The following is a 54,869-nucleotide window of genomic DNA, read 5'->3' as shown; positions in this document are numbered from 1 at the left end:
ACTGTTAATAGTCTAGTAAATAATTACCCTGTAAACAGGACCATATCCATCCTCCCCATGCTTAATTTCAATTGCAGCCAAACTGCACGATTATATATATATATATATATATATATATATATGCTGGCTCAGGATTTCTCTATTCTCACCCCTATCACAACATTTCAGTGCGAAGAAAAATTTGAGTACTAAAACACTTAGGAGGTTCCCCAAAAACCTAAAACAAGTTGATGCTTAATATCGTTTGATTACTTCATAAATAAGCATTTAATGGGGTTTTATGTTGTCTATTGCATTCTAGTACTTGGTACTAGCAGATATGAATTCAACAATTACAAGAGAAATGATATTAATTAAAATAGCAGTTGAAAATAATTTCAATAGCTAAAATCTCATTTCATCAATTCAAGATAGAAAGTCAAATTACATACTCTCTACTACTCACTAATCTACTTAATATCAAATTTTATGAAACACTCAAGCAATACATTGAAGCTTTTGGAAATGTTGCAAATGAGCCATCGTGCCATAAAGAAATAGGCCTTTTTTGTTGAATATACTCCATCTCAAGTAATACGTTCCGCAGGTTTAGGACAAACAAACCGGTACATTAGGAGCTCTACACATTCTTGCAAGAGTAAAGCCATAATTACCTCTACTCCCACAACAAGCATTTTGCAATGATTTTGGATCAAATCCTGTTTACATTAAACAAGTGAATGATGTCAGTTTTAGTCACGTGCTATGTCTGTTAAATCCACCATTTATAGATTTTGAAGACTCAACTAGCAATGCAACTTTCCCCACATACTATAGTCACATTTGGATACTCTTTTTGCAATTCTTCAATTGCTTGCTTAAGTTGTTCATTGTGATGCATTGAAAAGTTATTCAATCCTTGAGGCAATGAAATTCATCGAATGCACTAGAATCATTGTAGTGAAATCCCGTAAGATATATAGGCATGCAATTGATTGAAAAATTTTCAGGGACAATAATTCAAGTAGAATCAAATCCAATGACTTTCTAAAAAAAATAATATGAAAAAATTAAGAGTAAATAATTAACTAAACAAATCAATTATGATATGTTTCAAGAAAATTAACTAATCCTGACAGTATCTTTGATAGCTTTAACAACATTGCATACCATGAACGAAACATAGATATAATCATTGACTCCTATCTTCCCGACCATGAAAACAGATCTTCTATGTCTCTCAGCACAATTTGTAAAATATGATAAGGATAACCTGATATAAGTAGTAATAAATTTGTTATATTAATTTACTGTATAAGTAACATATAGTAACCTTTGGTATTGTGGCAGGGTGTATTGAAATTGGTATGCATCCAGTTGAGCTGTATTGGAATGGGTATGCATCTAGTTGAGTTGTTTGGAAAGAGAACTATTGGTTATAGGAGCAATGACTCCCTTTTCTGCAAGAAATTCTATTGGAGTTGATGAGTTTTTGGTGAAAATTAGGTGAAAAAATGTATGTACAAGAAATGATAGAAGCCATACCTAGGCATGGTGCAAAGTATGGCATTTGTTGACTTGGAGAAGGCATTCCTTTGCCTATAAAAAGGAAGTTTGCTCGAGTTTTTTGTGTGTATATGTGTTATGTAGTGAGACTGTGCAGAGAAAGTAAGAACTAGAGATTGAGTGAGTTGTGAGAGAAAAAATGAAGAAGAAAAAGAAGAAAATCTCTTGTTTTGTAAATGTTCTGTATTTGAAGTAATGAAGTATGTGTTTTACTCTCTATTTTCAATCTTTCTTTGTTGTGTTATTGTGAAGCATTTTGTTTTTATTTTGGGTAAATCATTTTCAGCTCCTCTGCCTTTTTTAACATGGAGTATGAGTCTCCATTTTCCAACATAGTATCAGAGCCCAAATGATCTTTGTGGGGCTTATTTCAAGTTGTTTTTGTTTGAGTGAAGTATGGTTTTTATCAAGTTTGTTTTCTCTCCTCCATGAAAAGCTTTGAATGATTATTGTTTTCTTGAGAGTTTGTTGCTAACAATTTGCTTGAAGGGACCTGTGCATGTCCACAAACTATTGAAACTTATTTGAAGGAACTGTGCATTTCCATAAACTGCTGAAAACTTGTTTGAAGGGACCATGCATGTCTATAAACTGCTAAACTTTGTGAAATTATTGCTGAAAGGCCATGAGCCTTCATTTTATGGAGTCTTGCGATCAAGGAGGAGGATTTTTTTTCATTCATCTTTGTTTGAAGCTGCCTAGGGAATGTATGAACTGAGATGATGTCCAACTCCAACAAAAACTCATCAAGGAGGAGTGTTGGAGTTGATGAGTTTTGGGTGAAAATTAGGTGAAAAAATGTGTGTGCAAGAAATAATAGAATCCATACCTAGGCATAGAGCAAAGTATGGCATTTGTTGATTTGGAGAAGGCATTCCTTTGCCTATAAAAAGGAAGTTTGCTAGAGTTTTTTGTGTGTATATGTGCTGTATAGTGAGAATGTGCAGAGAAAGTAAGAACTAGAGATTGAGTGAGTTGTGAGAGAAAAAATGAAGAAGAAGAAAAAATCTCTTGTTTTGTAAATGTTCTGTATTTGAAGTAATGAAATATGTGTTTTACTATTTATTTTCAATCTCTTTGTTGTGTTATTGTGAAGCATTTTGTTTTATTTTGGGTAAATCATTTTTAGCTCCTTTGCTTTGTCTAACATGGAGTATAAGCCTCCATTTTCCAACAAGTTCCATACACAATGTAGTAGAGCTAGCAACTGCAAAATTCACTCTAAGAAGAGGAATACAGCTGATTTTGTTGTAAAATAGAAATGCAATTTAGCTAAAACACACACAAAACAGATTATGAAACATGAAATAATACTTTTTCAAACCGATGAAGTCAATAATGAGCAAGCCATTGGAGCATCTGCCTGTTAGTTTACTGTACGAGTTTTGGCCATAGGGAAACCTAGAAAACGCATAAGCAGGATCCTCTTGAATCAAATTGCCAGTGTCAGATATTGAATCCACAAGATTATATATGGCCTCAAAATCACAAGCCTTGAGAATATGTGTATTAGATGCTGACAGAAGAACAAAAAAGAAGAGGGAGCAAAGATGCAAAAGAAAAAGAAGAGTGGAGGAACACATGTGGGAGTAATTATATGGTGGGGTATCCTAAATAGAACGGCAAACCAATAATGAAATGAATGGATAGCCAACAAAATTTAAATTTTAATAACTAGTCCATGAAGAATTAGAAATCTTAAATCAAATAAGACTTGGTCTTGTCCTATTGAATACCGTTTGGATATGAAATCCGAGCATAGAAGGGATTAAAACATACGATCCAGCGCTTTTATGTTTATTCTCAAATTATATATAGTTATACTGGGACTAGGATTTGTTGGGCTTCAAATATCTTCATCTTGTAAAATATTACTAGCATTCCAGTCGTGGTGGTGGATAACTGCGAGTCTTGAGTATTCATGGAGATATAGAAGGCCTTGTGCAACTCCTTCGATGATTTCAATCCAAAATGTGTAGTCGTCTAGTGGGGTCCAAATCAGATCAGATAAGAAACAACATCCGAAAGAGTACAGAGAAATTCTAACAAACAATCTCACACGTTAGTGTATTAAGTGTAACTGGAAGCATATATAAAAGAATATTGAGGACCAAAATGATAATAATCCAAGCTTTTGTTTGTCATGTACTCATAGATCAACACCTGCTCTTCTCTGTAAATACAAAACTCCAAAACTTTTGCATGTACATCTTTGACAGTAAAGTGTCAGAATAATGGTTCTGGTTAAAATCAATATTTACTGCAGAGGTTGGCATTTGCATTGAAGAGGATATCAGAGTCGTGCAAAAAAGTTTCCTGCATTGACATGGATGATAAAAGATGACCAGTTACATGGAAGGTGAAAAACTTCTTATCTTTAAAGGATATAATAGCCATTTTTTCAGGTTGGTGGATGCAAGCTTCGGATTGGTGAGTCAGTACAATAGCTCAAGTTGTTGAATTTTCTTTGTAATGACATATGGGCTGACAATTCATCTCTAATCACTCTGGTCTTATTCCATCATTATAATGCAGGGCTCTATGAGTCAATTCGAAATCTTTGCGCATAGTTGGAGAGTGATCCATCAGTTGTGAATGATCCTGATAAGAATTTTTGGGTCAGTTAGATTGCTGTTATGAATCAAAAGGAGCCTGCCAAAGTTTGTGGAAGGAGTCCTCGCTTTGCGCAGAGAGCTGTACTAATTCTGATCGTCAACTTATGAAAGTATCGGATATGCTGGAAGTAGACGCAGGAGTTGTTGTTCATGAGACTGAGATGGTCATTTTTGTTTGTGAAATCCTTGATTGTTGCCCATGGTTTGACTCTTAAGAAGCAGAAGTTAGTTAGCAAGCATGGTGCTAGTTATCTGCATACTTCTTTTTTTGAAATCCTTTTTGGGGGTTTGGATCTAATGGCAGTTGGCTATCATCTTTCATTGAAAAATTGGCAGTTTAGATCTGTTTTAACTTCTTCCAACAATTCCAAGAAAGACTTCTACTCATGCGTACGAACTCCAACATATCATCCTTCAGTTAAGAGTGGCTTTATAAAGACTGAATTATTAGTTTAAACATGCTTATGTAACAGGTTGAATTCCATAAATACAGAAACTAAACATTGAAAAAAAAATGATAAAACTTTACAATAAATCAGCAATAAACAGTCACTGATTTCACTAATCAAAATCATCAACTTTAAGCCAATCATTGGACTCACCATCAGAATCTTTCTCACGGGAAAGAGACTGCCATGCCTTTTGCGCACCACTCCCAGTCTCAGAGTTTTCATTCAGTTGGACCCAATCACTGGGTGAAGGGGCCCTAATAATTCGCCGTCCTTGCCTAGATCCAGATATTCTACCAGAAAGATCACTATCATCATCCTCCAAATCACTAAAGGACACATCCTCTTCATGTTCAGGCTTTTTCTGTCTGTCCAGGGTTGTGCCAGTATCAATCTCTCTCTCTTTCAACCAGTGCTCCGCATTCTCGTCATCATCAATTTCTAACCTACCAGTTGCATTTACAATGGAACTGACCTCCTTTTCCCTAGATGGGATATTCTCCTCTTGCATCTCACTGACTTTGATGCCCTCTTGAGATGTATCAATAGTAGCAGAACTCTCAGAGCTCTCCACTTCCACATTTCTCTTGTTTTGCAGGTTCTGCAGAAGTACACTTCTTGTTTCAACTATCTGCAAGTCAACATTGTAATCAAAACACAGTACTCCACACTAATTAGATAGCAGTGCTACTGCACATAGGAATCTTGTGGGACATAGATTTCTTATGTGATGTAGCTACAAATGGATCTCAAGTTCCATGATACATAATCAAATGAAGAACCCAATCAATAGTCCATTAATTGACAATAACATACATTTAGAACTTGCAAATCTTCAAACTTATTTGCAAAAATGAAAAAAATATGCCTAGAGAAACAGCATTTTACACCACTTAAGTACGACTGGTAGATAGAGTAGCTTACCTTGATTCTTTCAACAAATTATCATTATGGAACCCAGAAGTTGGAGACCTCAAAGTAAATTACCATTTACCAATTTTAGAGGAAACACAGAGCAAACTGTAAAAATCAATATCATGAAGAATAGAAAACCAAGAGAAAAACCCTCAACAGAATGTAAACTTCCATAATTTAAATTAGGAAACCTTGTCTCACTTTCCCAGGGCTGAGTTAAGATGTAATGACTGAGCCCATGATACCCAATTGACCAACCACCAAATATGTGTCTGAATTCTCCTACCTAACCCTCCCTCGATCTCCCTCCTCTTCCTTTTCTCTCTTTCTTTTTGTTCTTCTATTATCTTTTAACAACCAATCTCTGTCACTGTAATCAAGGCATAGACAGGAAAAAAAAATCTAATTGAAGAAAATGGAGCCATATTGCACAAAAGAAGGTGGTAACCAATTAATCATATCCTGATCTAATTTCAATCATCAGTCCAGGCCTCAAGGAGATCATCATAATCCTTGAATGTGATAGCTCAGACATTCAAAGATGTTATCGTACAAACACAACCATTTAACCTCCGTAGAAGTTGCTCTTGGCAGCAGCTATACCTAACATGATATTTGCTTATGCTTGCTAGAAATTAGAATATTTGGTAAGCTTAATAACAAATATATAATAAAATAATACATGTAGGAGATTATCATATTCCACAATTCAATTATAACAAGCATCCATCACAGTCTCACTCACATATGGTCAGAGAAGCTTAACAACCCATTGTTACTTGTAATCAGAGAAAACATTAAACAATTAAAAAGAAAAGGTAGTGCTTCGATCAAATTCATGTGATCAAATGTAGGACCAATTGCACATAGTTTGTAGGACTTACTATACAACAATTTTAGCGGAACAGAAAAACATATGATAGCACTGAAATAAATAAATAAATAATAAAGGGAAATTAAAAACTCTTGCCTGGGGAGTTGATAGAATCTCAGAGTCATGTTCATTCAGTCTTGGAAGTAACAATATAAAATATATCATCCAAAATCGTTCATCCTCCATACAACTATGAAGGTTAGCTCTAAGAGCTGTCAGACTAGGAACCATATGCTCAGCAGTTGAAGCATGTTCTCTCTGAGCATCAGACATTTTGAAATCTGCAATACAACAGACCAAAATTCAATGTCATTTAATTCTTTTTTTTTTTTCCAATGATCAAATCAAAGGGTATAAGTATCCATGCAACTGAAGGACGCCAAGGAAGTACCAATCCATCCACAAAAGAAATTCTCAAGGACAGTGAAGGACATCTCATTTATAAGGCGGCAAAATAACTAGAGGTGAATCATATACAAAAACAAAGACTCATGAAATCCACACCCATAGTACCAGAATTAACCGCATTTTCATTCATATCCATGCCATTTGGACTCAAGTATGAGTTTAAATATGATAAAATGTGAAATAAGATAAAAAAAAATTGAAATTATTATGAAAGAAACAATAAGAGAAAGGTTTATGAAATTTGGCCAGATAACCTACATCCATAAACACAAATCCTCAATGGCCACATTTCATTCATTCACTTGTGTTGTTTTACTAATATATAAAAGCCTATATTTCTAGGCACAGAAACAACGCATATATGGTATCCTACTAACTCAATGACAAAATTATGTAATTAACCACAGTATACACAATATGCGCAAGGCCAATATGGGGAAAAAAGACCAAAAATTAACCCATCATATCATTAGATTTTTCAGATGAACTTCCAAATATACCAGATGAACCAGCAGTCTTGGACAGAGGATTACAAACATTCAGGAAAGCTTCACAACCACTCTCTCTCTCTCTCTCTCTCTCTCTCTCTCTCTCTCTCTCAACCGAAAAAAAAAAAAAGATTCTATAAAAATGTAGGTGAATTTTATTAAACAAATAAAATTACCATTTTCTAGTGACAACGGAAAATCAGTCCAGCATTCAGGTCTCAACGATATCTCCTGAACAAAACCAATAACCTCATCTGTAATTCCCGGCACATAATCATCTTCATCTTCTTCGTCATTATTGCCACTTTGAAATTGCAAAAAGCTGGAGGTAAACTTAGAGATCTCACTAACCGCTTTATTACTAGAGAGAAGAGAAAGACCACTCCTCAAGGTACCTCCTATTTCAGCAAGATCATTCCGGATCCCAAGTAGAGCCTGCGACTGTGACGAAGAAGAAGAAGAAGAAGAAGAAGGCGGTGGCTTATCTAGGGAGGGTGAAGAGGACGGCGGTGATGGAGGCGGAGCGAGAAAGTTGGCAACGCCACGCAATTGGCGGGCGAAAGACTCGCCGATAACAGAAAAATCCTCTTTAACTCCCCCGCCGCGAATCGTGGGGCTATCGTGTGCGTGGCGTTGGGGCGCTGGTGATGATGGAAAAGGAGAAGAGTCTGGATCGTCGTATTGTAGAGAGTTGAAGAACCAAGACATTTTGGGTGGAATTGACTTAGGGATTTCTCAGAGGGACATTAGAAGGAGATTATGTACTTGAAACTGAAGCTGAAGCAGAAGCAGAAACCAAAGCCTTGCTGTTTTGGTGTCCAGGTGTTTGCTTTTCTCATTATTCTCTTTGATTCTCATCCAACAATCATTATTTCTGTTGCCAGTTCGGCTTGATCTTGCCACGTCATCAACTGCGTAATTTTCAATTTTGTTATTATATAATTAATTTTTTTTCTTCCAAATTTTATTAATGGCAATCCTAGCTTAGTAAGCCCGCCAACACTTTAAATGAATAAATAATTATATATACATATAACTAAAATAAATATATAAATTGTTAAATATATAATATTTATATGTAGAAATGCATTTTAGAGGTCCTAAATGGTTATAGTGAAATTTAAAAAAAAAAAAAAATTATAGTGAAAGAAAACTCTCTCATTTTTCTTTCATTTTTCTTATATCCCTATACTATTTTAGGATCTATTTAATTTAATTATTGAATACAGCTGATAACAGATAACTGATAATTAATAGTAAATAACTGATAGCAGTTACTAATAACTGATAATTGGTTGTAGTTGATATATTTTAAATGTTTAATAAAATTATATCTAACTATTATTATTATATGTAAAATGACTAATAAGGATATAGTATATTATCCTATCAGTTGTCTATCAGTATTTACCAAATATTTTGATTCACCTAGTTAGGTGTTCATCAGTTATCAACTGCATTAAAAAAATAAACCAAACACTCACTAATCATCTTTCCCTCGGTAGAAGACAGATTTCATTTTACCAAATACTTTGATTCACCTATTTAGGTGTTCATCAGTTATCAACTGCATTAAAAAAGTGAACCAAACACTCACTAATCATCTTTCCCTCGGTAGAAGACAAATTTCACAAGTGGATTCTCCTCCTTGATTTTGGGGCTAGGATGTACATATCCATTTGATTTTGTAGCAAAGCGATGATAAATGGTGAAGGAATTTTTTGGTTGTCCAGGCTCTAGGGTTGAGTATTCGGTTCAAACTGAACTAAACTGAATAAAATCATCAAAATCGAATTAACATAATTACTGTTTTTTAGAAATTGAACTGAACTAAAATGAATGAACTGTTCAAATCGAATTGAACTGCTCTATTTCGATTGGGTTCGATTTGAACAAATCAGTTTTTAAGTTTGAATGGAATTTTTCATTTAAACTTAATTTTCAAGTTATTTGGTTTAATTTTGACCTTGATTGAACCTAATAATTATTGATTAATAAAATTAAATAATTTATATATATATAATTACATATACTTTATAATTTCCTTACAAAAAAATCAATTCAAAAATCAATAAATTAATTTAGTTCTGTTCGATTCAACTGATTTTTTTCTCTCCACAACCTAACCGAACTAAAAGAATCGAAATTCTTAAAATACAAAACAGAACCGAACTGAACCGAATTATCTTAAAAATCAAACTAAATTACTAAATTAAGGAGATTTGATTCGATTTATTCAGTTCAAATCAAATAGTGCTCACCCTTACTGGCCTTGTATATATCGGCATAGCCTCTAGAAAATGTTGTGTCGTGTTATATTAATTTTATGGGAAGCTTCTTACTCTTATGGTGCGTTTGGTATAAGGTTAAAAAATTGAGGGTTAAGTGTTAACCTTGCAAAATCTAAGGGAGTAATTATTAAGGGAGTAAAAGATATTTAATGGTGTATAATTAATGATGTTTGGTGCAAAGTTAAAAAATTGAGCTCACATGAAAATATATAAAACATCTATTTTTTATATTTTAATAACAAATATCAAAATTATTTTTTTTAATTTTTGGTAATAAAATTTTTTATTTGTAAATAATTTAATTTAAAAGATTTATTTTATATATATATATATATATATATATATATATATATCAAGAAATACTTGTATGTTTTGATTGGTATAGTACAAAAACAAAAAATTTCATCAATTTGCAGATTATATATACAGATTTCATTAGGTCATAGCAAGTAAAGGAAAATTGAATATATATATATATATATATATATATAGCCGCTCAGTGGTGGCTTCTCGAAATCTTTTTGGAATTATTCATTCCTTGGTACAATTAAGGTCAGCACCTATATCAAAGAGAGCAATAGTATCCAATCGAAAATCATTAGCAATTTTTAAAATTATTTTTACCAAATACTTTTAGGAAGTGACTTGCTTTAAAATTGAAAAAAAATTGTCTGGAATATCTTAAATATTGGCTAGTTGTGGTATTTCGGTTTCAGGTTCGGGTTCATTCTCTTCTTCTTCAGAAAATTTCTTAAGAAGAAGTTGGATGAGAACTCCATATTAAACACCACAAAACCACCCTCACAGCCTCTCTTTTCAAACTTAAAAATGAGAAAAATACTGAGAGAGATCTTGAGAATATCATCCAGCAGAACAACTGGACCAATAGTTATCTTCATTCTATTGGGAACCAGTTAAATGATCTGTATATATATATATATATAATTTTTTTTAACTCATAATGGAATAGACAAGATAGAAATTCATATTTTTTACACCCATAAAATTTATAATCTTGCTCATGTGATTGAAAAAAAAAATCGTACCTTCTTATTGTTGTAGGAGAGGAAGAGTTTTTGGATATGAAAGGACCAAAAAATAAAATAAGTTGAGAAGAAATAGAAAATAAATATATAAATAGTGTATTTAGCTTCTATTAACTTACCCACCCCAAGATTAATATTTAACCCTTAAAAAGAGGTTAAATATTAATGAGGTTAAAAATTAACCTGCTCACCTTAAAGTATCCAAACAGCTTTAAAAATTACAATGTTAATTATTAACCCTTATTAACCTCATACCAAAACGAACTCTTAGTGTTGGGCTACTTGGAGGGTATTGTAATTCCTGGCGTCTGCAATTCTAGAGTCTCTACCCCACCCTTGCTGTGGTCGAGTCTTAGGGTTTGATTTATGAACTGAGCTTCTTTTATGTTGGATTTTCTGTAATAGGCTTAATGTATATTGGGTTTAGAAGCCTCTCCTGCAGCTATGGATTGGTTTGTTTTCAAAGCTGAGCTTCTTTGGTTTAAGCCTGCTGATTAGACTCTTTGTAGCTCTTGTAATTGAGCATTAGGCCATCTACTGTTTCCCCATTTATAATATCTCTTATCTTTCGAAGGGAAAAAAATAAATAAATAAATAAAACTAGACCGACTGCCTATTTTGGTAAATTGGTGTATTCTTAAATTAAACGAAATTTGTCTTAAAATGAAGCAAATAAACAACAGCATTGCTAATGTAAATTGTCACTAGTGTTGTGATTAAGAAAAAAGAAAGGAGTTTTGCTAATTGCGATGTCGTATCAACTTCCACATCGCTGCCCTTTTCATTTCATTATCAACCATTCAACCATTGCTGGTCTATCTTCATGCTTGGATTAGGATACTTATACAAACCTCATTCACTGTTCAGAGCTCCAGGACCAGCCATTCTTTTTTACAATTTATTTCTTCAACAACTAAATTAATAAATAAAAGGAAAAATACCAACTTTGATTGTTTGTTTTATTTGGCAATGATCATTTGATATGTTTTAATTATAGAAAATTTAAAATAATTAAATAATTTTTCCAGCCCCGCAACCCCAAGCCCAACAAAAAAAATATAGGCTTGAACCTCAATTTCAAACAGGGGGTACTGATTCCCCTTTTAAGGACTTCCGGCTTCAAGAAGCTGCAGAAAATTGACACTGATAATTATCAAACTCGTAGCAGCACAAAAACTACAGTTTCTTACTCAAAACTTCTATCTAATATGCTACAATTAATGTGGATGCAACAGAGATTAGAACATCAATTCACAGGAAAAGAATAAATGAGAGATACTGAAGACCATTGTTATAAAAGACCAAAAGAATCCAAGCGCCACAAATCAAACGTGTTGTCTCTTCATTACATAAATGTTGTAATAATCACAAATATCATAAATCATTTCTATCATCTATTAGTCAACCTTAACAGGGAAAAGAATAACGAGGTATAATTCCTGCTTAAGTTTAATCAACAATAAAGCAGGTAGATGAAACTATGGTAGTCTGAAAAGCGTTTATTACTAACCTTCATCAATGTAAATAATCACTAATCCAAAGCTTTCCTCCCGCTAATTATTGAAGAAGAAGAATCTCATTCTAACTGATTACTGCACATGCACAAATATATGGTACACAACTGTTTAGTCTTGCCCAATCTCAAAATCTGAAGTTGATCAATTCGCCCCATCTCCTTTCTTCCCAGTGTTTCCAGATAAGAATGTTCCTCACATGCAAAGCATCTATCTAAAGCCTGAATATGGACTGTAGGCTTGAACGGGTGGCATACCTGAGCCATATGGATGGACGCTAGTCCCATAAGGATTGCCAAATGGATTTGAAGGCTGTTGCTGTGGTCCCATCATCATCATCATCTGCTGTTGCTGCAACATGAAAGCCTGCTGTTGATTGGTCATTGCAGCCATCTGCACTGAATGAGGTGCAGCTACTGCATTGGAGGCAAAGAAAGGATCATATGCAGTTGTTTGCATCATGGGATTAGCCATTGCGGAAGGCTCCCAAGGATTGTAGCTCACAGGCTGATTGGTTCGTCTAATTGCATCATCGTATAGGCTGTCTAATGTGAGTTTGTCTAGCCCTCCCGCCTTGTTAATGGAAACGAATGAATTACGTCAGTCAAGATCAACATTTTGTGCATATGAGCACTTAAGTTTATGCTAGTTAACATCCAACTGATGTTGTTCCAAGAAGACATAAAGAAATAGGATAACTAATAGCATTAGTACCAGTTTGCTAGCAGCTGCAGCACTGTCATTCGAACTTGGAGCTGTAATGAGTGCCAGTTCCCATCCTGTGGTACCATTTACTTGACTGGGCGGAGTTGTACTTGGTTGGTCAGCTGCAACAGCAGAACCACGCAAAAACAAATTTTAAAATTTAACTTTTTCCAGTAAACAAACTATCAATATAATTGGATTGAAATCTAATTTCCTGCTCTTAGTTTCTTTTCGTTTCTTGGTGTTTTGAAGATTTACTCTTCCTAATTTAAATTCAGGCTCTTAATTTCTTTTTGTTTCTTGATATTTTGAAAATTTACTCTTCCGAACTCCTTTGATCTAAGAGTATCTCTAAAAAGGTAACTAATCCTATCAGGACACCGTCTTATAAAAGCTTATATTGTCTCCACTATCAGGGAGATGTATGTTTTGCAATCCTTTTTCAATATGCCATCCGACTTGAGCATCGGAGTGGGCATGCTGGCCATGCCAGCACCTCTCTCATGACTCTTGTTTTTCACTTTTGCAGATATGAAAGAACCAAAGGAATTCCCTATGATCATGGAAAATTTTTCCTTACATTTATCAATGCTCTTTGTTTCTTGATGTTTTGAAAACTTAACTCTTCCTAAGACCAATCATTAAATTCCAACATTATACTAGGAACAAAAGGCACATATGCTGCTTTTATACTGTGAACCCCAAATCAAGGCAAGTTCTTGAATTTTGGGCCACACTTCAACATGAAAAATTAAGACAGACCACTAGAAACAACTTACTAACTGGAACAATAGCTAGAGCCAGGGCATTCTTCTCATCCAGTTCTGAAGCAGCTGGAACAGGATCATCCAACGCCTAGCAATCAAATGAGTGGAAAGAGCAGCATGTAAGGAAACTGCAAAAGGTTCAGGATGTTCCCACAAGAGAAATATGCTACATTCAATGAAAAGTTTCATAAACCTACCAACAAATCAGGTGGTTCAACAACAGGCTCTTCAACTTCTACTGGTTCAGGTGGAGGTGGCGATGGTGGGTGCTCCTCCTTCACCTCTGGCTCCTTTTTGTACTCTATAGCTAAGATTTCTTTTGGGGCAGCAATTTTATTGTCAGCAACCTGCTCGAGTAAAGATTATGTTGTCAAGGAATAATTATTGCAAGATCTGGGCATAACTGCCAACAAAATGTGGATACCTGCTGGACACATACTAAGAAATAGACCTTCACAAGTTATTACGAGGAATGGCACATATGCACAACATCACATGATTTTATTAACACTTACACCATTGTCTTTGATTCATGAAAATACAGATTTGACAAAATGATGCCTTAGTGTCCAAAAATCAACATCACATTAATTACAATTTTAGAATACCTCATGCAGTATGAAAAAGAGTGAGCAGTAGCTTAATGTTTCAAAATGTCCTACTGCAGTGCCAATAAACCAACTAGACATAGCTTTTTCTGTACATGACTATTTTGAACAGTTTATATAGTATCCAATAATCAATGTTATCTGATGTTATTTTGCAGCTCTGATCTTCCTATCCAAAACAAACCCATTAAACAGAGAGCTTCTCTGTACCTGATCTTTGTGAACTGTGGACATCCGTGGAGCTTCTCGCACGTACTCTTCCATGGTTTGTAGGAATGACGCAGGAGGCTTCATCATCAGCAAAAAATTTATTTATGAAATGTTTTGTAGAATAACAAATAAGTATAATTCCAGAAGACGCCAAGAGTGCGAGTATGAACCTGCTCAATCTTAATAAATTTTTCTCCACGCCCAATATCCATACTTTTGCATATCTCATAAAATTCTGAGAGTCTCTCTGCCTGAATGCATTGATAATTCAAAAGCATGCCCATCAAAATATTTTTTTTTTTCACCAAGAATAATAGAAGATTTAACTGTCATTGGCTCCTGAAAAATTACCTGCTGACAAGCCCTCCTATATATATCCAAAGCCCTCAAGGCATCATGACGTTGCATCTCAAAGAACTGCCATCAATAATGTTATGGTAAGTAGATGATTTTCTGAATGGTCCTAGCTTCTGATCTTAAAAACCAAATTCACTGATTAGTGATCACCTTGTCAACCAAATTGGCAGTACCATCACTTATAGCTTGATAGATTTTAATGCTTTCAGAAGCAACCTGTCGTTGACAGATGATGAGAAGACAAATTACAATAAGTGAGTGACATCTCCACATCAATCCAGCTAGTACAAAGGACAAGCAAGATTTACAAACTCCACTTACCAACAAAAGTGCCAACTGAATGACAAAGTTATTAACTGCTGCCCCTTGTGGCTGCACATGAGATGCAAGAATTCCTCATTGAAAAATAAAAGAAAAAGAACTGATGGAAAACTGAAGCTTATATTTATTTGTAGTTAGGACAACTATTTGCATTTAACAATGAGATGCCACAATATAGCATAAATCCAACAAACTAATTTGTGAAGATATAATAATTACCTGACAACCAAGAACACGGAAAATAAGTTGTTGCAAAGCAGGCAGCTGCTCCAGCAATTCAGCAGTATCCAGATCTTTAGTCCTCTGTATCAAAGTTTTATCAATACATCTCCAGAGGGCCTTTGAATTTAACAAAATTATAGGGTAACAAACAAACAAATTCATTATCTGATGATGACAGGAGCTGAAATAAAGTTGCAAGAATTACATCTTAACTCGGTCAATCAAAATTTCCTAACTTGCAAATGTAAATAACTAAATGTGATAATACTCAAAAGGTATGGGAAAAAAAAATTAATGAAATATGCAACTGTAAAAATTTTAACATTAGAGGTGAGCCTTCAGAACAAATTTTTAAGTTATATGATGCTATAATATAAAACTAAGCCCAGCACATACCAGAGATATATATTGTAGCAGTTGTTTTAAAAAATAAGGCATTTACATCACATAATATGCATACAACTAATAATCTAACTAAAATGTGAGTTTTTAAACTAATTCATATCTTAGAGTTCACTTAATTGACTTCTCTCCAGCATGGAGTCCTCTCTTTTTTACCACATCAGAAACTAATATCCAGGAAATTGAAAATCCTATTGCCCATATCAATCATCAAATTATGAGATGGAAAACAGCAATTAGTTCTCCTTGAAAACAAATAATTTAATAACAGTAAATTGAAAACAAAGATAACAAAGGTCACAGTTTTTTTTTTTTTTAAAAAAAAAAAAAAAATCTTACTGGTCTATCAGTCTCAACATCATACTTCAGAACACGGAAGCATTCCAACCTTTCCTCCAAAAATAAGGCATAAGTACGAACCCATGCAGAATAATCCCATGCTGCTCAGGACATAACACTAGATGTTGTAAACAATCACTTAACAAAAATAATCATTTCAAAGAGAAGAAAATTTTTTTCTTGAAAAGTAGGATACCATTGGGACTGGAATCATCTTTGAAATGAGCCATGTTAAGCATATGACTCCTGCTTCTGCCATAATTAATAAGTTCCTCATGAAATGTGGGGTCCACTTCCCTCAAAGCTCGGTGAATAACAATTAAAGTTTTCAATGCAACCTAAGAACCAACCAACAGTTACGTAAGAATCTTATAGTGAAATGCAGACAGATACATGTACAATGTTTACGTATGACATGATTATATGAACATGCAATCTATTGAATCATCAATTTCCAAAAATAACAAATAGTGAGCAATCAAGCCAATGAAACACAGGGTTTGATTAGTTAAAAAAGGACTTAAAAATAAGAGAAAATAAACCAAAGCTGACATGATCTGAAAGTTACACGACTATAAAAACACTATTACAATCATGGTTTCAAATAACCGCCATTATGTAACGTAAAGGCCGTTATTTGTAGATTTTGGAAGGGTCTGTTATGCCATACACCATTATTTATAGGCAAATTTTTAGTTGCAGATGTACCGTTACGTAACAGTCGTAATGGTTGTTACATCAATTTTGAACTCTACTGCAATCTCATTCACATGAAAACAGTGTTTTTTTATTATCTTTTCTTTGTCTATGTATACTTCTATGCCACAGCTACATTTCTTCCATATTCTCTCATTTTCACCCAACTTTCTCTTTTCTTCTTCTACAAAATCTCTCCCTTATTGTTTGCTAATTTAATATCATTAATTGCACTTTATTTTACAAAGCTACTTCTTGCAAAAACGTGTGTTATTTGCTATTGTTCCTATTTCTTTTTATTATCTGCCTTTTTATTTTGCATATTTGTTGAAAAAAATTATTGTTGATCTTAGATTTGTTATTAAGTTTATAGTTTGAAAGGTTAGTTTATAGATCTATAGGTTTATTTTATGTATTTGTACTTATTATATAGCTGAGTATCTTAATTTTATTTGTATCTACAAATATATAGTCATTTCATGAACTTTGTAAATTTTTCAAAAAAATTTGCGTAGTGTCAGGCTGATACCATTACATTATGGCCGTTACAGGCCGGTTTTCGTTACCCGCTACCACGACTACGACAACGATTTGAAACCATGATTACAATGACCTGTTTAGAGCAAGATGGACATAATGGTAGATGAACGAAATATGAAACAAATTTAATGCACAAATTTGATATAAAATATTACCAAAATCTTCATTTGTGTGTTCATTTGAAAAGGGAAAAACACTTTCTGTTCATTCCTAGAAAGGAACAAATAAAATCTCACACAAAATATAAAAGGCACCAACCATCAAAGCCACCAGGCATATTTGTCCAATTGAAATTTAATTGGCATGTTGGCTTTGTTTACATCAACGTACCTAGCCAGGTACACAATAAAGTCACTCAAATTATTACCCAGAGGATCCTCCAGCATTCCAATGACTATCCAGATCAAGTTCATAATAAACATCAACTTATTAAATTTAAGAATTAGAAAAAGTCTGGCCACTTGTCAGCATATATGCATTTACTACACCTAATGTTATTCCACATCATACACATCAATTCTAATAAATATGTAAGTACTTCGAACATGAACAGCAGTAGTGATATGGATTCATGGGATCCTAATTTCTAAGACCAAAGAATGAGAATCTGCAACAGAATGGTTTTCATTTGCTTCAAGACTTTCTATTCACAGCTATTCCATAACAGAATATTATCAATGTGATGCACATACCGCCCAGTTGTGCGTTTTTGCTAATCGTCTGGCAAGAGCATGGATGCAATAGGCAACATCAGCCCGAGGCCTAGTAGCTGAAATGGCAGCAAAAATGGCTGCGAAATGAAATCAATAACAAACACGTAAGCTCACCCATTCATCAATTGTTAATTATACAGTACACCAAACTTATTACTGGAGTAAATGTGTAGTTTTTATCTTTGAGAAGAAAAAGGGAAGGGAAGAGAAAGTCCACCTCTAATGTGTTTTTCCTTTGCAGGCCGCTCAACATGATTTGTGGCCCTAACTATAGCGATGTCCAATTCCTGAAAAATTAAAAACAAACCAAAAGGACGAAAAACATAAATCAAACTTGTATTCACCAGAGGCAAAAGCACATAATCATTCATAACTAAGCCTACCTTGTAATCGCTATTGACTTTGGCCAATGAAACAGTCGTGGTGTCCTTAAGGGCCCCAAGTGCTTTCCTTAAGCTTTTTTGGGTACCACCTCCTGACATTCTCTGTCAAAATTCTGCAAACACCCACAAAAGAATCTACATCAGTTTCTTTAAAAAAACTAGGCAGTCCTCAAAAACAGCACAACTCACTCTTCAACAAAACACCATGGCTTAGATCCTTTGACTTTAAGCTTACAATTTGGTTTTTACATAACAAGAATTTAGATCCAATCTGATAGCCACCTATCTATCAATGAAACACATTAACATCAACACTAAAAAAGCCGAATTATCAACAAATTTAAGAGGCTTCATTAATTTCTTTCTTTTCAAAAAAAAAAATTAAAGATCAATTCAATGCATGATCTCTGAACTTGACCATTTTCCAGCAAAATGAAGTGAAATAAAGCAGAGAAGAAGGACACAAAATCATCCTATTTAAAACAGCAAATGAACAACAAAATCGAATATCGAAACAAACAACATTAACAAGCACGTTAAACCAATCACCAGCATAACTAAAGCAACACTAATATTCCATCCAACAAAACAACAAACCCACTAAAACCCGTATAATTCCTTTCACAAATCACCAAAAGATCTGATCGAAACAACCCACCTAGAAAAAAAAAATTAAAGAACAAGAAAAAAGAACAAAAACGTGCAGAAGAACCTCAGCAATTGAAGGATTGCATTAAGAAATACATAAACAAATAAAGAGATCAGAAAGCTGATATTACCTGAGACTGGATTGAAGGAAGAGAGAGATAGATAGAAGAAGATGAAGAAGAGGTGGTGGGTAGAAGTGAAGGAGAGGGAATGAGAACAGAGAAAAGTCGACCAGATGATGAATTGAGCTGGGAGAGCTCGGTTTGGTTGGGTAGTCGGCGTCGTAGACAAATTATATTCTTTTCTTTATGGTTTTTAAATAAAAATAAAAATAAAAAAATAAATATTTTTTTCCTTAATTTTGTGTCAGAATCAGAATACGGCTCTGTAAGAAGCTGTACTGCCTCCTAAAAGTCGTGCTGACGGTGGCCTTTCGCTTCTCTACATTCTCTCCCATTTTCGGCTTCTGCTCCTTTCTTTAGATTTTGCCACGTCACCTTAATCTCATCATTTTTTTCCAAAGGGGGATTTACTGTTTAACTCGATAAATTCGAAATGAAATTAAATTGATTCAACTTGATATTAAAATTGGATAAAAAATATTAAAATTAGATTAATTAAAATCAATTTTCAATTAGAATTAGTACAAGTAGGTTCAATTCTAAGTAAAATTAATTTTTTTTCTTGCTTAAAAAATAAAAATTTTGAAAAAAATTCATCTATTAAAATTGATCAAATTATAATAAGATATCTATGGCTTGATTTTAATTTTCTAATCTAAAATCTAAATTATCAGTGATTCTGATTTAAAATCAGGCTAAATCGATTCTTTGACAAGGACTGCTACGAGTCAATCTTTCTTCTATAAAAATTAAATTATTTAGTTCATATTATTTAATTTTATCAATGAATTAAACCTTTTGTTATGTTTAACTATTAACTATAAGAAAAAATATAAAATTATCCCATTTACACCTTCACAAGTCGCACAGTAATTTCATATTAAATGTCTTACAGGAAATGACAAGCTAATAAAATATAAACAAGCGTATATAAATAAATCCCATCAAATGATAACTACCTAATAATGAGTAAAAAAATAACTACTTAATAGTTTTTAATATTTATCTATATCTGATTTGTTTGCTTTTTCATATAACTTATATATATGAAATCACCATTTTACTATACAATTACCTCTCAGAGATCTTACTTTTACCCTTCCCCACGGTGCCACACTGCCCAACCCCACTCCATGCCACCTAAACTCCATGGATTTGGAGCAAAACAACCTCTAGGAAATGGTGTCGCATCCCAAACATGAATGTGCGCATTATGGGGTTCTAAACCTGGCTTGTGTTGTGAGGGGTAATGTTCCATTTTGTGTAGAAAGTGATTTTGTAATTTTAGAAGGAACACGTCAAGTTTGCATATCACCAATCACTTTTGAGTATTTTATTATCTTGTGTGTTTGTTTTGGGATTTCTTATTCTATTGCATGCATTTAGATTTGGCATTTGATTGTGGTTGAATTGTTGAAATGGAAATGGGAGATCTACTAGTGGGATGTAGATGGTGGCACTGGAGTGTTGGTGGTGGCAGTGGGTGTGTGACAGGTGAATGCATGGTGGAGAGTTTAGTTGCTCTAGGAGAGAGAAAGAAAGGGGAAATTATATAATAAAATGATTACTTTATATTTGCATTTAATATGAAATGGTAATTCAATAATATATATATATATATATATATATATATATATATATATATATATATATAAACCCATTCATATATATGTTCATTAATTTTGAATTATTATTTTTCACATTTTTTAATATTTAAGGCACTAGAAAAATAAGTTAATGAAAAATATTTTCTTAAAAATTATTTTTTAAAAAAATATTTTTAAAAAAAAATATTTTTCATATATAAATTATTTTCTGTGAAATAAATGGAACTAAATATAATGTCTTTTATTTATAAGGTATTGACCTATCATTTGGATTTTGAATATATAATTTTCTATTTAATTATTAAATTATATTCTAGTTAATTATTAATAATTTTTCATTATTAATAGTTTCTCTTTACTGATTAATTAGCCTTAAGTCAATAATAGGAAAGTTGTTTTCAATATTGAAAGATAGTAAGTCCGAATTATAATCAAAATCAATTATATTTAAAAAAATTATAAAGTATATTTTCGATTGATAAAATTGTGCATTATAAATTATTAATTACATAAATTCACATATTTTATATAGTAAAATTTACATTAATTTTAAAATTTAACTCGAAACTCTATATTTTAAAAGGCGATTTCAATATTACTAAACTCAAATTTTATGATAATTCATTATCTAATTTAAACAGTTACATCATTTATAAGCTCTTCAACACTGTACTTTAGCATTGGAATCCATATGCAATAAATGAGTTAAAATGGTAGTGTGAAGGCTACTCAATGTTTTTATGAAATCTTCAACAACAATTGAAGGGAAAAGTCTCTTAGAATATGTGCCAGCTAAGGTGAAAGAGTGAAAGGCACAAATTTTGAATTTTTTTTTTCCCTTTGATACCCTTGTTTTAATATAATATTATCAAAATAGCCTTAATTATTTTGTTTTATTTTTTCAATAATATTTCACTTTCCCATCTTCTTTTATTTCTAAAGAAATGAATTGGGTCCACTTTCATCCTTAATTAATGATTGCCATCATGCTCATCCAGCTATCATGATCCAATGGTCTTGGTCTTTGTGTGATGGAGGAAACACATATGGATGAAATGAATGGGCAAAATAATTAAATTCTTAAGTGGAATTTCATTGGTTGATGATTTTGAATGGATTTTTCTTATCAAAATTTAATTTATGATTAATTTCATATGATAAAATTTATCTATTAAATATATTAATTATAAATATTTATATTTTAAATTTATAATAAATCAAATTTAAATAAAAATTTTTTATTTTAAATAATTAATGAATTGCATTATAAAATAGGTAAATGCATACATAATAGCTCAATTTAAACTACAAATTTTGAATGGTCAATTTATTCTAATTTTAAGAATATAGTACAATAAATGCTTGCTTCTTTATATAATTTTTTTTAAAGAAAATTACAATGAAGTTTCTCAAGTTTAATAGAATTTACATATTATTTTTTTTAAGTTTGGTAATAATTTGATTTTTAAATTTTATTTTAATTAATAATTTAGTTTTTTCATCTTATTTCTATTAAAAAATAATTTCTAAAATTATTAAATTTTAAAGATCAATTTATTAATAGAAATAAAATATAAAAATTAAATTATTAACAGAAATAAAATTCAATAATTAAATTATTATCAAATTTACATCAGGATTAATCTATGAGTTTTGATAAACCTTATAGACTTCTCTTAGTTGTAATTTATTTATTTATTTTTTTAAATATGAAAAATTAAACCCTTATTAAACTGATTAATTAATTTTTAATTTAATCATAAATTAAACCTGTACTGCGATTCATAGAATGCTAGCCCAAGTTGATTGCTGATATTTGTGGGCTCCACTGATGTTCTTACATTACCCTTGGATCACTTTTTGGACGTACAAGATTTGTTTATGTTGTCTTCAGTGCAAATTTGGCAGTATTCTTGTACGGTAGAGAATAGCACTAAAATTCACATGGTCCTTTTATCTGAAAATTGTCTTCTTTTTTTTTTTTTACACGAAATAAAGGCGAATTTGACAATTAAAAATAATTAAACTCAAAATTATAAATTTTTTTAGAATTCAAAATTATAAATTTAATCAATTATTTTTTTCCCATAACTCTCTTTACCTTGTCCAACTGAAGGAGTAGGGATGGAGTAAAAAATATTTTTTTAATGAACCAATGCTATATATAAAAATTAATTAAAAAAAATTATACTCATTATCTATCATATTATATATTTAAAAATTATTATAATTGAGTATAATTAAGTTATAATTTTTTGAGAGAACTAATACTATAAAAATTTATTATATATATGATGATAAATATGTATTTTAATATTTTATATTATTTTTAACATAATAAAAAATATAAATTATTTTTAAAATGGACCAACAATTAAAATGAAATGAAAATTTTTTTTCCTAAATGATATATATATATATATGATAATATTGCTATTAGATTAATAGCCATATGTTTATTTTATAAGAGAGAAGAATGCAATTTATTAATTTTTTTTAAAAAAAATTATATATACACACACTTATTATTCAGTGTATGATAAGATGACAACTGATTTGGCGTCAGTGAATAAGTATTAGTCAAACACCCATAGCTAATTATGATGTAGAATAATTAGACCAACTAAACAAATACCTCAAATCTATTGACTACTTAAATTATAGGGCGATGAAAATGCAAAAGGGTCATTACAGAGATCATCAAATTGGAAGATTAGATAGTAAAAATTAAATTGGAATGATATTATAATTCTGATGGTTGAATCTTCTTTTTGACTTTACTTTTTGTTTAATTTTGAAGCAAGAGGTCTCTATCAAGCCACCTTCCAGCAATACCATTTGCCACTCGTATTTGATTATAACCGTGAATGAACCAGAACAAAATTAAATCAGAATTGTTTAGTTTGATTTCAAGCCAAACTGAAGTTCCCATTTAAAGAATAAATAAATAAATAATTAAAAGAAATTAAACCGATAAATTTGAACCAAAATCAAGTCCTTGGAGTGGTTCTGAGCAGGTTCAAATCGGAATCAGCCCAATGGGCGTCTAGTTTGACCGATGAATATGGTGATTTTTTTTTCAAGTGGATAAAAAAGTTGACAAATCAAGTATGAGAAATTTGACATAATAATTGAATAATTTTCCATGTTCTCGAAGCTAGTAGTCAGTGTACACAGCACATCAACAATTTTTTATTGTGCCTGCCAAACATTGACCCCATTTTCGGCTGGAATCCTTAGGACAAATATTAGTTCAAACATACTGAACTTTATTCTCAAGTTACGCAAATAGACACTATTTAGAATATAGATAAGGAAACCACGTAAGCGACTGCCCAGATGACAGACTTGTAAGACAAGCCAATAGAACAACTCAGTGTATCATAAACTTGGTGTCTGGATCCTAGGGGCATCAAGTCGAAAAAAGAGAATACACAGCGCATAGGAGACCAAGTAAATGCTTGAAGGCTTAAAGCTTGCATTGCTTAGGTTAACCTCCCCACCCCACCTAAAAGGGACAAGAGAATAAACCAACAAATAAACAATGCTTTTTATTATTTTTCTTTTTCATGTTTCAGATTATGGAATTCATATAAACAATAATTTGAGAAAATTGATCTAAAACAATTACAAATGTTACAGTTGCTATACTGCCTGACTAGAATGCCAACCTGTTACGGGTTTCAAAATTGGGGTTTTTTTTTTTTTTTTTTTGGGAAGAAACTTTCAAGATCTCTTAACGACAGCAGTGGCGAAGCACGGATGGTGGATGAACTCAAGAGAAACCTTCAGTGATGGGTCAAGGGCTCCCACCTTACAAATGACATTTAGGGCAACACTATTGTGTTCTGCAACCAGCTCCAATCTGCGGAGTTCAGCTAATCTGTCTGGGTCATTGGAAAAACTACTTTTGATTTCCTTAGCAATCTTCTGAGCATCCTTGAAATAATTATACATGACTATGGTCTAGAGAATAGAGATACAGATAAATTAGTTGGGCTTTGCACAAGGAAAGATCATGGAAACAATAATAAGTCAAATGTCAAAAGACTACTCACAGAGAAACGAGCATAGGCTGTAGATTCCTTAAATGATGGATATGAAACATGGTCAGGAATGCAAGCTTTCTGTAGAAGCTCGAAATGTTGTATGAATCTCTGGAGGAAATAGTACATACTGTTAGAACAAACAATACATAACAGAGACGTAACATGGTAGCTTCCGAAAGGGAAATGATTTGATTTTCACAGATGAATTACACTAAGTGTTCTGCCCCAGAAGGTAAATGACATGATCACAGCACAGACATATCAGTTACTTTCAAAGGGGGCAGTCATCTAGTTAATGAATCCAACATTATGTTATATATCATAGTCACACTTTAATCTTTATTAAGAGAAAAATAAACCGTATGCATACAGACAGTATGAATTCTACCTCATGCTCAGAATTGAATGGGCTTGGACTGTGTAAAATCTTCAGCTCATTCCTCAAAGCAGCAAGCAGCTGGAAAGATGGAAAAAATCCTTAAGAGCATTTGACATGACAATGACGAAGCAAAAAAACATAATGTGAAGAATGGACAGCATCTGTTTCTCACATTCACCATATAGAAATGCTCACATCAACAAATTTTGGAAAACTCTGTTTAGAAATCTACATATATGGGTTAAAATCCAACTAAAATCCCAAAGTTCATCAAATAGCTGGTATGCAGATTATTCTCACACCATTCTAATTAAGGGGGATGGCATAATTACCAGTGTGAGCCCTTCAGCAAGACATATCTGGCACTGAAGAAACAAGACTGCATGTGGAATCCGACTTTCTCTTGCCAGATCCTTTGGAGAATCCTTTCTCTTCTTTCCCTTTCTTTTAGCTGATTAAAAGATGTACATGAATGAAACCAGTTGGCACCATAAGTTTTGGTAGAAATAGAACGTTAGAAGCGTAGAAACAATCACATGCAGATTTGTTATTTTTCCAACATGGTCAAACTACAAATGAACTGGCCAAGGAGTCGAATCCCTTTGGCACAAGTCTATCTCAAAATTACTCTGAACTATGAGTCAAATTCCTGGTCTACTGAGTAGGGTTGTGCACGGTTCTTAGGGGAACCAAACCGAACCAAATAACCATATCAAACCGATAGAAAACGTACCAAACCAAATTTATTTTGATACTTTAGTTCGGTTCTGGTTCTTCACTAAGAACCGAACCGGAATCATACCAGAACCAAACCGAAAACCGAATTTATACATATGTTTTTCTATGTTTTTTTTTAAATGTATTATATACTTTCAATATAATTATATATATTTATATATGTATATATAATTATGAACTAAATACAACCTAATATTATATTTCATTTTTTTATATTTTCTTAATAATTTTTGTTGTAAATACATTAAATTACCTTATAATTCTTAATTATAAATATACTATTATCTTATATATATATATATTCTTAATTATATTTGTATCTTATAGTTAAATATTATATGATTAATAAATAGTTAAAATATACATTATATGATATATTCATACTATTATATTATATTATATTTAATCCTAAATTATGCATGCATCTTATGGTTAAAGATTATATAATTTAAGTATAGCTGAAATATATATTATATGATATATTATGTATTAATAACTCAATTCAAAACTTAAATAATAAGTCAAGTATGACTTTTTAAGGAAATAATTATATAAATTTATTTTAAGAACCGAGAACCGAACCAAAACCAAAGAACTTAGAACTGTACTGAACCAGAACCGAAACAATGAAGAACCGAACTAGAACCGTACCGAAATTTTGGTTCGGTTCCAATTCCTAAGCAAACCCCGAACCGAACCAGAACCAAACACCCTACTATGGAGAAAGCATAATATCCATGCATACACTCAATGGATGAGAAAGCTTTCTTTTAACTTTTCCTTTTTATTTTCCTCTGAATTTCTGTACTCAGGTAAAACCAACAAAGAAGTGATTCAGAAAAATTTATTTTTCTTTTATGTAAATTTCATGTGTACCATAATTCATTAGCTACTAACTACCATCATCACAAGTCAAACAAGTAAAAGAGTAGGTATACCTACCAGTGCCATCAGTTGCTGACATCTTAAGATGTGTTTTCTCCGCAAGCTTGATTAAGATAACATAAAAATACCAATATACCATGCAATATTCACCGGGTGCATAGAGATCTAATTCAAAACCCAGCATGAGAAATCGGTGAGCAATCCAGTAAGTTTGCTCCTCCACCCAAACAAGGATCTGTTTAAATATTCTCACAGATATGCTCTGCAAAATCAATAAATTCGTCTCTAACCACGTTAACAAAAGAGCATTAAAGGTGTGATGACATATAGTGAATGGAAAATAAACCTAGAGCAGACAACAAAACTCTTAGAATGCATAAAGCAGAAGACTAATAACAAGTTACTTCCAAGAATATCAAACCAATAACAAATCCAACAATCTCCCTCTCATGTAAACCAAAAAGTTACCAGAATCCATTGTAAGAATATAATTCTGGGCAAATATTTTTAGACACGCATGGACAAAGTTGCATCTTCCTTTTGGTAAGTTTTGTCTTAGCAAATCTTGCAGTGACATTGACAAGTGTAATGTAGACAACATTTCAGCAATAGCCTAAACCAAATTAAGCAGAAGATAAATTATAACACTCCCAATAACTAGTTTCCTTTAACTATATGAGTTCACCCAATTAAAAATCCGCAATTCACTATTTTTGGTAGTTTCAAAACACTAGACATTATGCAGTGATTTATCACAATAGTTTCAGTTTCAAATAAATGTTTTATTCACAAGGATAATGATGATTTTGAAATTTCTTTCCTTAAAGAATTAAAAACATCATCAGTAATAAACACTGGGTAATGTATAGATCCAACCATGTTCAAAATGTTGCTGGTTTAAAGGTGGAATGATACTTTCCTCATATATATAAGCTTAACACCCAACAAAGTGCATTATACCTCATCATCTGAAGTGTTTGAGACTTCTCTGTACTCCTTAGTAAAAGCAAGTTCTAGCTGTTAGCCAACAGATGAAATAAAATGTTAGTCTATCTGTCTTTAGCAAATATGGTTGCTTATATGTTGTCTTAACTTAATAGGTGCAAGTGCACAGAATTCACTAAGTTGCAAAAACATTATTAAGGATGAAAGTTAAAACAGTTGAACAAGAAAAGGGTAGCAGTGGGATAGGGACCCAATGGAGGACATTTTACCAGAAATACCACCAGTTAAAACATAGTATCTATAAACAAGAACTGGGCCATAATGAAAAATAGGTAACATCCCATTCCTCTTACAAAATGTAAATAGATATCAAAAGAGTCAGGAAAAAGATATAGTTAATGTTAAATCAGATGCTGCAGCTTGAGAAATTTGAAAGAGATGCTATCCATCAGAAATTGCAAATCATCTCCAAACGAATAGTCACTGTTGTGACCAGTTAGCTTTTTTGTTAATTCTCTGATACAAATGCACAAGTACACACACAGAAAAGCAGCATGTTTGAAGGAGAATAAAACCACCTGTACATAGATAACACGCCAATCCTGTAAAATTTTTCCAAGTTTACGCCTTTGCCATGCAGCATTTGTACAAAGAATTTTGAGCATATTGATCACTAGCTGCATTACACAAAATGGCACCCACATTAAATGGAGTATCCAAAAAGCTGCCCTTCCCAATCCACAACATGCCAGTTTAAGTTGTACTTGAAATAATGCAGCATCATCTGCCCTGAACTTTCATCAAAACTTGGATATTGAAACATAAAAACAGTGCTTCCATTGACTTTACCCAAATTAATTCAGCTGACACAACAGCTAAAACAATAAATTTACAACAATCCAAGGAGGATAAAAAAAAAAAAAAGAAAAAAAAAAGAGAAGTCGAAGATATTATAATAAAATATAATAAATGTCTTTACCTGTCCTAGTTGTATAATATATTCATTCTTCTGAATATCATGGTTCTTTGCAACCTCAGGCAAGCCTGCTGCCCTAGTAATGACAGCAAAGATAGGATCCCGCCCATAAAGTTTCCCATCTTGAACCAGCAGAAGCTGTTTACAAGTTATAAACATTCAGAGTCCATAAAAATAAATAAATAAATAAAATCAGTATATCAGAAAAATAAGAAGTAAAGCTGAAAATTTTTTTCCAAGATAACTAGAAATAATTGCTGTCTGAAAGGGTTTAACATCCTAAAAATGATAAAGCAACAATAAAAAGAAAAACAACAGTGTGTGTGTGTGTGTGCACATAGGCAATTTACAATTTGGCTCTGAGGTTTGTCAAAAAACACCAGTTGGTCCCCTTATTTTCAATTTGAAACACTTTACTCCCCCAGGTTCCATTCCATCAACAAAAATGTCCCTCCATTCAAATTGAGTTTAAATTGCCATTAATTAAATGCCAAATGACCAAAATACCTTCAATTCTTCTTCCGCCCCACCCCTCTCTCTGTCTCTCTGCACACACACACTCTCCCCCTCTCTAGTCTCTACACTCTCTATCTCTCTCTTCTCTCCCCCTCCTCTCTCTCTCTCTCACTCTCTCTATCTCTCTAAAATCATCTCCTTCTCTCCCCCCCTCCCCCTTCCTCTCTCTCTATCTCTCTTCTCCTCCCTCTCTTTAAGCTCTGTTTGTCTCTCTCCATCTCTCTCTACATTCTGCCGTCAACAAGTCCATCAACCTCATTCAAATCCTTCCCAACCCAATTAAGAGAAAGTTACTGTTTGGCCCTTGAAGTTTGACCGACATTACGATTTGGTCTCTATATTTTGAAAATCGAACATTTTAATCTCTCACTTATGTTTCCTTTCAATTAAAATTAATTATTATCAAATAAATTAATTCTTTTTGTTCTATAAAAAGAATTCAAAAAAAAATTGAATAAGAACAAAGTTAATAAGAAAAAAAAAACAAATTATAATAATTTCAGCAATTATCTAATATAAGGACTAAATCATTCAATTTTTAAAATACAAAGACCAAGTTATAATATCAGTCAAAACCCAAGAACAAATAGTAAATTTCCCTTAAATGAATAAAGGATATATTTGTCTTTTCAATTAAACTAAAAGCAATATTGGACAGAAGACGAAAACATAAGTAAGGAACTAAATCGTTTAATTTTGAAAACACAAGGACCAAACTGTAATATGAGTCAAAACTCAGGGACCAAATAGCAAATTACCATATAAAGAAAGCTGTAATAGACCACCAATTGCAAGGTAATAAAAAAAAAAAAAAAAGGAGAGAGAGAGAGAGAGAGAGAGAGAGAGAGAGAGAAACCTGGAGATGTGCTCTCGCAACCAAATCAGGTTGAGACTTTTGAAACTGAACCAGAAAGCGCAAAAGAACTTCCAGAGATGGATCCAACGAGTAGGAACATATAAAATCTAGATCATGAAGAAGTTTTTCGAAGTACTCAGTTGCCTGACAGAACAAAAACAAATACTTCAATAATAAAATAACATACAAATAGGCACGCCACTATAAATAAAAGTTGTCACCTTTTTCCAACTAAGAAGTTTAATTGAGCGTGGTGGAGTGGGGGCAGAAATTCTACTATTTAAACTAGAGTCAAACCCAATTGGTTGATGACCAGAGGCGGTTGTTCTATCTTCCATACCATCTTCACAAGTTCCACAAGCATTTGACGCAAGGAATTCTGCTGATTTATAAATTGATTCTAGCTCTGATATGCAGGCAGCTATATGTTTTCTGGCCAACTCCATACCTCTACCTTGTGGTCGCTTCATACAAGTGAGAACATGAAGAAAATGCTGAAAGCAAAGGAAGAAAAATGGTAAAAACATAATTAGACCAATAAATATCATAAAGATATACATAAAATGCAATAAAGCTTAACCAAATAGATGATAGAAGGAAAAACCAAATAAACTTAGACTTATAAGCCATATTTGCTAAAAGTGGATGCAATTGCTAAAACAAACATAACCTGAGAGAAGAAATAAAATAGTGACATTTAAGATTATTTACATAAACAGTTAAGATAAACAAGGAAAAGTAGATAATAAAATTACAGATATGTACAAAAATCCTATCATCAATACAGATTACTGATGCCTTACAAACGGGAGGTGACGAGAGAGAAAGAAAAAACAAAAAAGTATTAACAGGCGATTGTTAAAAGAACTTTTTTTTTGTGGTACAATTGGCTTCGACTAGTACTCGAACTTGAGACATCGTAGGCTTGGAGAGACTCCAATCTCCAATACCACTGAGCTAAAGCTTAATGGTTGTTAAAAGAACTTTTTAACGGACTTCAAATTTTACATACACAAAGTATGAACAGTTTCCTCAATCTACGTGGCGGATTAAGAGATCAAACTAATGGAAAAGGATGAAAAAGTGAAAAGGAAAGATAATATTTCAAAAAAGTCTTCTTTTTTTTCTCCCTGTTATGGAAAATCAATCACTATGTTATAGAAAGTCAATCACTATATTATTTCTCTGTATATTCTGTATTCTATATTCCTATTTAGGATTTCTTATTTAGGATTTCTTCCTAATTAGTAGAACACAATTATAGGAATTAATTGTATATATATACCCATGTACAGATTAATTGAAATCAATGAGAATCATCTCTTCCTATATGGTATCAAAGCAGGTCATCAATCTAGGATGACTATTTGTTCTCACTACCCAGCTCAGGAGAGACCTTGGCCGCCGACCGGCCGTTTCGATCCCGATCAACATCGCCAGCGTCGCCTCAACCCCCTCATTCCACCACTGTGTATTGTTGCCTGATCCAGTATAGTATACCATTAAAGGACTTCTGAGGTTTGACTCTCAGATCCTATTTCGGTATTTGCTTGATTTGTGATTTTGGGTTATTTTGCTGCTATAAGCACTTTGGATTAGCGTTTCGGTTAGTTTTCTTTATCTCAACAAATGGCAGACAATAAGAATGTTATTTCTGATGTGATTCCGGTGATGACTAATATCACGGAACACAAACTTAATGATTCGAATTACCTGGAGTGGAGTAAGACTGTTAGGGTCTATTTGCGTAGCATTGATAAGGATGATCACCTTACTAAAGATCCACCCACTGATGATACACGACAAACTTGGCTAAGGGAGGATGCTCGGTTGTTTTTGAAGCTTCGAAACTCGATTCATAGTGAGGTAATTAGTTTAATTAATCACTGTGAATTTGTTAAGGAATTGATGGATTACTTAGATTTTCTGTATTCTGGTAAAGAGAATATCTCCCGTATTTATGATGTTTGTAAGGCATTATACCATGCTGAGAAAGAGTATAAGTCTCTCACGGCTTATTTTATGGATTTTAAACGGGTATATGAGGAACTTAATGTATTGTTGCCTTTTAGCCCTAATGTGAAAGTTCAGCAGGCTCAACGGGAGCAACTGGCTGTTATGAGTTTTCTTGCAGGCCTTCCTTTAGAATATGAGACTATTAAATCTCAGATTCTCTCCAGTTCTTAGATTTCCTCTTTGCATGAAACGTTCACACGGGTCCTTCGTACAGAGAGTACTCAATCTTCACAGCCTGCCAGCAGTGCTCTTATTAGCCATAATCCAAATGGACAACAGGGTGATAGAAGAGGGAGTAGAGGAGGAATTATAGGCAACAGAAGTAATCAGCGTAATGGAGAGGCTAATTCTAATCAGGACTAAAGAGGAGTCATTTGTTATTATTGCCATGAGCCTAGCCATACAAAATATAATTGTCCGCAACTTCAGAGAAAAAATCAACGATCACAGATGGCAAATATGGCAGCAGAGAATTCTACAGTATCTTCCTCTGAGAAAACTATTTTGGTATCTGCAGAGGATTTTGCACAATTTTCCCAGTATCAAGCATCTCTAAAGCCTACCAGTTTCCCTGTCACTGCGATCGCTGAGTCAGGTAATTCTACTAACATGCCTTGTGTCTTCTTCATCCAAATGGGTTATTGATTCTGGTGCGACAGATCACATGACAGGTAATTCTAGTCTTCTATCTGCTTTTCAGTCTAATCTCACTTCCTCTACTGTTACTTTAGCTAATGGTTCTACTTCTTGTGTCATGGGTTCTGGAACTGCGAACCCGACTTCGTCAATTTCTTTGTCTTCTGTTTTGTGTCTAGCAAAATTCTCTTTTAATCTACTTTCTGTTAGTAAACTTACTCGTACCTTAAATTATTCTATTTCCTTTTTTCCTGACCAGTGTTTGTTTCAGGATCTTACGATGAAGCAGATTATTGGTAGAGGACGCGAGTCAGGTGGTCTTCACATTCTGGAAAATCATGTACTGCGGTCGCTTGTTTGCTCCAGTACCTTAACACCTCTTGAAGCTCATTGTCGATTGGGTCATCCTTCTTTGTCTACCATGAAGAAGCTGTATCCTTAATTTCAGTCTTTATCAGTACTAGAATGTGAGTCGTGTCAGTTTGCAAAACATCATCGTTTGCCTTCTGTGTCTAGAGTCAATAAATGGGCTTCATCCCCTTTTGAGTTAGTTCATTCTGATGTTTGGGGTCCTTGTTCTGTTACATCTAAAACTGGATTTCATTATTTTGTTACTTTTGTTGATGATTACTCTCGTGTTACCTGGTTATATTTAATAAAGAATCGTTCTGAGCTATTTTCTATCTTTTGTTCCTTTAGTAATGAAATCAAAACTCAATTTAATATTTCTGTGCGCATATTAAAAAGTGACAATACCAAAGAATACTTTTCAGTACAATTTCAGCCTTATATGATACAAAATGACATTTTTCATCAGTCTTCCTGTGTGGATACCCCATCCCAAAATGGCACGGCCGAAAGAAAAAATCGACATCTTCTTGAGGTAACTCGTGCTCTTCTTTTTCATATGAAAGTACCTAAACACTTTTGGGCGGATGCAGTTTCTACGATATGTTTTTTTGATCAATCGTATACCGTCTTCTGTCCTTAATGGGAATATTCCTTATACTGCTTTGTTTCCTACAAAATCTTTGTTCCCTATTGAACCCCGTATTTTTTGTTGTACCTGTTTTGTGCGTGATGTTCGTCCACAGGTTACTAAATTGGATCCAAAATCTCTCAAATGTGTTTTCCTTCGGTACTCCCGGCTCCAAAAAGGGTACCGTTGTTTCTCTCCTACTCTTAATCGTTATCTTGTTTCTATAGATGTCACATTTTTTGAGTCCACTCCATTTTTTCCTCCATCATCTGTGTATGAGAGTCAGGGGGAGGAGGATGATCTCTTAATATATACTGTACAACCAATGTCTAGTCCTCTCCCACAGCCTGTTCCTTCTGTCTCTAGACCTACTCGACCTCCCGTTGTTCATGTTTATTCCAGGAGATTGGAGATTCCTAACTCAGATCCTCCACCAGCTACTTCGTTGGGAGATCCTGTACCTCATACTGATCATGATTCTGATCTAGACTTACCCATTGCTCTTCGTAAAGGTAAACGTTCATGTACTTACCCTATCTCTTCTTTTATTTCTTATAATCAATTGTCTTCTTGTTCTCAGTGTTTTGTTACTTCTTTAGACTCTGTTCCTATCCCTAATACTGTTGGTGAGGCACTGTCTCATCCTGGCTGGTGTGATGCTATGAAAGAGGAAATGGAGGCTTTATATGCTAATGGTACATGGGAACTATTGCCTTTGTCCACCGGTAAGAAAACTATTGGTTGCAAATGGGTATTTACAATAAAGGTAAATCCTGATGGTTCTGTGGCTAGGTTAAAAGCACACCTTGTAGCAAAAGGATATGCTCAAACATATGGGGTTTATTACTCTGATACTTTTTCTCCTGTAGCTAAAGTTACTTCTATTCGCTTGTTTATCTCTTTAGCAGCTACATATGATTGGCCCCTGCATCAATTGGATATCAAGAATGCTTTCCTTCATGGTGATCTTCAGGAGGAGGTGTATATGGAGCAACCACCTGGGTTTGTTGCTCAGGGAGAGTTGGGTAAAGTTTGTAGGCTTCGGAAGTCTCTTTATGGCTTGAAACAAAGTCCTAGGACATGGTTTGGGAGATTCAGTGAAGCAGTACAGAAATTTGGTATGCAAAAGAATAAGTGTAATCACTCAGTATTTTATAGGCAATCTGAGGCTGGTCTAATTCTCTTGGTAGTCTATGTGGATGGCATTGTCATCACTGGGAGTGACTCTGCAGGTATTTCATCTCTTAAAACCTTCCTCCAAACTCAATTTCAGACCAAAGACTTGGGATTATTAAAGTATTTCTTGGGTATCGAAGTTATGAGAAGTAAGAAGGGTATTTTCTTCTCTCAAAGAAAATATGTCCTCGATCTATTGACAAAGACAGGAAAATTAGGTGCTAAACCTTGTAGCGCACCAATGACTCCAACTTTACAACTGTTAGCAGGGGATAGTGAGTTGTTTGAAGATCCAGAGAGATACAGGAGATTGGTAGAAAAATTGAACTACCTTACAGTCACTCCTCCTGACATTGCTTATGCCGTTAGTGTGGTAAGTCAGTTTATGTCTTCCCCAACTGTTGCTCATTGGGAAGCCTTGGAACAAATCTTGTGTTATCTGAAGGGCGCTCCAGGAAGAGGTTTGCTATATGGTAATCATGGACATTTGAATGTTGAATGTTTTTCAGATGCCAACCGGGCTGGATCTAAGGTTGACAGGAAGTCAACTACTGGATATTGCGTTTTTATTGGAGGAAATTTGGTGTCTTGGAGAAGCAAGAAGCAGAGTGTAGTTTCTCGATCTAGTGCTGAATCCGAATACGAAGCCATGGCACAATCAGTATGTGAGGTAATGTGGATACTTCAATAACTAGATGAGACAGGTTTTAAGACCTCCCTGGCTGCGAAATTGTGGTGTGATAATCAAGCTGCTCTTCATATTGCTTCTAATCCAGTGTGTCATGAGCGAACCAAACATATTGAGATTGATTGTCACTTTATTCGTGAAAAGATTTAACAACAGATCATCTCAATAGGACACATCAAAACTGGAGAGCAGTTAGGAGATATTTTCACAAAAGCTCTGAATGGAGCTAGGATTGACTACATTTGTAACAAGTTGGGCATGATTAACATCTATACTCCAACTTGAGGGGGAGTGTTATGGAAAATCAATCACTATGTTATAGAAAGTCAATCACTATATTATTTCTCTGTATATTCTGTATTCTGTATTCCTATTTAGGATTTCTTATTTAGGATTTCTTCCTAATTAGTAGAACACAATTATAGGAATCAATTGTATATATATACCCATGTACAGATTAATTGAAATTAATGAGAATCATCTCTTTCTACACACCCAAAATTACAACAATATTTGAAATCAAAGAATTATTTTTGGACCCCCTTCTCACTATAATTTTTGGCATTGATGCAGGATTTAAAACCCCTAAATATGATCACATACAAAAGTAGCAACCAATATTTGAACTGTGGTGACAATGGGAAAAGAAATAAATACAATAATAAGTGGGGTAGTATGCAAAAATACTGAAAGGAAGGAGGGAAATTTAAAGCACAGGCAAGAGTCCATATCATCCAGAGCACTTAAAAGAGCAAACACAGGATAAGACCTTACGAAAGCGTATGCGGCACAACAACGCTTTGCAATAGCCTTCCTCCAGATCAATATTAGCTTGTAATGGCTCTATATCTGTTTCAACAAGATTACAACATTTAACCAAGATAAAATGCTTAATATATTGTTAATTGGCATCAGACCATAATCACAAGCTGCTTATTCGGAAAAAAAAATGACATACGATTTATCTATCAATAACATTAGCCTCACATGGTAATAATAATATAGTCATGTATGAGTGAATTACAAATAGCAGAAACCTCATAGAGTAATGAAAGTAATGAAGCTACAGAGTAATGAAAAGTAGTCAAGAAGGCACATAAAAAATGATGCGCTAACGAGCTACAAAGAGATCTTCAGTCAACCCATAAAAATAGCTCAACAGAAGTAAGAAACTTTGAGTGCCCTTGTGTCCAAGGCTTTCTACATTGCAGCATCTAGTGAGGGTCAGATTTAACAGAAAATATAGGCACTTTTATCAGCAACTGGGATAAAAATGGTTGCTATAGCATGATCTTCAGTATATGGTGCTCAAAACTTTGAAGAATAATTATTAAATACAATACAAGTCAATGGCATTTTTAGTGTGAGCAAATGAAGGATATTACATGAACTTTTAAAACTTAAAATTAAGGATTTTGCATTTGAAGTGTGGCTTTCTAGTAAATTATTTGACCTATTACATGACACTAATCACTTGCAAGAGAAATTTTCAACATGGCAATCGGTTATCCCTTGTAATTGCTAATCAGCATTTAGATTAACTCCAATGGCTCCATTTGAGTCTTTTGACCTCAAGTTCAGTCTTTGGATGAAAGAGACATACAAAGCCAAAGTAAATAAGTTTATATTTCTTTATTGGCATTCAAAAAGTTAACGCCTCCCTATTTGTCAAGGATACCTTGGACAAAAATCTTTCTATGCAATGACAAATTAACAAATTATGGAAAAAAGTCTTCAATGACCACGAAAGGACCCATTTGATATAAAAGTTTTTCTTTTTTTAATCAGTTTGTTGAGTACACCATAACCTCAAACATATTAAAGTTTTCTAATCCAAGGTTTTTTGGTTACAAAATGGCCTATCTTGGTTATCAATTGAAACTAAAAAAAGTGAATAATGAATACCATTATTATTACATTCAATTCTCCTGAATCTTGATTATTTTGCTTCTATTAAATTTGAGCATACTGAGATAAATACCCTCTAATACTTTTCTTTTGGATGACGGGGCTTTACAAGCACGCAGTTGGCGAGAAATATTTTCTTCGACGGCATTTAACAAGGATAAGCACTTATCATCTCCATGCTCATTAAGAGGAAGACCATATGCCATTGTAAAAAGATCCTCTTCCTGCCAAAGAAACAAATAAAGTGAATAGTGAATCTATAAGCATTTTTCATCAGAACATTAGTTAAAAATAAAATTTAAGTGCCATCTTTTGTAATAAGGGTGTATATGCAGTTTCACATTAAGATATCAATCATATATGAATTAATGGTAAAACTGATACATAATTATCTCACAAAATAAACAGAGGCCAAAGAGCTGTTGGAATACATTACTTCATGTGTGCGTGCATCTGATACAACTGAAACAACTGCTTTGCATGTTGCACGAATGACTTTGCAATAAGAATCCAATAAGGCATGTGATGCTGTCCTATCAGGCCTCAAAAGATAGATGCAAGAAAAGACAGTTTGTGCCAAAGAGTGACCCTTGTGCCATGTTGCCTGCCATGAAGACTGCTATTCAGAAATAATCTTCTCATTCTTTATTGGTTAGAATTAAATTTAAGATGTTCCCTAATACCATTCCATTATTTTACCACATGAGCCAAGACCCAGGGGCATTTATAATTTCCATATCCGAGAACACATGAGAATGGGAACAGCCACTAAAAATAGACAAGAGAAGACATCGCATGGCACACATGCACATGTGTGCATGTCTGCAAATAGGTATATGAACTTGCATAAAATTAATGTATCTAACATTTTTCTTAATCTTTACTTCCTTTTTTTTCTTTTTCTATTTTTCTATAATTAATAAATAAAAGAACCTTGGCTTCACTAATGAGCTTTAGCTCAGTGGTACTGGAGTCCTCTCTAAGGTTGTAAAAACTTCATCTTTTCATAAACGAGATAAATGGGTATTGAAAATAAGTATAATTAAGTTTTGATGAACAAAAGAATAAGAGAAGCATTTTAGAACCACATTACTCAGATATTATTAATATTGAAATTGCAATAAACAGGGTTTCGCTTATTAAAAAAAGAACAGCCACATGACACTGATGCAAACTTCAAATTTTGTAAGGAAGTATGCTATTCCTCTTTCTTCTTTTGTTTAGACATATATCAGTTCGACTTAAATGGTAAAAACAAAAATTTTAATATCCATCAACATGCCCCAGTGTCTCTCACAATATGAAATTGTTGTTTAAGATACACGTACCTGTCATATAGGATAAACTCCATACTGGAAATAATACTACAATACCTCACATGCCAGTAGATAGTCCACGATATCAATGATGCATTGAACATCAACGGTTTTATCAAAGCTAATAGGAATTGGAGCAGCACCGTCTTCAATTGCTTCATCAACAGAGCAGTATCTACTGATGATACCTGAATCCATCTTTGGGTCCATTATCTAACAGAAACAATTAACACTAAGACTTAAGTCAAAGAGCATAACTTATTGTTAATTAAAACGAAAAAGAAAATATAGATGGCAAAAATTTAAGTTTGCTTTTACTATTTGACAAAGTAAAAACAACAAACACTCATGGGGAAAACCCCTAGCCAACATTGTGTATATTAGACATAAATAAATAATTGCATTCAGAATTTCAGATAAAACTAATTTTACTTGGAGAGCCATGTGGAAGATTGGACCACCACAAGGGGAGGGGAGAGAATTAACCTCCCAATGTTGCATCTTATATTTAGGAAGCCGCATGACTGAGAACATTGAGTGCTTATAATCTCTAAAAAATTTTAAAAAGAATTTTTTTCAAAATGCAAATGTGCAACAGAATGGTTAATCATTTGCTATCATAGTCATAATAGTTTATTATCATTTGGTGATAGGAGCTTCAGTATTCATTGGTAGGGGAAAAATAGGAATACCTCTAAAGCAGACATGGCCGCAAAAAGATTAAAATTCTCTCCATGAACGAGCTCTCCATCTCGAAGTTCTGTAACCAAACATTAGAACAAAGAAGGTGAATCATCAATAACTAAACATTAACACCCTCACATCAGAGCAGACAAGCTACAAAGTTTCAGTTGGCAGTGATTAAAAAGCAATATCATAGCAGAATACCCAAAAAAAAAAAAAAATCAGATCAATATGAAAGGCAATTAGTCAGAAGCACAAGCCTCTACATAATGTACCACCTGAAGAAAAATGGATTTAACACAAATTCTTAATGCCATATTCATTAACCGAGAAATGAAAAGAAGCAAATTTTAACAAAACCCAACAAGTAGAATGACCATTAAGAGCAGACTTTTCTTTATCTACTTAATATCGCAAACTAATAAAAGAATCGCAGCTTTACACCATCAAAGAGAAGTAGAAAACTACTTAGCTCATTCTGTAGTTAGTCTGCTCACCATTTTTCTTTTCATTAAAAAAAAAAGTCGATAACAATAAGATTGATGATTAATGAGAGGAAAAATCGAAAGCAAATCATCAACCTCTACAAGCGGCTTCGAGGAGGGGTGAAGCATCTGCCCAGACAGTGTTTTCAGTTGCTGGAATGGAGGAGGTGGGCTGTGGTGCGTGTCGGTCCATGGACGCTTTCTCCGTGCTTTCCCAATCCATCGTTAACCCCTTGGAAGACTCAGAGAGAGAGAGAGAGAGAGAGAGAGAGAGAGAGAGAGAGAGCACAGGTGGTAGATTCTTTGCTTCGATACTGAGACCGGAGGAAGCGAGTGACCCTCCGCGTGAAATAGGGCTTAGGGCATTTTACTTGGGTCGGGTCCTCATCTTAACCTGGTCATGGATAATAGGGTGCGAATTATCCTATTACAGCTTCTTTTTTTTTTTTTTTTAAAAGAGAGAGAATTATTCCCCGACAATTGAATAACCGAATTTAATTGATAGAATTCGATTATTTTAATAGAAATATATTTAATTTAATATTATTATCTATTAGTAATTTTAACATTTTTTTTAATTATCATATTAATTGCTTTTGATTCGATAATAAATTAATTAAAATAATTAAATTTATAACACTCTCTTACTTGATTTACTGTGTAACTGAGCAAAGTAATGTCACGACCTGTACCAGAACACCTAGTTTTATTTTCCTTTAACTAATTGTCACTTTAGGTTTATTATAAATTAATTATGAAAATTTTAAGTGAAAATTACCTGTTAAATATTTACCTGTTTAAATATTTTAATAATATAATCTCAATTTCATAACTACTTAATATCATAAATCATGTTTTCATATTATTCACATCCATTCCATACATGGATTTATCTCATTCCCTTAATTTACTCAATGTACATAGTTTACATAATTTTTATACAAACTCAAAACTTAATTACAAGTTTTACATTTAATTACAATATGTGAAATATACATTGCTTTGGAACCGTGAGCCCTACCAAAATAGTATGATGAGGTGACAAGTAGATCTATCTCAAAATCCCAGTCTGATATCTACTTGGTCTTATCTATAGTACTTGCATAAAGAAAAATTATCACGCTAAGCAATTTTGCTTAGTGGTACAATAGTAAAATGGAAATACAATATACAAATAAAAATAATAACTCATATTTGAAGTAATATAAGAGAACACATATTTAATTTAATCACGAATTATTTAAAAGAAAACAGAACTTGTGATGTCAAATTTCTGTTTTTTTTTGGAACATTTATTTCTTTTCATATTTCTTTTTCTTTATCTTGATATTCAGCTTCTTTAATTTATTTCAGTGCCTAAGTAACTTATAATCAAACTGTTTAGACAAGATATGCGGGTTATACTGGCGTTGGACACTCGGTGCCTCAGGCTATCATACCGTCAGACACATCGGTGCCTACTGGGTAAGCTATGTAGTTAGGCATAAAAGCCATCAAAGTAACATTAATAAAAGATAACCACATTGAACACTCGATGCCTGCTAATGGTATCCAGGCATAAAAGCTAAAAGCAGTATTGTTAATCTCATCCGTTCTTGGCATGCCAATCTATTCAACCCTAACACTACTGTCTAGGTATACTCAGGCTACTTATCATTATTAGTAAGTCAAAATTCTCATTATTTCAACATTCATTCATCATGGGAGCATAAGTCCCAAAATACAATTTCACATGTCCTTCATGTTTTTCATGCCATTGGCATTCATTACCTTTCATATTTTGAACCATTTTGTTAACATTACATAAATTCCAGATTTAATACCTCAACTTCTTTAACAATTTTGATCAAGGTATAGCAGGAATTAGGTTATACTTTCTTTATGAGATTTGTAGATATATATCTTATATTTATTTTGGCTTTGAAATTATTCAATTTGTATTTGTGTAGCCTAAATTATGGCCAATTTACCAAAACTAGTCTAGTGACCATTTTCCAGTTTTCAGGGTATTCCAGAATCCAGACAGATTCTAGACTAATTTTTTCAAGCTATTTTGAATAGGTTGTAGTTATAATTTGACTTCATGTTCTTCATATGAATTGTTCCCCCTTTGTTTCAGGATTGCACGGGTTCAAGATTGCACGGGTTCAAGAATCACTAAATTTGGGATTTTGTAGAGTGAGTTATGGGTAAATGACCAACCCTGATTCACAAATGCATTATCCAGTGATTTCCAGGTTTTCAAGTTTTCAGGTCAATTTTCACTTAATATTCAAGTATCTTACACCAAGAATTTGTGCAAGGCCTATAAAACAAAGTTGTAGGCCTATGTCTTAAGTTTTCAGATCATTTTGAATCACCTCAATTTGAGTTATATAATGGGAGATATGCCATGTTTACAACATGGGGGTCACAGGGCATTTTGTTGGAATCACAGGAAATTTCAGTTTTAGCAATATAGATTTACTCTAAAAATTTGACCAATTTACAATTAGAACTGGGCAGTTTGTTCTTCATAAAAGTTGTTCTTTTATGTCTCAGCTTTCTAACAAAACAAAAATTACTTCATTTGTAGTTTCCTAGTACAAGTTATGCTCATTTTGGTGTGTACTATTCATTTGATTAATTTTCCAGAATTCTAGATTTTCATTTTCAGATTTAACTCAAAATTTAAGTGATTTTCAGTCAGTTTCAAGTCAAGTGTTCTTCATGAAAAATTTAGTTTTTTGTCTTACCTTTAATTGAGCTTTGATTTCACATCAATTGGAGTTGTCTAGCTCAAGTTATGAGCATTTGAACTCACTAAACTCAAGCTGTATAGGAGCAGTCCGAATCCGCCACTCCATATTCACTCAATTGTTTTGATATTCCATCAACATTTCACAACAATTACACACCAAAATGGTCTTAATTTAGGCATAAACACATCAAATATGGTATAAGAATTGAAAATCCTAATTTCAAATTGCTATAACTTTAAAATTCATCATAATTTATAGCACTAACTTTTGTGCTTAAGCTTTAACTAACTCAAATCAACCTCCCAATCCAACCAAATTTGACTTGTCAACTTGAATCCACCCTTGGCTGAAATTCCCTTCTTCAACATACCAAATATTTCAATCAATTTTCCATAGACAATTCCATAATTAAACTTAAATATCCTTAATTCCATAACTAATCAAGCTTAAACATAACTTACCTCAATTTGGGCAGAATTTTTCTTCACTCAATCTTTCAAATTCCTTGAGTTTATTGTGAGCTTTCTTCAATTCAAGGTTCAATTTGGTGTTTTCTATTGATTTCCTAAAGAAATTGGGGAAGAATTTAGGTTTTGGAAAGCTTGGTTAAGCTTTAATGGTGGAAATGATGAGAGAAGTGAAGAGAGAGAGAGTGTCTCACTGGAAAAGAAGAAGATGAAGGAAAAAAATTCTGATTTCTTTTGTTATTTTTCTTGATTTTTATTTAAATTTAATCTTAAATAACCTTTTTGTCTTATTAGATAATTAATTTCCTAAATAATTATAAATATAATCATAATTATAATTGAAATTTCAATTCTTCCATCACATATTTCATTCTCTTTATTTTTCATACTCCTTTTCAATTAATTAAATTTCACTTCAATTCTTTAATTTCACTTAATTCATGTGACATTTCAGTCAAAAGTCAACTCTTCAGGTGAAATAACCAAAATGTTATTCATAGGGTTATAGTCCATCTTTACCGATTAGGTTTTTGGCATTGGTTTCCTTTCAAGTCTTGAACTTATTTATTTCCATTAATCCCTCAATTAAGTCCTAAATAAAAGTCTCACAGGGTTCCTTATAAATTTGGGGTAGCAACTGAACTCACAGTTACTTCCTGGTTAGGTCACCCATCGCTGTGGACTTAGGTTCACTTAACTGATTTACATTCCACTTCTTTTATTTTTCTTCAACTTTACTTGATATTTACTTAACCAATTTATGACTCATCACTCTAGTTTAAGTGTGGTTCCAGTCATTCTAGCTGTTTGAATAGACTTCAGTCACTGAAACAGTAGAACATACGAGACTACTTACAGTGAGGATGTTATAAAATTTATATTAATTAATATATTAATTATAGTTTTATTAACAATATATAATTTATAATTATATATTACACTAAAAATAAGCTACATTTATTACTTTTTATAAATAAAAAAAATTATTTTGTTAATTAATATATATATATATATATATATTTTTTCTACTAATAACCAAGATTTAATATTTTCAATTTGAATCAGTTTTAATTTTATTTTAATTTCAATTTAATTCAATTAGTATTTTAAGGTCAATAAAAGGAACTCAGTCAGTTAAAATTTTGATTTGATTCAGTTCAATTAATAATATACACTCTTAATTATAGAAAAGCTAGGCAAATAGCCAAGCGTAATCGCGATTATTTGAATTAAATTTATGACTAGTCCTATTAAGAGGTTGTTTTATTTAGTCGTTAAATTAGTTAATAATTAAAAACTCTAGCTGATAGTATTTTATTTATGAGAAATGTTTTGTAAAACTATATCTATCAACTGCATTTAATAACTGAATCAAACTCCTCATTAATCACTTCAGCCCAAAAATGAGTAGGGTTAGTTTTGGTCCCTAAATAATTGAAAACAACAATTTAAACCATCAATGTTAGATAGATTCAACTCGATTAAAAAAAATAGTGATTGTACTGAATAAGGATGACAAAGTGATGTTACATGATATTCTCGGGTGAGTGATTAGTTTAAAAAATGTTTGCAACCATGAAAGATGTGAGGTCGGTGGCCTAAATAGTGTCACTCCAACACTTAAGTCAAGAAATGCTAAAAGAAAGAGCAAATACTGAAGAGTAATAAGGGAATTGAATTGCATACCTTGACTGATTTCATGAGCCATATTTATATAGCATAGTATGGTGCCTTGTCTGCCCTAATCAGAATTTTGCTAGTTCATATTCAATCATTTCTTTATGTGTATTAGAGAAACAACATCATTCTTGGTGGAAACATAACGTATCTTATCGGCATGCATCCAATTTTAAAACTATATCCGAACACCCTATCTTGTCTGAGTATCTGTATTTTATCCAAACTTCTGGTCTCTTATCTGAACACATTGTGCTTTGACCGAATATCTTGTGTTTTATCTATGTCCTGACCAAACATATTGTGCTCTATTCGAACACATTGTGCTTTGTTCGAACATCTCACTTAGATATTCTAAATGATGAAAACAAAACCCAATCAATGCAAAGGATCCAAACTCTCTGAAAACTTATTTGGGTTTTTGAGGCGTATTATGTCACAAAGGGTTGGGTATTTCTAAGTATTCCATCAGACCGAATCTTAATAGGACGTGTTTGGATAGTATGTAATTAGGTTTGGGAAGGGTTTAAGTTTAAGAATAACATCTGTGATTGGTTTGTAATAGATTCGAGTTTTATATGTTGAGTATCTATTATTCAAATCTATTTATATAAATAATTAATTAAATATAAAATATATTTTTTTTATAATAATAATTATAAATTTTTATAGATTATATTTTAAATAACTAAAAACTAAATATTTTATAGAATTATTAAATTTTGAAATATAAATTATCATTAAAAAATATTTTATATAGACCGTTAATTAAAATCTATAAAAATAAATGAATTTGAATATTTTTTAACTAATAATATTCAGATTTAAGACGGATTTAAGTAATTGAGAATAAATTTTAATTAATATTGAAACTAATTTCAGTGTTGAGAATATTAATAAGTTTTAAGTTTGAGTAGTATAATTTTTATAGTTACGTATTCGTTATCATCCCTGCATTGGAGTAGCTCTGCCCGTGTGACACATGAAACACAAAGAGTATCACTTGGCGCCCTTAGATGCAGTGCTTCTTCCCATTCAAAAGACCATCGGGCAATATGGTTAATTTTTGGATTGTTGGCCATTTCCCAAATTTCTTGTTTTTTTTTTTTATTTTTTTTGTGTGTAAAAGGACCATTTTGCCCTTAATAACAGTAAAAAAAACTGCTAGTTTTTGAGGCAATTTGAAAAATAAAATTTTCAAATTTCCTATAAATATAACTTATTTTCTTTACTAAAATTCACATTTCTCTCAATTTCATTTTTCTCTCTTCAATTCTCTAACTCCTAAATTTTATACCCTTCATTTGCCCAGTAATATTTTTTTACTGTTATTATTTTCACCCAACATCATCTTTTCCATCATCTCAATTCGTCATTTTTAATCCTCTAAAAATTTCCATATATTTTTTGTATTTTATTTTATTTTTTCATTTGAAAAAATTGTGAAATTTCGAGGTTGATCAAAGCGTGGGAGAACAAACAATGGAAAAGGGAAGATTTGCGTATCTCAATCTTAAGCTTCCTTTGACCTTAATTTCAGGCTACTTGGCATCAAAACTCTTGATGAAGCCAACTTCCTTGCTTGGACCCAACATAATTAAGTTAGAATATTAATTTGGAGGGTGATGAAGACAAAGCGTCAACTCCCAATTAACTGCTGCACTAGAACAGGTCACTTACATATTTATAATTCATTTCTTTAAAATTCAACAAAATAATGAAATTAAAGTGAAATGTTCAATTTGACACGAGATGGATACGATACATTTAGGAAATTTTTGCAAAACAGGCATCTAGTGCTCATGATGCATAATCTGGAACATTAGTGCTAGACACAATTGATCAGAAATCAAGAGATAGACCAAAAATAAAGCTTGGTGCTCGCAAAAGGAAGGAAGCAAACTTCTTAGTGAGGTTGTCATTAACCACAAAATAATAAGTGCATTCTCTTCTCATGAAAGAATGTTAGGACTCTTGAAAGACACCTTGATAGGTTGTAAAGAGGAGAGTTAAACATTCCTGAATCTCAGGTTTTGGCCTCTTCGGTGCTCAATTTTTCACAACTGCTTTTGCATTAGCTTACTGGTATGATCTTGACATAAGGGTTAATATCCCTATAGCATGTTTTCTAAGCATTTTTATTTATTGCTTTTCACTGCCTGTTGCATTTTAGAAGCTGAAAGTATGACTAATGATTTATCTAATGGAGGCAACATTGTTCCATCAATTTTTGCAATCCTAGACAAGAAAAGTGATATTGATCCAGATAACAAATATGAACTAGAAATCGAAAATATATAAAGGATAGTATTAGAAATGGTAACGAAACAGATCAGAGGTGAGGATTACTCCTTCCGTCCTCGCCCCATAAGAGTTCGGAGTCGGAGTGGGCTTTCCCTGTTGGAGAGCAGGGCAGGGCAGGTTTCCTACGAGAATTGTTATTTTTTATTTTTTCATTTTAATTTATTATTATATAATATAAATTTTTTTTATTAAAAATAAATTATAAGTTAGAAATATAAATTTTAAACATAATTTTAGTAACATACCTGTATTTTTTTTTCTAAAATTATAATATTTAAATACACAAATATATAGAAATAAATTATTTTTTAATAAAAAATAATAATATATTATTGTGCAAGGTTAGTTGTAGGGATTTGGGGTGAGGATAAGGTCTCCTTATCCTTATCTATACAATATCAGAATCGAACAATATTGATCGAATTCGGAAACCATTGCAATCCCTATGCAGTGTTGATTTCAAAATGCGTTCTTCGCATACCCAACAAGATTTGAAAAGATGATCGTCAAGAGCCTAAACCTCAAAGTTGATACAAGAAAGATAGTGGCACTACTAGGGCTAAATGGTTTCGGAAAATCTACTATCATTGCCCTTGCATAGTGATAAATCTAAGACCCGTAGATTCTGACAAGGGGTCCCATTTTCATCACAATTATGGCACCTTCAAAACCAAAGGGTTAGTAGTAAGCCTGTTTGGCACTCCTATGACAAATTTAGAGTGATAGAGTAGAGTGATAATTCAAAGGAATATTGAAAGTAAGTTTTTGCATACCTTTTTCATTTATATGGCTTGTAAAGGTAGTTTCTTTTCCTTTCTTTTGTCGGTGCAAGTGAATGAAATATTGGTGAATATGCATATATTTATATCTACAAGGTGATTTTCTTTTTAGGCAAGTGGGCAATGATTCTTGTGCCTTATACTTCTTTGTAATGAGATGTAGAGAAGCAAATTATTAGATACTCTCGGCGTATATGTATCATTAGTTATAGAGTTATAGATCTCATATTCTTAAATTTAGGAAATAATCAATTTTTTTTTAGTGATGGATGCGCTATTTTTTTGTGCAACAGATGTATCCAATTTTTTTCCAAATTCTTTTAAGGAAAACTTTTAAAATACAATTGTCATATGTACAAACAGTTGTATTATGATCATTGATCAAACTTTGATGGCCATTATTACACTAGGTTCTCTTAATGGAATTTTAAAGAGAAGTGGGGTATATTTTAATTAATTATTTTATGTTGTATCGTATAGAGATTCTATGATCCATTGAAAGGATGAATTTTAACAGACAAACAAGACACAAAGAAATACCGTTTGAAAATGCTTAATTAGATGATAATTTAAACTATCAAATATAGGTTTGGGTATTATCATAGCAATGATACTCAATTAGGGTTCTAATAAGTATAATATGGCTCGGGTGACATAGATTGCCAATTTTAAAAAGAAATAAGAAAACATTGAGTCTCAAAAATAATATCAAGGGAAGTAGTATTTCTGTTCCTAACTACGAATTAATCACTTCTAATCATAATAAAAACACATAAACTAAAAAAATTGATTTTCAGCAACAAATTTAGTGACAGATTAAAATTTCATTACCATCCGTTGCTAATAATATTGAAAACGAAGATTTGTCATTGATCCATTGCTAATACTATTAGCAATGAAAATTTTAGCAAAGCATTTAAATTCATGGCTAAAAGTTCATTTTTTGAATTAGCTAGATTGTGATAGTTGCTAAAATTATCACTGTTGAAGTCTTTTTTCATAGTTGTCTAAAAGAGAGAAGATATCAAATTAAAAAAACATGAAAATATATGAAATTTTTTTCAACTTATTAGGTGTATGAGACTTAGACAAAACCAATGCCAAAAATCTAGTTCCCCAAAGGCAAAAATTGAATGCTAAAAAGAGTGGCAATCCTTTTGAATATTTAATTTGAATGAGGATGAGATCTTGAAATTCTTGTTGATTTGATGAAATTTAAAAAGAAAATTTTAAAAGTTGAACGAATTCTAAAAGAAAATCAGATAATAACAAGAAAACTATGATATATGATTTCATTTTAGTGTTTTTTGTTTCAGAATTCCATACCAGATAAGTAGAAAAACAAAAGACACAATGCTTATAACTAAAAGGGTTGTGCATTTTTCTCAAAAAAAATAAAAATAAAAGAGAGAAACCAGAGTGTTAACAAGTGCACTCTTAGTTTTTGACATGTAGAGGTAGAGCTCAGTCTATTATCAGTAAATTTTAACATACTGTTTCCCAATTCTATTATAATAAATGGAACTTCAGCTAATCTCTAATAGTCTCAAGCGCTTAGATCAAAGGCCTTGGTTACTTGGAGTTGGTACAAGATTGAGAATTTAAAAAAAAAAAATTCAGTTTGTACGATTAAATAAGATCGACCAGACATATAAAAGAAAATTTCATGGAACCTTCTTGCTTTACATCTCTATTCACAGATCATGCAACCACATCAGTGAAATACACTCTTCATCTATGTAAGTATATTACATTCAATATATTCAAATACAAACCTGTATCTTGTCTAGCACACAATAGAAAAATGGATTCAATCGAGTTTAGTTAAGATCTTACCCTAGTTGGGAATGATATTACACCAAAAAGAAGCTATGAACAGATATATATATCAATAGGGAAGCCTCAAATTAAGCCTCCTTAGCCACACAGAGTGGAGAACCATGTGAATCATGTCATATGGCTGAGCTGGTCTATTCAACTGAAAATGCTTTTGAACCTGCATCACTCTTCTTTGCAACTGAAGATACCGTCTCTGCGAAATCTCCCCCAAGATTGTCCTAATTTCAGGTATCTTCTTCGATGGAATGTATACTGAGAATTTGCTCCAGTCAAGCACATCACTGAACGGCAGTGTATAGTTATCAGAAATGATCACAGGAACACATCCTAGTTGAATTGCTGTTACCACTCTTGGACTTGCCACTTCATACCCACTTGGACACAGGCAAAATTTGCTTCGACCCATTAATTTAAAGTAATTTTTCTTCCTTTTGTCAAGGTACTCATGGACTTGAATCTCATTGTCTTTGTCTTTCCAGTGCTCTAACAGGACCTTTCTGATGTAACCATGGGCTCCACCAGCGAAGAAGGCATGGATTGTGCGATTGCTTGGGGCTAGGCCTTGACGAGGAGGAGGGCCAAGCTTGCCTGGAGGGATGTTGATTTCTGGCAAAGAGACGTCTCTTTGAGGATGAAACCTTTCAGAAGTATTGGCATTGCAAAGGACCCTAATGAAATTCTTATAAAGCTCAGGATTGGCCGTGGAGACGTCTGGTGCCTGCAGAGATTGCAGCAATGAATACATATATAAGTAAAGCAGATTCCAAAATGAACCCAAAAACAAAAGAGAGATGGAATTTCGCATACCCAATCATGGCAGGAGACCAAGAAATGGTCAGCTCCGTTGCTTCTGTTCCAGTAAGGGTATTTATCAGCGACGACGCTGATGTAATCAGTGACCAAGCGTTGCAGCTGATCCCGAGAGTAGGTGACGAGAGGCCTGTATATGAAGTTGACGATACTGGCTACACTGATGGGAAGGAAGAATACGTGTGCTTCCTCAGGTTTGCGTGCAAGAAAGTGGCTTTTCCCTCTCTCCATCTCGTCGATGAACTGCCCTTCGATTCCGTAGATGTTATTCAACGGCCCGCCATGGAATAACGGTGGCTCACCTTCCTTGTAAACCCACACCTTGAATCTCTCCTCCATCTCAATGTAACTCCTATAATAATAATAATAATAATAATAATAATAATCGTTTTAGTCCGCTTTAAATGAGTGATACTGAAATTAATCTGATAAGATATTAAATAATAATAATAATAATAATAATAATAATAATAATAATTATTATTATTATTATTATTATTATTATTATTTTTTTGGTCAACATTTGAACTTTATCATAAGTTAGGTATTCATATATATTTCTTATATTGACCATGCTTTTTATGGACTAAATTAAGTGGGCAAGACTTTTTTAGACATCATAATTGCATATTGGCATTAATCACTAATAGTACGTACGATTACACTTTTGTATAAAAAGAAAAAAAAGATGATGATAATATACATATACCAAGATTTTCAGACCTAGTCCGATTATTGAATTAGTGAAAACAGATTATTAAAGACTTAAAATTCAATTTGATATATTATTAAATAAATATTAAAAATAATAATAATATTTTATTATAATTAATATTATTATATATTTTACAAATAATTATTAAAATAAATTTACTTAAATTTTAATATGTAAATACTTTTAAAAAAATTCAAATTTTTAATTAAACTTTCAATTAATAATATTTAATAATTTATAATAAAGTAATACTTAAAATATTATAATAAAAAAATTATTCATATCAATAATAAATAAATAATTTATTAAATTATATAACACAAGATATAAAAAAAATGTTATTTACAATATTATAAAAAATATTCGATAATTCAAGTTAACACACTAATACAATAAATTATTGATACTATCAATTATTTAAATTATAAGTAGATGAAATAAAAAATTTATAATTATCTTTACAATGTTATAGTTATTAATTATTTTAAATTAATATGATAATCTAAATTAGTAAAAGAAACTATTTTATATTGTTTTCAATTTGGTTATATATATTCATATTGTAAAAATAATACACTAGAATTATTTGGCTTAAATGGTTTGATCTCACAAAGGGTAATCATTGGTCATAGGTTCCACGATTATTCGACCGGTTTAAATTGATTCACACTGGCTTTTATAAATAAGAGTTTATTTAGTGAATCGAATTAGATCAGAATTCGATTCTCAATTAATTTGGTCCAGCCACTGACAACCATGATATGTAAACATTTCACCTTATAAGAACGTACCTAATTTACCTAATATTGTTTGAGAAGGGGAAAAAATCTTCCATTTTGCTACTCATTCAATCACATAAGTAAATTTTAATCAATTAGCATCTCATAAAAAAATCTAATATAATTATAATTTCATAGTAATTTTTAAAAATTAAACTTATAAAGCATATAGATTTTATTTTTCATCATATAAATTTAAATTATCTAAAAATAGAGATATTATAAATACTGTAATTCCTTGTCTAAAATTAAAATCCACTTTACAAATTATATTTAATTTCCATTTTCAAAGAGAAAAATTAGAATGTTAATTAGTATTGTTTCTATTACCTTATTTACACACTTAATGGGGATTATCCAAGCTAACTACAAAGCAGATTTTCTAAAATTATTAACACCTAGTTTGTTTGGTTAGGGGTAAAAAAATTAAGAAAATAAAATTTCAAATAATTTTCTTATTTGATTTGCATTGCTAAATTAATTTTTCATGAAAGTTATTTATTTTCCATGTGCAAGAGAAGTAACTTATAAGAGCGAATAAGTTGCACTTTCCTATAATATAATTTATAAATTTATCATTTAATTTATTACCCTTTAAATATGTTATGATTATTATTATATTTTGAAACTTCAAGTAAATTTATTTTCTAGGAAATTAATTTTTATAAAATACATTTATATTATATTTTTCTAAAAAGTAAATCCTCTAAAATTGTACCATTTTGAAAAATATATTTATCAATAAGTAGAGTACTTTGAATCAAACGACACCTAAATTGTATTGATTTGTTGTTTTTTTTTTAATTGTATATTGTTTTTCTTTTCTAAGTAAAGAGTTTGAAACAGTAGAGGCTCAAACTTGGGAGAAATATACCTTTGTTAAAATATATTAAATTATATTTAAAATAAATTTAAATTAATTTATTTAACACTAATTAAACTTTAAAAATTATATTAATAACGGCTAAGGATGAATTAAAAGATTGATGTACATTGTTATATTTAAAAAAAATAAATAAAGGTGAAGTCCATACTCGACAAATTGCCTATCATTTAGACAATTTACTATATATATACATACACACACATTATAAATTTCTTCAAAAGAAAAAAAGATTTGTATGGAAAATTTTTAAGTGAATTTAGTATATTATAAATATAAGATTAATTTGTAGGATCAACACGTATAGCTTTTATGGGTATAATTCATAATTTATTTCAGGTTTGAAGGACAAACAATCTTTAATTGGACGTTTCTTGAAGAGTAACCAGAAACGTAGAAAGAACATTAAAAGGAAATGAAGAGAATAAAACTCACTGATGAAAGGCGTAAGAATTTCTGTAGATAACACCTCTTGGAATGTAAGTCTCCTCTTTAAAAGACGAATAGTTTTGTGATCTAACAGCTTCACGAATGGCTGCTCTTGCTCTATTCAAACCATCTTCCTTCTACGCCCAAGAAATTTAATAAAGAATGAGTAGAGTATAAATTTTAGGATCATGAACTGAAAAAAAAGAAAAAAGAAATCATCATTAATCAGGCTTGCCTGGTATGCCCTGGTAATTACAGTAACAGAGGTGCCATTTTCAGGTGGGAGTAGAGATGGATTTGGTGAAGCAGAAGGTGGAAGGCTTATTTGATGGTTGGTTTTAGGAGATAAAGAGACAGTGTTGGTTATGTTATGGTTCAAGGGGGAGAAGAAGCAAAGGATGAGAAGTGTGACGAGTAGTAAAATGATGGGGGAGAGATTTTCTGCCATTGAAGAGCAAGATTGCTTCAGGTTGATTGCCACCTTTAAGCTCATAACAAAACAGTACCAAAAGAATTCACGTAGGATTTGCTTCGAGTTCTAACGTGACAAGCAAAATATTAGCCTGACAGAGATCCTTTGTGGAATTTACTGCAGTTTTAGAATTTAGTGTCACAGCTTGTGACTCTTTGTTATCACAACCCAATAGACTATAGAGGTGAGTTTGGTGGGCTGTATCCAATGTTTTACAGGTTGTAATGTTGGAAATAAGAAAGTTGACTTTCCATGTATACTTGTGTAAATAATGGGAAGATATCCATTAATATTAAACCAAAATTAAATTTTAGCATCTGCAGGTTTAACCTTATTTTTCTTTTATTATTATTACTATTTTTTTAAAGAAATCAAAATTTTTAGTTTTATAAATTGTTTTGATAGATCAAAAATCAGTTCTTAGAGATAGAGGTGTTTGGTTTTAGTTTGGTTCAGGATTTATCCAGAAATTGGAACAGAATTGAAATTTTAGTATGATTCCAGTTTGGTTTTGCATTATTTCGATTTTGATTCCTATTCGATACAGTTCTCCATTCTTCAATTTTGATTCAATTCGGTACGATTTCGATTCGATTCTTGATTCTTAAGATAATTTTTTATAATTATTTTCTTAAAATGTCATACTTGAATTAGCATTTAAGTTTTGAATTGGGTTATTAATACATAATATATCATGTAATATATGTTTTAGCTATTTCCATATTATATAATCTTTAATGCCTATATTGTAGAATTCTTACTCTTATTGAATTACTTTAGAGGTTACAACTATACATATATATATAGTAGCTACTGGATATACAGAGGAAGTGCAAGATATACACGTAAGGTTATCATAAGCTATTATAGATAGAGATAGAGATAACAACAAATATGATCTGTTACACCAAGATATCAGCTGTAACTATTGGATAAACCTTATCACACCCCCTTAAT

The 54,869-nt window shown here is 32.3% G+C and overlaps 4 protein-coding genes across 4 annotated transcripts; all 4 read right to left on the bottom strand.

The window, feature by feature from the left end:
- Positions 1-4,604: 4,604 nt before the first annotated feature.
- On the bottom strand, positions 4,605-8,134 carry LOC110660057 (uncharacterized). Its single transcript, XM_021818212.2, has 3 exons — positions 7,471-8,134; positions 6,495-6,679; positions 4,605-5,240 (listed from the first exon to the last, which is right to left on the bottom strand). The coding sequence occupies exons 1-3, from the start codon at positions 8,000-8,002 to the stop codon at positions 4,722-4,724; spliced, it is 1,236 nt and encodes a 411-aa protein (XP_021673904.2). The 5' UTR covers positions 8,003-8,134; the 3' UTR covers positions 4,605-4,721.
- A 3,773-nt stretch (positions 8,135-11,907) lies between these two features.
- Positions 11,908-19,404, bottom strand: LOC110660058 (putative clathrin assembly protein At5g35200). Its single transcript, XM_058132131.1, has 16 exons — positions 19,188-19,404; positions 18,409-18,521; positions 18,243-18,312; positions 18,005-18,102; positions 16,273-16,414; positions 16,077-16,177; positions 15,333-15,416; positions 15,114-15,164; positions 14,943-15,008; positions 14,787-14,852; positions 14,606-14,686; positions 14,436-14,513; positions 13,815-13,964; positions 13,630-13,705; positions 12,860-12,972; positions 11,908-12,718 (listed from the first exon to the last, which is right to left on the bottom strand). Exons 2-16 carry the CDS (start codon positions 18,505-18,507, stop codon positions 12,356-12,358), a joined length of 1,638 nt encoding a protein of 545 aa, XP_057988114.1. The 5' UTR covers positions 18,508-18,521; positions 19,188-19,404; the 3' UTR covers positions 11,908-12,355.
- A 4,907-nt stretch (positions 19,405-24,311) lies between these two features.
- On the bottom strand, positions 24,312-40,405 carry LOC110660059 (uncharacterized). The gene is made up of 16 exons (XM_058132130.1): positions 40,114-40,405; positions 39,541-39,608; positions 38,906-39,061; positions 37,969-38,136; positions 37,606-37,756; positions 36,394-36,473; positions 30,351-30,623; positions 30,130-30,273; positions 28,761-28,895; positions 28,360-28,458; positions 27,797-27,853; positions 26,894-27,098; positions 25,546-25,664; positions 25,223-25,291; positions 24,844-24,942; positions 24,312-24,751 (listed from the first exon to the last, which is right to left on the bottom strand). The coding sequence occupies exons 1-16, from the start codon at positions 40,238-40,240 to the stop codon at positions 24,512-24,514; spliced, it is 2,190 nt and encodes a 729-aa protein (XP_057988113.1). The 5' UTR covers positions 40,241-40,405; the 3' UTR covers positions 24,312-24,511.
- A 9,261-nt stretch (positions 40,406-49,666) lies between these two features.
- On the bottom strand, positions 49,667-53,657 carry LOC110660037 (probable glycosyltransferase At5g20260). Its single transcript, XM_021818181.2, has 3 exons — positions 53,447-53,657; positions 50,632-50,986; positions 49,667-50,542 (listed from the first exon to the last, which is right to left on the bottom strand). The coding sequence occupies exons 2-3, from the start codon at positions 50,971-50,973 to the stop codon at positions 49,874-49,876; spliced, it is 1,011 nt and encodes a 336-aa protein (XP_021673873.2). The 5' UTR covers positions 50,974-50,986; positions 53,447-53,657; the 3' UTR covers positions 49,667-49,873.
- Positions 53,658-54,869: the final 1,212 nt, after the last annotated feature.

This window comes from Hevea brasiliensis, chromosome 13 (genome assembly GCF_030052815.1).
Source record: "Hevea brasiliensis isolate MT/VB/25A 57/8 chromosome 13, ASM3005281v1, whole genome shotgun sequence".
NCBI classification, from domain to species: Eukaryota; Viridiplantae; Streptophyta; class Magnoliopsida; order Malpighiales; family Euphorbiaceae; genus Hevea; species Hevea brasiliensis.
The sequence above is the reverse complement of the archived record's forward strand: the minus strand, read 5'-3'. Positions and strand labels throughout refer to the sequence as shown.

Excerpts from the sequence above, each read along its gene's own strand:
- LOC110660057 (XM_021818212.2), bottom strand. The coding sequence starts at position 8,002 with ATGTCTTGGTTCTTCAACTCTCTACAATACGACGATCCAGACTCTTCT. Across the intron at positions 6,680-7,470 it reads TCCGTTGTCACTAGAAAATG|ATTTCAAAATGTCTGATGCT; the intron begins GTAATTTTATTT and ends GTTGTATTGCAG. Across the intron at positions 5,241-6,494 it reads AGATTCTATCAACTCCCCAG|ATAGTTGAAACAAGAAGTGT; the intron begins GCAAGAGTTTTT and ends GTTGACTTGCAG.
- LOC110660058 (XM_058132131.1), bottom strand. The coding sequence starts at position 18,507 with ATGTCAGGAGGTGGTACCCAAAAAAGCTTAAGGAAAGCACTTGGGGCC. Across the intron at positions 15,417-16,076 it reads ATGTTGAGACTGATAGACCA|AGGACTAAAGATCTGGATAC; the intron begins GTAAGATTTTTT and ends ACTTTGATACAG. Across the intron at positions 14,687-14,786 it reads ATAGGAGGGCTTGTCAGCAG|GCAGAGAGACTCTCAGAATT; the intron begins GTAATTTTTCAG and ends CAATGCATTCAG.
- LOC110660059 (XM_058132130.1), bottom strand. The coding sequence starts at position 40,240 with ATGGATTGGGAAAGCACGGAGAAAGCGTCCATGGACCGACACGCACCA. Across the intron at positions 37,757-37,968 it reads CAGATGCACGCACACATGAA|GAAGAGGATCTTTTTACAAT; the intron begins GTAATGTATTCC and ends TTTCTTTGGCAG. Across the intron at positions 25,292-25,545 it reads TTGCTGAAGGGCTCACACTG|CTGCTTGCTGCTTTGAGGAA; the intron begins GTAATTATGCCA and ends CCATCTTTCCAG.
- LOC110660037 (XM_021818181.2), bottom strand. The coding sequence starts at position 50,973 with ATGGAGGAGAGATTCAAGGTGTGGGTTTACAAGGAAGGTGAGCCACCG. Across the intron at positions 50,543-50,631 it reads TGGTCTCCTGCCATGATTGG|GCACCAGACGTCTCCACGGC; the intron begins GTATGCGAAATT and ends CAATCTCTGCAG.